Here is a 72,089-nt window from a genome sequence, read left to right as displayed (position 1 = left end):
TCTGAAGGATCCCACAGCATGAAATGAGCATTAGAGTTCCACACCTGAGGAAGGCTGTCCATCATGTAGTTTCACGAAAGCGCGTTGGCAATGTGGGACATTCATGGGTTGTTCCTTCATTTTACATACTGATACCTGATGTAAGCATGCATAGTGACCAACAATTTCTATTCCAATGGGGTCACAGGAGCAGAACGGGAGCCAGTACCCTGGCGCCAGTCGCTCCATCTCAGGCTTGGAAGGTGATGGAGGGGCTCCTTCATCGACCAAATCTACATCTACATCGACTTCTTCGTGGATACTCTGCAAATCACATTTAAGTGCCTGGCAGTGGGTTCATGGAACCACCTTCACAATTCACTATTATTCCAATCTCGTATAGCGCGCGGATAGAATGAACACCTATATCTTTCCCTAACAGCTCTGATTTCCCTTATTTTATCGTGGTGATCGTTCCTCCCTATGTAGGTCGGTGTCAACAAAATATTTTCGAATTCGGAGCAGAAAGTTGGTGATTGGAATTTCGTGAGAAGATTCCGCCGCAACGAAAAACGCTTTTGTTTTAATGATGTACACTCCAAATCCTGTATCATTTCAATGACACTCTCTCCCCTAGTTCTCGATAATACAAAACGCATGGCCCTTTTTGCGTTAGTTTCAATTTGGCATGCTTTTATCGTTGTTTCTGCAACAGTGTTCTTAACGATTTTGTGTATCAAGTGGGATCAGCTGCGTCGCTTGTTAATTTATTTGGTATAAATCTCTCAATTTCTGTCGATACTATTTCTTTGAATTCAAGCCATATGTGGTCTACTCTTACATTGCTAATTTGGAACGAGTAGAGATCGTACTCAGGAAGGCGTGAAGTAAAATTTATCTGCTTATTTCAGTAGGTGTATTTTTAATTTACTTTTGGATAATTTGGGGGTCATAATATTCAGTCTCGCTACGACAACCCTGTGTTTACTAACCCCTGTATCCGCTTTGATGCTCGTTATTAGCTCAAGATTATTGGTTGCTAAAAGGTCACGTGTGTTTTCACAAGCGTTTACTATTCGCGTTTGCTCATGAACTAACGTCTCGAAATAATTTTCAGAGAATGCGATTAGCACAATTTCTGATGATGTTTCATGCGTACCTCCAGATTTAACCCTGTATTTTCGCCAGCGTATCGAGGATAAATTAAAGTCGCCACTGACTATAATTGTATGACTCGGGCTTTCGTTTAGGTCTTGGAGCTCTGATACTTTCCCAACACAGCTACGACAATATACATCTGTTATACCGATGGTTCTCGTATCTATGTTCTTCCTGTGTTGGATTGCACCCTTTGAGAATGAAGCCCGTTTTGTGTTTCCTCGGACGGAAGTGCTTGAATTGTGGACACAGAAACTCAGATGCTGGAAAGAGCAAGGCCCGTGACAAGAAACTGCGCTGTAACAATGACTGAATGGTGCTTCACAGGCACATTTAAGTGCCTGGCAGAGGCTTCACCGAACCACCTTCACAATTCTCTATTACTCCAATCTCGTATAGAGCACGGAAAGGGCGAACACCTATATCTTTCCATAGGCCTCTTATTTCCCTTATTTTAGTATGGTGGTCGTTTCTCCCTATGTAGATCGGTATCAACGAAATATTTGCCCATTCTGAGGAGAAAGTTGGTGATTGGAATTTCTTGAGAAGATTCCGCCGCAACGAAAAACGCCTTTGTTTTAATGATGTCCACTATAAATCCTGTATCATTTCAGTGACACTCTCTCTCCTATTTCGCGATAATACAAAACGTGCTGGCCTTCTTTGAATTTTTTCGATGTACTCCGTCAATTCTATCTGGTAAGGATCCCCCACCGCGCAGCAGTATTCTAAAAGAGGACGGACAAGCTTAGTGTAGGCAGTCTCCATAGTAGATCTGTTACATTTCCTAAGTGTCCTGCCAATAAAACGTAGTCTTTGGTTAGTGGAAATTGTCCCTCAAGAAGGCGGATTCCTTTTCGCACTCTTGTGGATGACCTCACACTTTCCGTTATTTAGGGTCAAATGCCAATTTTTGCACCACACAGATATATTTCCTAAATCTTTTTGCAATTCGTTTTGATCTTCTGATGGCTTTATTAGTCGATAAACGACAGCGTCATCTGCAAACACCCTAAGACGGCTCCTCAGATTGTCTCCCAAATAGTCTATGTAGATAAGGAACAGCAGAGGGCCTATAACACTACCTTGAGGAACGCCAGAAATCACTTCCGTTTTACTCGATGATTTTCCGTCAGTTATTACAAATTGTGACCTCTCTGCTAGGAAATCAGAAATCCAGTCACATAACTGAGACGATATTCCGTAAGCACGCAATTTCACTACAAGCCGCTTGTGTGGTACATTGTGAAAAGCCTTCCGGAAATCCAGAAATATGGAATTAATCTGAAATCCCTTTTCAATAGCACTCAACACTTCATGCGAGTAAGGTGCTAGTTGTGTTTCACAAGAACGATGTTTTCTAAATCCATGTTGACTGCGTGTCAGTACACCGTTTTCTTCGAGGTAATTCATGATGTTCGAAAACAACATACGAGGGGGGACTCAAAAGAAACCGGACTCGGAGGGCGCTGACACTCGTAGACGTAGTGCAGGGTTCTCACGTTAGATGGTGTTAGTAGAGACCTTCATGAAACTGCTGTGCAGACGGCGTCAGTGTAGAGCTGAACGTGCAAGTGTGGTATTGTGTTTCTCTGACTGTTGGAGGGTTACCTCTGCGAAGTCGTTATGGCAACTTTAAAAGAACAAAGAGTGTGTGTGAAATTTAGTTTCCTGCTTAAAAAAACTGCAACGGAGACACACTAAATGCTTCAGGAAGCTTTCCAGGAGGACGCTATGAGCTGCACACAGGTTTTCGAGTGGTTTGGGCGTTTTAAACGTGGTGAGATGTGTGTTGAAGACCAAGCTCGTTCTGGACCCCCTTCAACATCGCGAAATGAGGAGAACATTGAAAAGGTCCGCCAAAAGATCAACGAGGATCGTCGCCAGACGATCGACCAAATTTCAGCAGAGACAGGAATCAGTTGGAGCTCGTGCCAGCGGATTTTGAGTGAGGATTTGCACATGAGACGTGTTGCTGCTAAATTTGTTCAGCGCCTTCTCACACAGGAGCAAAAAACCATCCGCATGAATGTGTGTCAGGACATGAAAACAGAGACTGCACGTGATCCAAACTTCTTGAACAAAGTCATTACAGGGGATGAGCGTTGGTGTTACGGGTATGACCGAGAAACCAAGCAAGCGTCAAGCCAGTGGAGGACTCCCAACTCTCCCAGACCAAAAAAAGCAACGCAAGTGAGGTCAAATGTGAAGACGATGATAATTGTCTTTTTTGATGTTCGTGGAATTGTGCATCGGGAATTCGTACCCCTGGCCAGACTGTTAACCAGCACTTTTACTTGGATGTTTTAAGGTGTCTGCGAGAGGATGTGAGGAGGAAACGCCTGGAATTTTGGCGATCAGGTGACTGGTTTCTGCATCACGACAACGCTCCAGCACACACGGCCTTACGAGTGACCCACTATTTGGCATCTCAGAGGTGGTCTGTCGTTCCCCACGCTCCGTATTCGCCCGTGCGACTTTTTCCTATTTCCACGAATGAAAAAAATGCTAAAAGGGGAGCGTTATGACGATGTGGAGGCGGTGAAAACAGCTTCGCAAAGGGCACTGGACAATATCAAACTTGAAGAGTTCCAAACATGCTTTCAATAGTGGGAAAAGAAACTTGACAAGTGCATCGCATGTAATGGAGAGTATTTTGAAGGTGACTGAAGTAATTTTGTAAAAAGATTCATCAATAAATTTTTTTATGACAACAATCCGGTTTCTTTTGATTCCCCCCTCGTATGTTCCCAAATCTTGCTGCATATCGCTATTGATGGGTGACGACTGCTTAACGGTACGTAGTGAGTCCTGGTCCCATGGTGTAGCCTGACGTTGCAGCAGTGAGTGGCTGGCAGATGAAGTGGAGACCTAGCGGGCGACCAGCTGGAGAGGGGCGAAGGGTGAGCCTAAGGTGCGGCTCGAGGTCTAGGTGTGTGATGCTGACGACCCGAACGACGGGCCTCAATAACGGCAGGATGCTGAAAGGGTGCCTCAAACTCATCGGAATGGACCCATTGGAATGCCCATTCAGAGCTTTGTGGTTCTTGAAAAGTATGCACCAGTGACAAACTTTCATTTAAATAGGAGATACTCAGGTGAAGGACGCCGTTCTACTGCCTTGAGGCAGAGCTTGAGCACGTCTGATCGTGGAATGAACTTATGACACCGCTCGGATTTTCACGTCGAAACTGAAAAATACTGGTCAGCCCTTGCAAAGAGGCAGTTCATAAAGTATATTAATGTCCGGATTGTTTATACGCAAGAAAAAACATACAGCATGCCGTCACCACAAGAAGGTTACCCTGTAAATATGTGACTTATTTACATGTCTGTATAACTCTATTCGCTCCAGAAAAGGTTGCTTTACAAGTTAAAAGACAGGAGCACCAGTGGTGGACAAGAAAACTGCACACTTTCTTACATCAGCTCAAGGTCCACAAGCAGCAAATTAGTTTTCCAAGCGGTCCACATAGCCGGTACACCAGTCCCGGTCCGGATCGAATGGTAGGAATGCAAGGGACGGACGCTGAACGTCCAGGTTGTGCTCTGCGTCGCCTTCCATATAATGTAACAACCGGTTCTGTGCAACTGCCAACGTGTCCAGCACAGCCTGCAGAGGCTTGAGGAAAGTAATCGTAGGACCAAAGGCGTCCAGAGGTCCCACCACTGGAATAAAACACATACAAGGATAATTTGTAGCATGGAATGCACAATAAGTGCCCAGGGAAGCAAAACGTTGTCGAGAGTTCTAGCACACGGCCACAAGGGCAACTGTAAAACCTCTTACAAAATATCCAGAGATCGGAGCAAGCACACTCCACCACCGCCAGCCGTGAAAAGAAACAGACATTCCCGTGATGGAGATGGCCACAGTGGCAAGGTAAACGCATGAAAATAGTCAAGGAAGTGTGCAATATCGGAGCAGATGCAGGTGAAGTAGAGAGTTCGTATCGCAATACCAACGAGTAGCAAGATGCGTAGGCTGATAATCAGTAGTGACAAGAGCAATGTTGTAACGTGGGTATATCTCCAACACCACACCACCGCATTATGACTGCACCGTTGTAGTGTCAGAGGCAACTACACAGATAAATAATGCAAGTCCATTCACTGCATTTATTAGAACATTCAAATTACACGGAGAACCCCGTCATAACTGAATACTAAAAATACGCCCTGGAAGAGGTAGCTTCCAATAACATGCAATACAAGTGTGATTATTCTGCGTAGTAATCTGTATCTACCAAGTAATATTCCGAGATGTCTTCACGGAGCACTATTAGATGACCGCTGTAGACTGTAGCGTGAACTCCAACCGTGGACTGGTCGCTGCCTGAACTTGCTGTGAACTCACTGTGTACTGAACATAGGCCGTTTGTTGAGGCCCGACGGCGCTGCTTATATTGCCCCGCTTATGAGTACACTCAGTCTTTGTGATTGTTTACTGCCGGCCGGAATGATGAGTTGCTTGCTCTTTGGCCCTCGTGATTGGCACCTATAGAAAGCGTGGAGCTGTATTTCCATCGGCTGCCGTCGCTGTCACCCTAGCCGAACGGCCGCGCCTGCTGGTTATGCAGCCGGTGACACTATGCCGTACATGGGTATATACTCCGGGGGGGCGCTAGAGGATGCACCATAAATAATCCAGAATTCGAAACAAGAACTGTGCCTACCTGAGTAACTTAAAGTTAGATATCCTCGGTTTCATTAAACGACTCAGATCTCGTAATAAATGCCACTCTTCAGGACCAGAATGTTTACATATTAGATTCCTTTCAGAGTATGCTGATATAATAGCTCCATACCTAGTAATCATATACAAACGCTCGCTCGATGAAAGATAGGCATCTAATGACTGGAAATTTGCACAGGTAACGTCAGTACTCAGGAAAGGAAATAGGAGCAATCCCCTGAATTACAGACCCACAGCAGCGACATAGATTTGCAGTAGAATTTTGGAGCATATATTTTGTTCGAAAATTATAAATTGTCTCGAAGAAAAGGATAAGTTGTCACGTAGTCAGCACGGACTCAGAAAATATCGTCCTTCTAAAACACAGCTAACTCCTTATTCTCATGAAGTAATGAGTGCTGTCGGCAGAGGATCTGATATTGATCCCATATTTTTGGATTTCCATAATGTCATTGAACCATTCGTCATAAACAGGTTCTAATCAAATTGCGTGACTGTATTATCGTCTCAGTTGTGACACTGGATTCGTGTGTTCAGACAGAAAGGTCAAAGTTCGTAATAACCGACGGAAAGTCATCGAGCAAAACAGTGATCACATCTGTCGTTCCTAAATTACACTGGGCAACAGAATTGAAGGATGACTTTTTCTAAATTGCCTCCCATTGCTACGCATATGTTTAAAATTTCGCTCACAGGTCCCTACAACCATTCTCCGTGATGGTGAAAACACGTGGCGCCCTGCAAAGTCACTCTCGGGCAAGCTGTTGATTCATGCGATAAAAGGCCACAGTTGAGTAGTTCGTGTAAACTGTAAGGTGGGTTAATGATGTCACATTGGTACCTAGTTTCACCGCAATTCTGTCCAACGCCACAGTGGTCATGCCACAAGATGAGAAGATTGTCAAAGCCCCTCTTACCCACATCCCACGCCTTCATTTGACGTCTTTGCGGTGGAGGCTAGAATCTCGCTGAAACCAAGCGGGGTTCTTATGAGTGGCCCTGAAAACGTTTCAGATACACCGCTGCCCAGAATCGACACGAGGAGGTCTCAGGGGTGCCATAAAGGGCATCAATAAAACCACCACTTTCCACGGGGCGTTGATTCCCACAAATTTAGCGGCTTAAAAGGACAGTTCGCAGTGTCATGAGCAACACGAAGACGTTCTTCACAATCGTGGACACTACTGACACCCTCGGAAGTTCCAACCCTTCTCTAAGACCACTGCGGGGCTGCTTCCCCATTAAAGGTGATCGCACCCCATTGGAGTGCAGCGCGAAAGCAAATTTTTGCCCACATGTTCAGGTTGGAACCTCTAGGGACCGTTCAAAACCATGTGGCGTGATCACGAGGGACAGTAACATTAACATGTGCATGTATAAAACGGCAAAGGGTACCTCTAAGACCCCCACGGTTCTGCAAAACCCTCGGTGCCACTTACGTACCTTTGTTAAGCACGTTAGAGATGTTCCTTCAGAAATTTCAACACCAAATAAGTCTGGTGGCTTCTCTAGCGCCTGCACGTTACTCAACCTTTTAGACACATCTCGGATGTTGTTTTCCTGCCTTCAGACGCTAGAGCAGCCGCCAGGCTAAATTAGTGACAACATTTGTTATGTTATTAACATTCGCAACAAAGTTGCGTGGGTGGAGCCGTGGTTGGTGTTGTCGTGTGACTCGGCCACGGTGGCGTAGAGCGGAATTGTAATGAAATTTGGTGCCAATGTGACATAAGTAATCCACCTTCCAGCTCACATGAAATTCTGACTTGTGGTATTTTTTTTATTTTTTATTTTTTTATTTTCCTGTGTCGACACATTGCTGTTTGAAGTATCGCCGAGCCCGAGGGTGGCGTTTCAGGGCTTTTTCAACATTACAGAGGAAGGTGCGTCTCAATGGGAGACAATTCTGGTGTTTCGAAAAAATGACCCTTTAATTTCGTCGGTCAGTGAACAAAATTGTTTAGGAGACAATCTGCGCAGATCTCTTTCATTGTTTGAGGATTATGCTGTCCGTTACCTTCTAGTAAATTCATCACGAAATCAAACCCAATTGCCGGTCGGGGTGGCCGAGCGGTTCTAGGCGCTGCAGTCTAGAACCGCGCGACCACTACGGTCGCAGGTTCGAATCCTGCCTCGGGCCTATACTAAGCTTGTGAATCCTCTGCTAGAGTATTACTGTACGGTATCAGCAACCATCAAACAATTTTATTATTCAAGCGTCCTACAGTTAACTTCAATGGGGGATTAAGGAGACGCGCCGGCCGCTGGTGGCCGAGCGGTTCTGGCGCTACAGTCTGGAACCGCGCGACCGCTACGGTCGCAGGTTCGAATCCTGCCTCGGGCATGGATGTGTGTGTTGTCCTTAGGTTAGTTAGGTTTAAGTAGTTCTAAGTTCTAGGGGACTTATGACCTCAGCAGTTGAGTCCCATAGTGCTCAGAGCCATTTGAACCATTTGATTAAGGAGAGAAATAGGGAAAGTGGTTATCTGTCAAGTTGGCTTCTTTCTTTGCACTGCTGAAATACTCGATCACACAAATTTAAAGCCACCGCTCTCATTCACTCTGTATACTGGCGTGAGTTAATAACTTACTTTTTATATACAAATATTAAAATTTGCAAAGCCTGCTTATACCTCATTCACACATATATGTAAAATTCTCTCATATTTGTCCCTATCTTAAATCCCTCCCGCTTCGTTGATGTCCTTGTCTTAAACCCCTCTCAGTTCGTTGAAGCTACCAGTGCTCACATTTACATATCGCAAACAATCATCTACCCATCCTATTGGTGGCTCACCTGTAATCCATTTACAGTTATTTCATGACTTTTGCAATGACCCACATTAATTCCTTTCTAAACTCATCCATAGTTATATCACAAAATAATATACAGAAAATTAGAAACATCACTTGGCATCTAGATCATACAATACAGTAACACGTATGACATAACACACAATAGATTCTTAATTTTAAATGTTTAGCATATACCAAAGATAATCCTTATTTTAAATCAAAGACAGTGATTTACAATCAGATAGTTTAATCATGAGTGTAGTAATGAGAAACCTGGAAAATGACACAAATTAGCTAAGTATTATGCATTTTTTTTTTAGTTCATGGAATCATTTATACACTGTCCTGTTCCAAACATCCCCAGATACTCGTACTAAATACATCAACGCATTATTCAATGGGTACTTGGAAGATTGGCCAACCTTGTATATAATAGAACGTGAAATATCATACTACTAAAAAACTGAAAAACCAACCAAATACACTCCTGGAAATTGAAATAAGAACACCGTGAATTCATTGTCCCAGGAAGGGGAAACTTTATTGACACATTCCTGGGGTCAGATACATCACATGATCACACTGACAGAACCACAGGAACATAGACACAGGCAACAGAGCATGCACAATGTCGGCACTAGTACAGTGTATATCCACCTTTCGCAGCAATGCAGGCTGCTATTCTCCCATGGAGACGATCGTAGAGATGCTGGATGTAGTCCTGTGGAACGGCTTGCCATGCCATTTCCACCTGGCGCCTCAGTTGGACCAGCGTTCGTGCTGGACGTGCAGACCGCGTGAGGCGACGCTTCATCCAGTCCCAAACATGCTCAATGGGGGACAGATCCGGAGATCTTGCTGGCCAGGGTAGTTGACTTACACCTTCTAGAGCACGTTGGGTGGCATGGGATACATGCGGACGTGCATTGTCCTGTTGGAACAGCAAGTTCCCTTGCCGGTCTACGAATGGTAGAACGATGGGTTCGATGACGGTTTGGATGTACCGTGCACTATTCAGTGTCCCATCGACGATCACCAGTGGTGTACGGCCAGTGTAGGAGATCGCTCCCCACACCATGATGCCGGGTGTTGGCCCTGTGTGCCTCGGTCGTATGCAGTCCTGATTGTGGCGCTGACCTGCACGGCGCCAAACACGCATACAACCATCATTGGCACCAAGGCAGAAGCGACTCTCATCGCTGAAGACGACACGTCTCCATTCGTCCCTCCATTCACGCCTGTCGCGACACCACTGGAGGCGGGCGGCACGATGTTGGGGCGTGAGCGGAAGACGGCCTAACGGTGTGCGGGACCGTAGCCCAGCTTCATGGAGACGGTTGCGAATGGTCCTCGCCGATACCCCAGGAGCAACAGTGTCCCTAATTTGCTGGGAAGTGGCGGTGCGGTCCCCTACGGCACTGCGTAGGATCCTACGGTCTTGGCGTGCATCCGTGCGTCGCTGCAGTCCGGTCCCAGGTCGACGGGCACGTGCACCTTCCGCCGACCACTGGCGACAACATCGATGTACTGTGGAGACCTCACGCCCCACGTGTTGAGCAATTCGGCGGTACGTCCACCCGGCCTCCCGCATGCCCACTATACGCCCTCGCTCAAAGTCCGTCAACTGCACACATGGTTCACGTCCACGCTGTCGCGGCATGCTACCAGTGTTAAAGACTGCGATGGAGCTCCGTATGCCACGGCAAACTGGCTGACACTGACGGCGGCGGTGCACAAATGCCGCGCAGCTAGCGCCATTCGACGGCCAACACCGCGGTTCCTGGTGTGTCCGCTGTGCCGTGCGTGTGATCATTGCTTGTACAGCCCTCTCGCAGTGTCCGGAGCAAGTATGGTGGGTCTGACTCACCGGTGTCAATGTGTTCTTTTTTCCATTTCCAGGAGTGTACATTTATTTAGCATGTGACAAAAAGTATAAGTTAACCTCATGTCTTTGCTGAATACGACTTTGCTGAAAAGGATAATAAGAGAGACAACACAACAAAAATAAACACTGCGTTGCAATTTGACAACAAAAAATAGCAAATGTGTGAGTGTGAAATCTTATGGGACTTAACTGCTAAGGTCATCAGTCCCTAAGCGTACACACTACTTAACCTAAATTATCCTAAGGACAAACACATACACCCATGCCCGAGGGAGGACTCGAACCTCCGCCGGGACCAACAAAAAATAGCTCACAGCTTGGTTTTTGTCCTGCATTCACCACACTTTAGCATGTCTTAGTTTGACACATGTATAATACGTACAGACACCGCCACGCAGAGTATGGATGACGATCATCATTCACCACTGACGGCTGCTTCCATTTCCACGGAAGATTTCTGCCGGAAAGTCCATCTTCTGAGCAGCCCTGTCTTTCATGGAAGGTTGTGGAGCACAATAACTCGTTATTGTTCTCAAGGTGGTGGTAGGATCATGGGTATTATGATAGACACTGGACATAAATCTCTTTTTTGTGCCATTGTTCTTATTGTTTTGCTGAAGCTAGGTGTCTCGCCACACAGAGAGAATTTGTACTTCATGACACCACTTCGCTTTAGCGGGCGGGGTGCTGACGTCAGTAGGTATTTAATCTCGAACTGCATTGTCGACAGTGAGATGCTAGTTTTACTCTCATGGAGTACAGGAAGGAATAACAGGGGTGGTATTTCCTCCACAACTAACGGCAAAAATCACGCTTTCTCTGACAGCTTGGTTACGTTTGAGCCTATAGGTGCTATAGAGATATAAAATGATGTTGCTTTCTCCGGCACAGGCCCGTCAAGTGTAGCAGAGTGCCCAAATTGTCATTTTATATATATATATATATATATATATATATATATATATATATATATGTATGTATATGTATGTATGTATGTATGTATATGTATGTATATGTATATAAACAGTATGTTGAAGTGGTGGCTGACGACTTAGAATTGTCTCAGCGATGCATTTATTATTTATTTATTATTTATTGTTTATTAACATTACAGTGTGACCCACTACCTTGATAACTATAGTAGTTCGTTTGCTACTACAGACTAGACAATTTTCAGAATTTTAGTACTTTTCTTGTCTTTTATATAATTTTACTTAATCGTATGGCTAGGGGCCCCCGCCGGGCAGACCGTTCGCCGGGTGCCGGTCTTTCAATTTGACGCCACTTCGGCGACCTGCAGGCGAGGAGGATGATAGGATGATGATGAGGACAGCACAACACCCTGTCCCTGAGAGGAGAAAATTCCCTGACCCAGCCGGGAATCGAACCCGGGCCCAGAGGATTGACAATCCGTCACGCTGACAATTTAGCTACCGGGGGCGAACTTTTATATAATTAAATTGTTAATTAAAAAAGAAAACCAAAACCAAAAAACAAGATACAAAAAGTACAATCGGAAAAAATTACTATATCCTTAAGAAGAAACTAATACGTGAAAGGAATGCTTTAGAGAGCAAACGGGGTCCTCTTACCCATTCATTTCAACTAGGAGGGCTCCGCTAAACACTCCGAGCCTGTCTAACCTGAATTAGCATATTCTAATCTACTATAGCTACTACTACAGCATATGTATGCATGCTGTGAAATTAACTCTGCGTGATTTGTGTATGAGGTACGACAGTACTACACTCCTGGAAATGGAAAAAAGAACACATTGACACCGGTGTGTCAGACCCACCATACTTGCTCCGGACACTGCGAGAGGGCTGTACAAGCAATGATCACACGCACGGCACAGCGGACACACCAGGAACCGCGGTGTTGGCCGTCGAATGGCGCTAGCTGCGCAGCATTTGTGCACCGCCGCCGTCAGTGTCAGCCAGTTTGCCGTGGCATACGGAGCTCCATCGCAGTCTTTAACACTGGTAGCATGCCGCGACAGCGTGGACGTGAACCGTATGTGCAGTTGACGGACTTTGAGCGAGGGCGTATAGTGGGCATGCGGGAGGCCGGGTGGACGTACCGGCGAATTGCTCAACACGTGGGGCGTGAGGTCTCCACAGTACATCGATGTTGTCGCCAGTGGTCGGCGGAAGGTGCAAGTGCCCGTCGACCTGGGACCGGACCGCAGCGACGCACGGATGCACGCCAAGACCGTAGGATCCTACGCAGTGCCGTAGGGGACCGCACCGCCACTTCCCAGCAAATTAGGGACACTGTTGCTCCTGGGGTATCGGCGAGGACCATTCGCAACCGTCTCCATGAAGCTGGGCTACGGTCCCGCACACCGTTAGGCCGTCTTCCGCTCACGCCCCAACATCGTGCAGCCCGCCTCCAGTGGTGTCGCGACAGGCGTCAATGGAGTGACGAATGGAGACGTGTCGTCTTCAGCGATGAGAGTCGCTTCTGCCTTGGTGCCAATGATGGTCGTATGCGTGTTTGGCGCCGTGCAGGTGAGCGCCACAATCAGGACTGCATACGACCGAGGCACACAGGGCCAACACTCGGCATCATGGTGTGGGGAGCGATCTCCTACATGGCCGTACACCACTGGTGATCGTCGAGGGGACACTGAATAGTGCACGGTACATCCAAACCGTCATCGAACCCATCGTTCTACCATTCCTAGACCGGCAAGGGAACTTGCTGTTCCAGCAGGACAATGCACGTCCGCATGTATCCCGTGCCACCCAACGTGCTCTAGAAGGTGTAAGTCAACTACCCTGGCCAGCAAGATCTCCGGATATGTCCCCCATTGAGCATGTTTGGGACTGGATGAAGCGTCGTCTCACGCGGTCTGCACGTCCAGCACGAACGCTGGTCCAACTGAGGCGCCAGGTGGAAATGGCATGGCAAGCCGTTCCACAGGACTACATCCAGCATCTCTACGATCGTCTCCATGGGAGAATAGCAGCCTGCATTGCTGCGAAAGGTGGATATACACTGTACTAGTGCCGACATTGTGCATGCTCTGTTGCCTGTGTCTACGTGCCTGTGGTTCTGTCAGTGTGATCATGTGATGTATCTGACCCCAGGAATGTGTCAATAAAGTTTCCCCTTCCTGGGACAATGAATTCACGGTGTTCTTATTTCAATTTCCAGGAGTGTATATTCCAAGTACAATTGCTTTCTCCACTTAACCGTGCTGTAAGCGGTATAGGAGCTTCTGAAGCTGATCTCTAGCCTCTTCTCCCAGAAGAGTGCTTGTGCTTGTGTATTTACGTCTTATTATACTGCATGTGTACTTTTATGCAAAACTTTATAAAGTTCACATGTTTTATAGTTTGCATGTTATACTTTTCACAAATGGAACAGTTACATGTTTGAAAGTAATGATCCAAAGAACTAAATAATTACTTGTTTTACTTGCACAAACAGGAAAATTCGTTGTTTTATTTCTATTACTTATTTCTAAACTCCATGTTTAAATTACTTGTAGCATTGTTGCAGTCGTGTGGTCTGCTACTATGGCGTGTACGTACCTGGTGATATTGGAGTGTTCATTCCATCATCTGTGTCTCTGTGTTCAGCTGTCTCCATATCAGTGTCTGAATCTCTGTTGTCCCGTGCAACATGTGTGTCGTAGGGTATGTTTCGGGTCGTGATCTTGTATATGGTCGTTGCTGTTTATAAGTCTTGTGTAGCGCTCTTGATATTTCATCAGTAATGCGATTAAGCATGGCTCAAATGGCTCTGAGCACTATGCGACTTAACTTCTGAGGTCATCAGTCGCTTAGAACTTAGAACTAATTAAATCTAACTAACCTAAGGACATCACACACATCCATGATTAAGCATGTTTCAGTTGTCAGGGTCTCTTAAAGCTTGCTTTATGTCTTCGATTTATGACGTCGGCCTTAAGTGCCTTAGTGTGCCGCATTTCAGCGTTAAGTGTTCGGGGGATCCATGTTGCCGACATTCACACATATCACTTTGGCTAAGGCCAAAGCGGTGTGTATGTGTAAGGGCCATGGCCCGTCAGGAAGCATATCGTAATGCGACTTGGGTCAACGTCTCTGAGCCTCAACCGTTCTCGGATGTGCGGGAAGAAGGGGAAAACCCGACGGTCCTTGTCAGATGTTTACCATTCTTTTTGCAATGTCTCAGCCTTCCAAAGATTTAATTTGCATGTTTCTGTAACATACTCCTCTGTAATCTCACATACATTATCCAGTCTTCCTCTTTTGAGCCAGTATGCTGCTGCTCTGTTTCTAATGGCTATGTCAATAGGGTATGTTGCAACTACACCGTACAGGGCTTCCACATACGTGGTGCCAAATTCCCCTGACATTCTGAGCAATACACCTCTTTGTCCACGCCTCGCAGTGGATTTTTGGGTCGTGAATGATAATCGATGCACCCAGGCATATGCTGCGAAAAATATTATAGATTCAAAGAGGGTAGTATGATACATTCACAGTGCCTGCAGTGGTATCCTGTACTGATTTCAGTTTAGTGTGGCGAGCTTGTGCATTAATAGTGTCGCTATTTGAGTCGTAAGTCTTATGTATTCGTTGAATGTCAGTCTTTTGTCGAGGTGCATCACTAGATATCTTGGTATTTTCCCGTGTGCTACTGTTGTTCAGCGTGATGGTGGGGATTCTCTGCAAGGCCCCTTTGGTCAGTGAACATACTGTTTTGCTTGCCGCAATTGTGAGCTTATTATGGCTGCACCAGTCATTCAGTTGTTAAGGAGTTGTGTAGCCTTGCTTTCGAGTTGCATTCTTGAGTTTGCAGTTATTACAACTAGCAAGTCGTCAGCATAGGCTGCTAAACCCTTTACCCTATCATCTTCGTGCGGATTGTTTAGGAGCGGTTCTACGGCAATATCCCAGAAAACTGGCCGACAGATTGAGCCTTATGGGCATCCTTTTGTTATTGTTTTGATAATCTTTTGTGTTTCTGCTTGCCATTGCACCATCCTGTCTTTGCAGTGGTCAAGTAAGCTATTGTATAAGACTGTTGGCGTCTGCATCTCTCGCAACGTTGCGAACAAGGCTGGCCACCAGGGACTGTCGAAGGTACCTGTTATCTCTATTGCTATTGCTGCTACGTAGCGCGCGTTTAACTGCATCGTCTGCTGAGTTTTTTGGTCTAAAACCATACTGATGTGGACTAATGCCGAAGAGCAGTGTGACTGTAGTCGATTACACAGCAGCCTCTCCTGCACCTTAGCCAAGTGTCCAAGAGGCAGAAGGGCCTGTAAGTCTTTGGGTCTGTTGGGTCCTCTGATTTTTTGATGATTACCTCGATCGCTGTTTTCCACATGTCGGGGACCCTATCTTGGGGCAGTGCTTCATTCAGTAAGTAGGTTAGAAAGGGGGTGACCTGTGCACCAGTATCTTTTAGCGTTTCTGAGTGTATGCCATCTGGACCGAGCGTCTTCTCATTTTTTAATTGTTTTGTTGCTAACGCTATCTCTTCGTTGGTGAATGGGACAGTGACGGGGCCTTTTGTGTAGGTGACCTCCATTGGTCTTCGTAAGTCTGTGTGATGTAGCTGGTCATTTGCCATTTCGTCGTCAGGGAGAAGCTTGTTCAGCAGGTACTCTGCTGAACATCTCCAGCCCCTTGTTATAGCGCCGTCTGTGCACCTCAGATTTGACAGTACTGTCGTCGTCTTTACATTATCTGGTAGAAATTTATATGATTTCCCCCCCTCCCCCCCCCCCCCCCATGTATTTCTTGTGCCCGTATTTATGCAAAATTGTTCCAATCATCGTGTCGGGTCGTATATAGTTTGTTTTTATATTTTTGCTTTGCATCACGGTATAGTTCCAGATTTACCGCCCTCAGTTGTGCTGTTTTTGCTTTTTGGTATCGTTTCCTTTTGTCTCTAGCGTCTTTCCTTAGTTTTGCTAACCCAGCGGACCAGGGGAGTGTCTGTTTCGGCGCACAGTCGGTCTTTGGGATAGCTAGTTGTTAAGCTTTTTGGAGTAGGTCCGCCAGAATGTGAGTTGTATAGCTTATGCTACCATTGACTGTATGGAGGGAAAATTCAACCACGTCCCTTAATTTTTGCCAGTCACCCGTATTTAGAAGAAGTCGTTGTTTTTGTTCATGTGAAGTTTGTGTGTTCGTGTTTGTGTATGTGTTTGTGTGGATTAGTGTGGCATTGTGGTCACTATCTGTGTTTTTTATAGTACTTCCCATTTGTTGACAGTGGACTTCGCATATGCTACTGAGATGCCAATGTTGCTGGATCCTCCTGCACTGTTGCAGTATGCAGGTGTTTATCCTGCTTTGTTTAGAACAAAGAAGCTGCATTCATTTATTATGTCAACTACGGTTTGTCTCCTATAGTCTGTTCTGCCTGCGTGCCATAGAGTCGACCATGCATTGAAGTATGAGTAATCTTTCGTCCATAGGAAATTGTGCTACATCTCTTATTTAGTCAGTAAAAGGCTCCATGTCATATGAATACTGTGCATACATGGATGTGATAACACTAGTCCGCATTTTAAAACTTTTTGTCAGACGATGTGTTGAAAGTAGGTGCTATTGAATCGATTTTATGCTGATTTTAGATATAACTACCGTTTTTGTCTATCACGTCAGGTTTTTTCTCAAAATAAGAAGTAATATTTTGACGATTTTCACTTCTGAGTCCACAAATATATTCCAACACAAATTCACACAAGATGAGTTAGTGAACAAAACACATTAAAAAAAATGAAATATATTTAAAAAATACAACACAGAACCCCCCTAATTTGTTTCGTAACTACCTCGTGTAAAATAAGAAGTCAACAGTGTTCCAGAAATTTTAAACTCTCTTCTTTGGCTTCCTTACTGATATGACTGTCCTTCTTCAACATCCGCAAGTAGTCGGCTATCACAGCTGTTGTCCAGTGCCACTGGTACCTTCTCTCCATCTCCTTAATCTCTTGGTGTAAAGTTCACTCTGCTCTTCAATATAAATTTTTCGGAAAGTAGTTGACATGTGAGTGTAGAAAGTGGGCATTTTACATTCCATCTTCTTGAAATTCTGCAACTTTTGTCAACAATGGCCTCGTAATTAGGATCTTTGTTACTGCATAGAAAGTTCTCAGTAACTGATCGGAAGGCGGTCATAGACCTTTTTCTCTTTTCTTCACTGTCTTCTCCGAATCTTCATCCTTCGTGAATTTCATTATTTGAGGACTAAAAAAAATTCCAGCTTTCAATTTGTTCGTGTGATGAAAGGAAATTTCTTTGGAAAGATACTTGACGCAGGGTCCATCCTGTGGTAGAGCCTTTAGAAATTACTTTATCAAACCGAATTTTGTTTGTAGAGATGGAAGCAAGACCTCTTTTGTTCTACAAGCGCTTCGTGCAGGATATTTTTAGTTACAGGCACAAAATTTCTCCTCTCTAGCCAAAGTTTCACACTCCAATGTTTTTGCCTTGCCCGACTGTCCCATTCACATAGAAAGCAAGGCATTTTTAAGAGCCCAGCTTGTTGTCCTAATAGTATTTCGATAACTTTGAAGTCACCGCAGATAAGCTGGGTGTGTTCCTCATACTGGATACCTGTTAATAGTATCTTCACGTTCTCATACATCGCTTTCATTTGTACTGAACGGGCCACAAGAATGGACCCATACACGTTTCCATTTTGCAGTAACACGCCTTTCCGACTCCTCATTGACGAGCCTAGAAAAGTCTCTACTGTGTAGGCTCATGTTCAATGCCATAGAAGTTCAGTAACTCGTTCTGTCAGAATAAATGAACTAATTCTTTCTCTCCATGTCTGTACAACGAGTAATGTGTTCCTGGTTCTAGAAGATTCTTACTTTTTAACCGGGAGCCAAGTAGTTCTGCAGATTCCTCAGGAAAATTAAAATCTCGTACGAGAGCATTAAGTTCAATCTGAGAGAACAGCTATGGAGTAAAGCCGCATTCAGGCTGGTAGACATCACTATCGTCTTCGGTAATTGCGTCAACTTCATTTCCTTCATCATCTGCGGCCACATCCTCTATAACACCTGGAGGAAGAGGAGCAATCAGATCTCCTCCATGTGCAAACTGACCTAATGGCTGAATCAATGCCTTATTTTTCGAAGTGCATCCCTGAACATTGACTAAGCAGAAGTAACAGTCATTAAGGTGATTTTAGGCTCCCTCCACACGATTGGAATCACAAATGGCATGCATATTTTCTTTCCGTTTGTCTACAATCTTAACCTTTCCACATAATATGCCAAACTGTCTCTGGCACCCATCCCTTGTTCTTGTCACCAAGCTTCATTTTAAAATAAGCATGATAATCTTTTTACTCACAGTCTATCTAGTCACTGCAAAATTCCCAAAAATGTAACAGAACATGTTAACGTTCTTCACACACTTGCGTGTTGACATTGTAGTAATTATCAACAGTAGGTGAAGTGTTTTATTAATACTATCTTAATTATACAGAATAATCACAATATGGCACTGCTAATACAAGCCTGTCAGATAAGCAACACTTTCAGCTTCACACAGTAACAACTATCATCAACAGGTGTAACAACCTAAAGGTATACAGGCCCGTATTGAAAACTTTCCCTCCAACTATACGCATAAACTACGGTCATAGGCCGTTGTGGCCGAGCGGTTCTAGGCCCTTCAGTCCGGAACCGCGCGACTGCCACGGTCGCAGGTTCGAATCCTGCCTCGGCATGGATGTGTGTGATGTCCTTAGGTTAGTTAGGTTTAATTAGTTCTAAGTTCTAGGGGACTGATGACCTCAGATGTTAAGCCCCATAGTGCTCAGAGCCATTTGAACCATTTCTACCGTCATAGGAACACACCTTTGAATTGTGGCAAACCTGTACGTGATAGCGAAAGACTGAAAAAAGTTTATGAATCATTGTAAAAAGTTGAGGTAGTATCACATATTAATTTTCAGTCATCTGACACCATGCAGACTAGTGTAATCCAAGATTCTAGTCCATGCGTAATTTCAGCTGTGTATACATGTTTAGAACAACGTTGTGTTATTTTTGTGACTGTGTAATTTATGTTCGCTATTACAATTTCAGCCTTGACATTCTGGATCCCGGTAATTGTTATGACATGTTTGGGAAGGCTTGGAAGTCTCCCGCCACGCTTGTATAGCTCTTGGAGACAAATTATATCTGCCTGTACCTCGTTCAGAAGTCTAGCCAGTTCCATTCTTACCAAAGTGCTCTTATGGCAGTTTACTTAGGTGCTGTCTCTTTATAGTCGTAATAAACGCGCCCATGCGCCCTGACGAAATCCTTATAAACTTCATCTATGTTTAAGCCTTCACCGCGCCGGCCGATGTGGCCGAGCGGTTCTAGGCGCTACAGTCTGGAACCGCGCGACTGCCACGGTCGCAGGTTCGAATCCTGCCTTGGGCATGGATGTGTATGATGTCCTTAGGTTAGTTAGGTTCAAGTAGTTCTAAGTTCTAGGGGACTGATGACCACAGCAGTTAAGTCCCATAGTGCTCAGAGCCAAACCTTCACCGCTTCGTGCGCATGCTTCTCCAAAGAGTGCGAAGGCCTCACGATGGTCGTTTGACAGGTTTTCTGTCCTGTCATTCTGTCGGTCAGTTCTGTTGTAGGGAAACATATTTTTATAATCAATTATGTTATTATTGTGTTGTGTGGGGTTTCTGTGTGTGTCCTGTGAAACATCCTGACATTTGTCTTCCCCCTGTTGTCTGTGTAAACTGGGAAATGTGTATGGATGAAGTATTTTTAACTGTATTATTAGGTAGATGGTTCGTATTTCGCATTGGACTTTCAGTATCTCTGTTTTTGGAATATTGTTTGCCCATCTCGAGGTGATTTGGCACCTGAGTGTTTCCTTTGTGGCTATTTCCCTGTGTGTCTGTGCCGTCTGTGCTGCCACCATACGTAAAACGTACGGGCTTTATGTACGGTCTGCATTTGCTAGAGTCATATTCTGAATGTAGTTTTAATGATGTATTTTAACCTAGTGAACTGTTAGCAGGTGTCGTATCTTTTTGTGTTTCTTGCACTGGTATGTCAGTGTGTGTATCCGTTCGTTGTTTTTCAGTGTTGTTGGTATGACTGAGGTGCCCTAGGCATCCTTTTGTGTTTATTTTCATTGTTTTGTTAAATTCCCCTCTACAATGGTAGAAAATGTCCTCTTCCAGGTCTTCTACTCGTAGCAGAAGTCCGGTCTGGAAGATCGTCCACTGTAACATATCGTGTTTTATCTGCCTTCCTACGTGGTGGTCAATAGCTCCCTGCGGACACATGGCGTCTACCAAATCAGTAATGTTAGAATATCTTTGCTGTATTATGTCACACGTTTGCAGCGGCGTAAGATTGTTCGCTTCTAGATCTGTTAATTGTTCTATACACACAAGTTGTGGCCACGCGGCTGCACACCGCCAATCTCTGTTTTAGTTGATGGCGACTTTGTTCGCGCTTGCATATAGTGCTTCTTTGCATATCTATACCTCTGTTTAAGGATGGCTTTATTGTCTGACCGTTGTCGTTGTACTCCTTGGAAATTGGAAATTTGTGGTAAGTTCTTACGGGTATCTAGGCTTGCACACTACCTAATCTAACTTAAACTAACTTACGCTAAAGAAAACACACACACCCATGCCCGAGAGAGGACTCAAACCTCTGACGGGGAAGCCGCCCAAGGCGCCTCAGACAGCGCGACTAGCCCGCGCTGCGTACTCCTTGTTAGTGAATGTTGTTGATAATGCCTCTCGTTCAATCGCTTGTAGGTAGGACAGTCAGCTCCCCTGCCTTATCACATGTCCTGTTTCTATATTTGCGTGGTATACACCCAGCTGTGGCTTCCTCTCGGCATTCTGACTTCTTGTGGCCTGGTTTCGCACATTTTCCACAGAATGGTTCTTTATCGCAACGTTTTGGCGGGTGACCTAGGCCCCAGCATTTGAAGCATTTCTGAACAGCCTCAGAATCTTTAATGTACAAGGACTCGAACTGAATATAAACTCTTTCTCTTTGAGTATCAGAAAACGAACCCTTGGAGTGACTTCAAGGACATTATTAACTGTTCGTTTACCTTGTATGCCTGTTTTGAACTTCTTTTAGAGGGTTGGGTTGGGTTGTTTGGGGAAGGAGACCAGACAGCGAGGTCATTGGTCTCATTGGATTAGACAAGGAAGGGGAAGGAAGTCGGCCGTGCCCTTTCAAAGGAACCGTCCTGGCATTTGCCTTGAGTGATTTAGGGACATCACGGAAAACCTAAATCAGGATGGCCGGACGCGGGATTGAACCGTCGTCCTCCCGAATGAAAGTCCAGTGTCTAACCACTGCGCCACCTCGCTCGGTGAACTTCTTTTAGACTTTCTCATAAAACTCCTCCTTAGATATGTGTTCACTTATGTTGATCTCATATAGTTCCTCCAAGAAGTCCTGATCAGTTAGAGTAGTTGCGACCTGATACACTGCAAGGAGAAATCGGAATTTCCTTGGCTCTTCACGTCTAATATCTTTCAGCTGGACTATCTTTTCTACGATTTACCATGATGTATCTGCTTGTGCTTCCGTTTCTTAGATGGCTGTATTTGCTGTGGATCTGATTGCTTTTATTTTTACGTTGCCTTGTCTGGGATTGATTGTTTTACTGATTGTTTCACCTACGGCCTTGGCGTCTTGATTTTCCGATTTGAAGAAAACATTTGATTGTTTTGATTTGGCTTGCTGTATGCGTTCTTCTACTTTGCTCTTCGGTTTTGAAGCTGAGCCAGCAGCTGCAAGGGACAGTGAAGTAGACTTACTTTCTGTTTTTAAACTTTGATTTTCTGATATGAGATCGGTTATTTCTGATTCCAGAAGGTGAATTCATTCCAGCGCATCTTGTGCATTGGCGTTAGCTAATTCTTTACGTAAACGCTCATTTTCTTTACTTAACTCCTCAGTCTGCCCTTCTAATCTTGTTTGAGTGATGATGAGTGCCCTAAATTTAGTTTTCACTAGTGCTGGTATAGCTGTTAAGACTATTTTAGCCCTGAGTTCGCTTTCGAAGTTCCATAGGAATACCGTCGACTACGGCGATCTTTTCCGCAGTGGACGCATCTGGTGTTCCCGACGATGCCATTTCAGCACAGGTACTTTGTTTTGTAGCAGCCGTTTTTCTGCCGCTTGGTGTGCTGTCGTTCTTTTTTCCTTCTGAAATATCCGTGATTACTATTTTTGGTAATCCGCTGTCGCTACAAGGACCAGTGGCGGCTGTCGCCAACAGAGACCAAGTAGTTTTCTCCAGTATCCACACTTTCGCGTGGATATGGAGACAGCGCAGTCAGAGGGGCACAAAGTGCGCGTCCCAAATTCTTCGCAATGCGAGGTATTGGGAACAAAAATCACTTCTATTTTTGTAAAAGACGGGGCACAAAAAAGTCACACGCCGGCTGAATGACGTTTCGCGTCCCTGTTGCTACTTTGCTTGTTGCTACTCACATACAGACGCCGTTGTTGCTGACGCGTCTGCTGTTTCTGCAGTCGCTGGCGTCGCACGCCGCCTCCGCCATTGGAGCCGATGTCCCCGGTGGCCGGTGGTGCGTCAGCTGATCCCGATGTTGCCGCTATTGCTGATGTAAGTCGCGCTGGCTTTACGCCAACTGACGCGCAAGGCGACTCGGTGAGCCACGACGCGAGCCGCGGAATAACAACTACACTCCTGGAAATTGAAATAAGAACACCGTGAATTCATTGTCCCAGGAAGGGGAAACTTTATTGACACATTCCTGGAGTCAGATACATCACATAATCACACTGACAGAACCACAGGCACATAGACACAGGCAACAGAGCATGCACAATGTCGGCACTAGTACAGTGTATATCCACCTTTCGCAGCAATGCAGGCTGCTATTCTCCCATGGAGACGATCGTAGAGATGCTGGATGTAGTCCTGTGGAACGGCTTGCCATGCCATTTCCACCTGGCGCCTCAGTTGGACCAGCGTTCGTGCTGGACGTGCAGACCGCGTGAGACGACGCTTCATCCAGTCCCAAACATGCTCAATTTTGGACAGATCCGGAGATCTTGCTGGCCAGGGTAGTTGACTTACACCTTCTAGAGCACGTTGGGTGGCACGGGATACATGCGGACGTGCATTGTCCTGTTGGAACAGCATGTTCCCTTGCCGGTCTAGGAATGGTAGAACGATGGGTTCGATGACGGTTTGGATGTGCCGTGCACTATTCAGTGTCCCCTCGACGATCACCAGTGGTGTACGGCCAGTGTAGGAGATCGCTCCCCACACCATGATGCCGGGTGTTGGCCCTGTGTGCCTCGGTCGTATGCAGTCCTGATCGTGGCGCTCACCTGCACGGCGCCAAACACGCATACGACCATCATTGGCACCAAGGCAGAAGCGACTCTCATCGCTGAAGACGACACGTCTCCATTCGTCCCTCCATTCACGCCTGTCGCGACGCCACTGGAGGCGGGCTGCACGATGTTGGGGCGTGAGCGGAAGACGGCCTAACGGTGTGCGGGACCGTAGCCCAGCTTCATGGAGACGGTTGCGAATGGTCCTCGCCGATACCCCAGGAGCAACAGTGTCCCTAATTTGCTGGGAAGTGGCGGTGCGGTCCCCTACGGCACTGCGTAGGATCCTACGGTCTTGGTGTGCATCCGTGCGTCGCTGCGGTCCGGTCCAAGGTCGACGGGCACGTGCACCTTCCGCCGACCACTGGCGACAACATCGATGTACTGTGGAGACCTCACGCCCCACGTGTTGAGCAATTCGGCGGTACGTCCACCCGGCCTCCCGCATGCCCACTATACGCCCTCGCTCAAAGTCCGTCAACTGCACATACGGTTCACGTCGACGCTGTCGCGGCATGCTACCAGTGTTAAAGACTGCGATGGAGCTCCGTATGCCACGGCAAACTGGCTGACACTGACGGCGGCGGTGCACAAACGCTGCGCAGCTAGCGCCATTCGACGGCCAACACCGCGGTTCCTGGTGTGTCCGCTGTGCCGTGCGTGTGATCATTGCTTGTACAGCCCTCTCGCAGTGTCCGGAGCAAGTATGGTGGGTCTGACACACCGGTGTTAATGTGTTCTTTTTTTCATTTCCAGGAGTGTATTACACACAGGCGAAAATCACCAAGAGTATTTGTACGTCTGTTATGACCGCAATATCAACCATGCTGACTGCACTCACAGCATCTTCAATCTCACTACATGCACTAGCCAGTCGAGCGCGAAAGTTAGTGGATGACGCTTTCCAACATAAATGCGTTATACGATCGGAGCGGACGTTAACGGGCTACCGACACGGCCTCCATCTTGGAAAGCATACAGATATATCGTCAGTGTTCATATTCTGTGCTTGCATGGGATTACCGACAGCTACTCTGCAGGTTACTGCTCCAACTGGCGGTGGTCTTCCTGTGCTCTTTGCTGCACCTACCCGGACTTTGATTTCTTGTGATACACCCAGCGCGGTGCGTGTTGCCTGTTCCAGGTTGACCCTCGCAGATTGTTGGTGTTTCCGTGCACAATCCTTTCTGGATGGCAGAACGGTGGAATCGCTGTTCGCTTAGCGCCCTCCGTTATCCCAACTGTCCACTTTTGCTTGCGCAGCTGTCCGGTCTGATCAGAAGTCTCGCCGTAGCGAGGCTGACCCATTTAGTTCCTCTGCCATTCAGTTACCTGCTGCCCTCTTCTTTGCCAGCTGTGCATGCCGTAGCTGGACAGGTCTTGTCATAACAATTACTATCTCCTACGTATATCAGAAGTACAAATGAAGACATGCGCGGAAAAATGGGCTAACCCTCAAATGTAAACACTTAGAGAAAAGTGTTGCCATCTGTTGCTGGCATCTGGTACTATCAAAATTGACATTGGTCTCATCCCTAAATGATATGTAGGGATGAAACTAGCGTCAGTTTTGATAGTTCCCGTATCCAGCAACAGATGGCAACACTTACCTCTAATGCAATTCTGTCATAACATGGTTGGAGATAGTGGCTGTTATTTGAAGACAAATAAATGTTGATGGTGTTGAGACAGCAACCAGCCATTTGTGGCACGTTGCTGTATCAACACCATCAACTTATCTCTAAGCTTCTACGTTATAGGGTTAGCCCGTTTTTTCGCGCATGACTTCAAATGAATATATCTCTAATAGAACTATATTTGAAATTTAAGCAAAACTCATCCACCTCTTTAATTTCAGCAATGTAGGCTGCTATATCAACTGTCCTATTTATTTATGTACAAAAGTGTTCACCTTCATAGCTGAGCGGACAATATGGGGAAGCCATGCGCGGGCCTAGGTTCAGTTCCCGGCCAGGCCGTAGATATTCTCCGCTCGGGAACTGGGTGTTGTGTTGTCTTCATCGCCATTTCATCCTCAGCGACACGCAAGTCTCGGAAATGGAGTCAGATAAAAAGACTTTCGCCGGGTGGCCGGGCTCCCTGCACGTGGGGACACAGGCCGAGCCACACGCATTATTATTATTATTATTATTATGTACAGAATTAGCAGAGTCTAACTTTTCAATTAATTTATCCACTAATCGAAATAAAAAGAAAAGAATTTACAAACTCTTAATATAAACTTACCTTTATTTCATAAAAATGACTATTCAGATTATTTTTATAAGTTTTCTTGTACTGTCTTAGAGTTAAGCTCACTCTGAAAAAGTAGTTACTAGAAGTCGTTAGTTCCTCACCCCTCGTTTGGATTGGTTCCTTAATAGCTGCATACTGTCTAATCCTTTAAATGCATTGGTGCAACTAAGGTTTCTCCTAAGATCACATTCCTCATGCTTCCCCCCTCCCTAAGAAAGAAATCAAAGAAGCTATGAAACTATATTTAACATTTAGTTGACACAGTATCCACAGCATACCTTCTCTTATACCTCATTCACATAATTTCACAACAAAAGAAAACACATTGACATATAAAAACAAATTATGATCAGTATAAATTTTCTTCAATCACATCTTCATTAATTACTACCTTTAATTCCTGTCTTATTCCATCTGTCATTGCCTCTGATATATCATTCTTTTAATTTCCCAGCATGGTGGGATTGTTCCACACTCCCTCTTTCGGTACTCCTTGTATCTGATCATATTCTCCACGATCTACAAAACACAAAGAAACATCAAACATCTTTAATAAGCTAGTACAGACTTCCTTTTCTGGCTGCTGGCCGCTTTACTGTTTCCTTCCAGTCTGCTGCTCTCTTGTCTGCGATCTCCATCTAATAACGTGCAGGAGAAGGAATTTTCTAGCAGATTACAAAAATCTTTCTCTACCAACTACAGACATAACAAAATAAGATCCTAGGACCAAAAATCCGTCGTGTAAACGAAAACGTGTGTTTTACATATCGCTGTGTGAATAGTGATCTAATTGTCTATGTGTCCTTTTGTAACCTGCTCCTGTCGCTAACAGCAATGAATGTCTTCACATAGTTCATGAGATTCTATCTTTAATAAATCCTCGTTTGACATGGATTTGCCATTATCACAATTTTATCTATTGTATTTACTTTCTTGTGGTGCCTACTCCACCATACATTCAAAAAAGTTAAAAGGGGAATGGAATTCCTCGATAAAACATTATTACTTACTTGGACAAAAACACTGACGCACAACACTCCAAAAAATGCTGTCCTATGATCAAGAATGCTACTCCACCACAATTACGTGCAACACTTTCTCACCTTACAAAAAACATGGCTGTTTACCTTCTATTTAAACTATTTTCTCAGATTTAGAAATGAATTTAGATACTTATACTAGGTTACTCCCCATAGTAATTCAGCTTACGCTTGTTGTCTCACCTTATGGAATTCATTTAGTGGAGGGTTTAATGTTGCAAATGTGTTCCACAAGATTTCTGGAATTTAGTAATCTGCACCTCGACATTCATGGTTCCTCGTGTGCTGAGTGTACCGTAAAGCAATGGCAAAAACTCAAAACGCCGTGGTTTTTATTTGTTTCATAATCAGTTTCACCTGAGCTTCAGTTGTGGTGGACTGGGGGCGTCCTCTTTCATGAAAATCTCGCTGTCGCTGAAATACACTCAGTCGCAAAAGTATTCGGACAGTGTGAAGTTTCACAATGAGTACTCGAGAAACACTGACTATGAAACCCAAACATATTTATTAGCAATACATATGCGTAACAACATTAATTACAAAAGAATTATTGTATTATTTCGTTTCCAAAACATAAATAACAGAAAAATTAACAACAAAAATGAAACATCCTGCACACCCTGCTGCTACAAAAGTATTCGGACACTGTCCGATAAATGCTCACAAGTTGTACGACGAAAATGTCAATACCTTGTGGGTCCACCTTTCATTCTCAATACCTCCTCCAATCTACTAGGCATACTTTCCACGAGTTTTTTCGTGAAATCTGGGCCTATATTTTCCCATTCTTGGCGCAGTTTCTCTTTCAAGGTCTCCTTCGTATAGATGTTGTCCGCGCGGAGGATCCGTATCAATTTATCCCACAAATGTTCGATTGGGTTAAGGTCTGGTAATTGGGGAGGGGGGGGGTGCAATACTTTCGGGCAATTGAAGAGCAACCGCATTTGTACAATATGCGCGGTATGCATGTGATCATTATCCTGATAAAAATGGAAGTTGTTCGCAATACCTAGATGTCGTGCACTCTGCTTCAAATGTCCTCGCAGTATATTCAAATACGCTTCCTTGTTCATCGTATCATCAATGAACACTAAATCACCCACACCATTGTTCGGGATGAACTTTTATACCAAGGTCTCCCTCCACCTCACTTGCAATTCGTGTGGCAGATATTTTCGCATTCTGTTGTACCTTTCACACAATCACATGTTCATCTGTCTGTGAAAATGTCCGTGGCCGTCCTGTACTGCAACTGAATTCCAATCGGTCTTCTTTCTCGAACCGTTTAATAATGTCGTGAACTGTACTTTTCTTCATGTTCACTATTGCGGTAATTCCCCTGCAGATTTTCCCCTTCGCGTGATGATAAACGACAAGTTGCCTTTGCTCGAACGTAGAACACTTCCCTCTGCGTCCCGTCGTCGACCTGCACAGGCTCGCGATACGTGTTTACTAATCATCGCTATCATTTCGCGGAAATGTCGGACACACTGCAGTCGCTTCACCCTCTCTCACACGTTGTCCGCCTTTGTCCGAATACTTTTGTTGCACCTTCCCATGCCGTTTTCAGGTAATTTTACGTAACAGACACATGTCCAACAACAATTCTTCGTATTTGACACGTGTTTCACGTTGCGACATCGTATCCAGAGTCCCAAATACATTACAAAGTGCAATTTCTGTATTTGTTCATGCGGCAAACTGCGAAATTATGCGCCGTTACGTGCTGTCCGAATACTTTTGCGACTAAGTTTATACTACGAAAGGTGTCGTGGTAGGGAGTGGGTTGTAGGGCAAGACACACACACACTCGAAAGAAACACAGAATAGTGAATAGAAAAATATGTTACTCAACTCTGGTAACGCTGGTTACAGCAATTATTGCAGAATGATGGTTTAGTCTACCTGTCCTGTGTTGACTACAATTCCATGAACACAAACTAAATAATGTTCTCTGAACTAAATACAGAAGAAAACTAATGTTCTGTCCTGATGTACTTTTCTAAGAACAGTTCCAAACCAACAGTAGTCAGTTAAATCTCTAGGCAGACGCTTTCTGTCCATACACGATAATTCTGTTCACTGTTCTGTTTCCACTGAAGACTAACCACTGTCTGTCAGCCACTATTTCTATCTCCGTCGACGAATTGAAGACTTGAAGACACGAAGAACATTCTGAAGGAACTCCGTAGCAAGACTCGGACTGACTTACAACTTGCAGCTGCCAACTTCTGCTCGTGCACGGTTACTGAAGTACGTGTCTCTCTTTCCGGTGGCGCTGCCGCCCCAGGGGGCGTGATTCACGCTGGCAGCGTGTGGTGCAGGAATGTTACGCCCTGGTTTGTGCCGCTTGTTCCAAATGTAGTCTCCTCCAAAGAGGAATTCCAGCTCCAGTAGTAAGCTCCTAAATGCTTCACCACAACGTACTGCCACAATCTGTTGGTATTTCACAGGTGGTCTCTGATAGCAGAATTATGTTATCTGGGAAGGGCTATACACAATATACAGGAACAGGTTCTTCTTCAACATATCGCCTAAAATTTTCACTACACTCGGAATTCCAGATGCCTCCAGGTCATGTCCCATGATTATTTTTGCCTTTTCCCTTGCCTGAACATTCTTTGATCAATAGTTAAATAAGACTTTTTGTACGATGTAAATTGCAATGCATTTGTATGCATCCTTGTAGCTGTTTTGCCTTCAAGATGTCTGCAGATGAATTCCAGATGGAGCATCAATGGCCTAGAAAGCGGAAAACAATGGTCAAATTGTTCCATATAAGACTTTGGGTGCAGAGTGTTGTGATTATCCTTAACAACTTGAAACTTGTGTACTCACAGGTAGTACTTGTTATAAAACTCTTCAGTCTCTGGTGACATTGTAAATGCCCAGGTATTGTCCTTCTTATACTCTTTGCGATACAGAAGAGCCTGACTTCGCAACACTTCATCCCGGAATACCTCATCTGATACCACACGCACCGCTCTTAGTGCATAGCTTGCTGTAATTCTTGCAGCCATCATCTCTGTGCCAGGCAAACAAGTCAACTGCCTTTGTTTTAAAACTTCCACATCTTTTGCTAAGTGCTCGCCCATCCTTTGCTGATGTTTATTCAGTATTTTTTGCTGCTTCTTGAACACAAGAAGTAATTGCACTTCCGATATGCATACTGATTCCTCATCCACGTCCCTCATTCCTTATTGAATTATTTCCCATTTGTGAACCTTAAGCTGATCTGTTGCTTCACATAACAGATGTTTGATGTCTTCTGCTGTCTGATTTTAATCTTTCTTCCATCGCGTTTACACATTTTTACACACTTTCAATGTGGTTTTCTGGCTCATTTTGCTGACACTAAATGTTAATGATCTCTTGGTGCATCGGCAGAATTTTCTCCAGTTGCAGCCCAATTCCTTCAAACGGTTGCTTCGGTTTTACCAATATTTCTTTCGTCTCCTTTCGTGATTCGTAGATCTCTTGTCGCAATCCTTTTAGAAAAACGAATAATGAGCGCACCTCCTCCTCCTCTTCTTCTTCTTCTTCTTCTTCTTCTTCTTCTTCTGGATTTTGTGATGATCTGAAGGTTGACTCAATTGAGTGCCATCAGGTTCTGCTTTATTATGCCTAACGATGGCTCCTATGTCAGAAATTGCTGAAAACATGCCCGTATCTGAATACTGAAACACACCCATACTCTGATTCACATTCCTCCCAGTTCTACTCTACACATTTTCCTCTCTATTCTGGAGACAAGAATCGCTACCACGTCCTGCAGTCTCCATGTTTTTTACTAGATAGGTTACTGCCTTGCCCACTTCTGCAACTTCCCTTTTTTCAACCTATTTCCTCTGTGTCAGCATTCGTTATTAATTTAATTCAAAAGAACAATGATCCTTGTCACATCTATTCCAATTTAAAATGTGTCCTCATCAAATCTACAAACATACACAACACACATTAAAAGAAACGCTTCCAAAATTTTAATACCCAATCATGCAGTATGAACAATATATGTGGATCAGACACACATAAACATCAGCCTATTAAAAGAAAGAGTAAAAAGGAAAGAACATAGATTATACCAAAATGTGCTAGCAACTTAGATTACTTACACCACTTTACGAATATACTGACAATTACTATTAAATTCTCCTCTCTTTCTTCTGAGCAAATCTTAATTGATCTTCCCGCTAACCGTACAGTGTTCAACTCTTCCTTCAGAAATTTCTAGAAAACAAAATTTCGCATTTTCCAGTATGTGTGAAATACAGTATCACATCAACCAAAACTGTAAGTGAAGCAAACATCGGACACCAAACGGAAAGACGTTACATAATAAGCAATTTAATGAAACCAGAAAAAATTTGAAGTAATCAGAGACTTACCTAATGGAAAGAAATCGAAATAGAGCCAATTTAATATGACACCAACCTGCTCATGGTTGCCGCTCTGATTTGCATCAGCTGAGCCCTATCGAGGTGCAGGTGATTACCCACAGACTAAGATGTGAAATCAAGGGCTGCTGAGCAATGGAAATGTCGGAAAAGGATCATGTCGGCAATTCGTAATTCGTCGTAAAAAAAGAACAAGTGCACAATCCGCTGAGGACATGACGATTGCTTCGATCTGCCACCAGGTTTAGGATATCGCATGGAAATACCCCAAAGGGTCTCAATTGCTAGTAAGCACCAATTACATAGTGCAATTCTGTAACAAGATCCCATAAATCACCGAAAAATGCCTACATTTTCCTGATCTTTCTTATCTCCCCTTTGCCTTGGTAGCAAGATATTACCATATGACCTCTCCACAGATTGCATGTATCATCTTGCCACGCAGGGCTCCTGTCTGATGCTAGATGAGAGCCCCATCTGAATATTACAGTCTCAAAACGTGTCTTATCAAACATCTGACTACCTCCTAGCCTCGAGTCCAGGTCCAAGTTCCAAGGGTAAACTTGCAAAATCCTCTCTTCACAGAACTCCACAAAGACACACTTGTTTTCCATAGAAAATGTTTATCAGTCGGCTCTCCCAAACGGAAACATCATATCAAAACTTACCACGTTCCCTCTGGAAAAGTTAGTTTGACCGCTAGCCATTCTCCTGTTTTCCCAAGATAGAAATGTTTTAATCATTTAGCAACAGTCCCCCACGATTGAAAAACGTTTCTATGATAACCAATGTGAGAAGCACCCGCACTTGCATCTCTCAGAAAACAGCGTCCGATTTCCCACTCGAGTTCCCCTCTTTGGTCACTATCCAGTCATCGTTCTTTATGCTACTTTCTGCAGTTCTCAAAACCTTAGCCAGGCGACAGATTGTAGGCCCACCGGTTCTTTACAAAGCACGGCTGACATTCCGTTCCAAACACGAGTTTTGTACTCTCATGAGCCAAATAAGGTCTAATCCAACTTTCCGGTCAGCCTCACACCATTCCTTTTCCACCATCATGCTGCCTGCAGCCAGCACCGCATGCGACCTTTTTGACTGAATACGGCACTACGTAAAGAAAAATACAGATTCCACACAGTCCCAGCTTTCTAGTTAGTCCTCATTGCTGAGGTCAATTTGGCAATGCCTGCCCACCTGGGCCTACATGGATTCTTCGAAAAGCCAGGGGGGCGTCCAAATGCGGTGCCATTAATTCAACTGCACTTGCCTGATGAATGCCAGCCTATGCGACTAGTGGCTCTCCAAGGCATTGTCCTGACCCACACAATTATGGTCTTCAGACCACAAATTAAGCTGTCGACTGTGAGAATTTCCCCGGACTGTGGCTAGCAAGCTGTCTCTATTCGGATGGCTGCTCAGATTTGACCTAAATCTCCAGCCCTGTACTACATGCGGACTAAATACTCAGAGCTAGTCAGATTTATTTTCGTAGGGGACGACAGTTATTAATGCCGTTAAACGCTCTATGAAAACGACACCGTCAACAATATTGTCGCAGAAGCAGCTAAGTAGCACAGTCACTGCAGTGTAGTGGTTATGATACTAGACTGTTCCATGGAAGGTCGTGAATTCAAAACTCACCTGAGGTATTAAATTTTAATTTCTATATTCGGTTCGAGTACATTCTAGAAGTATCAACAAATGTCAAGAATCATTGTACTGGAGTGTTCTGTAACTGTATATATACCGTATGTGTTCTGGCCGGAGGCAGTTCGCGCCGCACTTTTGTATGTGCAAATGCTGAATAAACCTTCGTTTAGTGAAGTTAGTGTTCATCATTCATCTAATTACGCCTTCTTCTACGTGACATAATTCTGGTGGAGGCGCTGGGTATTGGAAGTTGTGATAGCGCACGTTGTCGACAATACAATGGGTCCCATAAGGCCACGACAGAGCCGCCGTTTACGTGGCAAGAAAGCAGAGTTCGAGCAATATTCAGCAAATCGCAATCTATCGGAGACAGAAGAAGAGCACGTCACGGTGACATCAACTGTGTGCCACCACATGACACATCCTTCCAGGTTCTCTGGTGACGATGGCCAAGATCCAAACAAGTGGCTGAAAGTGTATGAGCGTATAGTTAATCTTAACAAATGGGATGACACCGTGTGTTTGCCTAACGTATTTTTCTACTTGGAGGGCACTGCCAAGCAATGGTATGAGAACAATGAGGAGAAGTTCACAAGCTGGGAAGTATTCCAGGCCGGCCGTTGTGCCAGAGCGGTTCTAGGGGCTTCAGTCTGGAACCGCGCAACTTTTTAACGGATGATGGATAATCTTCTAAGTCACTTGAAGTGGAAGATGTGTCTTTGTTATTTAGATGACATTATAGTGTTCTCAGAGACATTTGATGAACACATAAAAAGACTGAGGGCCGTTATTAAGTGCCTCCAACAAGGCGGACTGAAACTTAATCCAAGAAAGTGTCTCTTTGGAGCAAAAGAAATCAAAATACTTATATACTTTATGTCAAACGAAGGTGTGCGGCCAGACCCAGAACTGGTGAGAGCTATAACGGAATTTCCTATTGATATAAGTATTAGAGATGTGAGAAGCTTCCTCGGATTATGTTCTTATTACCGTCGTTTTATTAAAGACTTTTGTATCAAGGCCAAGCCACTCCAAGGGTTGTTAAAATCCGATACTAAAGTTATCTGGCATGGTGCTCAACAAGATTCTTTCGATGTGCTGCGAAAATCTCTGACGATTGACCCTGTACTTGGTCTGTATGATGAGAGAGCACCTACAGAACTACACACAGATGCCAGTGAGTATGAGATCGGTGCTGTTCTGGTGCAAATTTCGGATGGGAAAGAGAAGATTATAGCCTATGCGTCTATGACACAAAAGCCGAGAGAAACTACTCAACTACAGAAAGAGAATATCTTGCTGTGATCTGGGCCATGTGCAAATTTAGACAGTATCTCTATGGAACGCCATTCACAGTTGTTACAGAGAATCATTCACTTTGTTGGTTGACAGGTCTTAAGGATCCACCAGGACGACTCGCCAGGTGGGCACTACATCTTGAAGATTATGACATTACCATAGTGCACTGATGACGTGGACGACAACTACATCGGCCAGGTGTTAACCAGAGCTGAGGATGCAAGGCAGTTAGCTCTACTCTGCACGCTGCAGGCCCAAGAAAACGATCACCGAAGGTCTACCAGCCTGGTGCCCTCGTCTGGATCTTCACTCCTGTTCGGAAGGCTGGTCTCTCTGAGAAGCTCCTCAGGTGCTACTTTGGACCTTATAAGGTTGTAAGACAGTTGTCTCATGTTACTTACGAAGTTGAAGATTTCGAAGCCGACACAAGACGACGAAAGATCAGAGATACGGTCCACGTCCTTCGAATGAAGCCCTATAAGGATCCTGCAACCCAGGTTAATTCGAAGATCCAGCGACAAGCAACAAGCGGAAAGGTGATGAAGAGCGTAGCGGCAAGGAAAGTTCTAAGAAGATCACCGCCAGGGTGAACATCAGTCATCGGGAGTCGGAGAATGCAGAACCGATGACTCGTTTCCGGACTAGGAGGACGTAACACCGAGAAGCTGTTCTCTTAAGGAGGGAGCAATGTCGCAGAAGAAGCTGAGTAGCATAGTCACTGTAGTGTAGTGGTTACGATACTAGACTGTTCCATGGTGGGTCGTGAGTTCAAAACTCATCTAAAACTTTAATTTGTATATTCGGTTCGAGTACATTCTAGAATGTATCCACAAATGTCAAGAATCATTGTACTGGAAGTTCTGTAACTGTATACAGACCGTACGTAATCTAACCGGAGGCAGTTCGTTCCGCGCTCTTGTATGTGCAAGTGCTGAATAAACCTTCGTTAAGTGAAGTTAGTGTTCGTTATTCATCTAATTATTTAGTAACCACAACCAACAGCGGGAACGCCTTGGGCTGCGGGTCGGAGCCGCCAGGCGGGGAAGCCGTCGGCGGTGGAGCACGCACCACCGGGTAAACACAGGACGAGTCGGACGACAGACCAGCGACAACTGACAGCAACCGACCACGACCGACTATGAGCGACACAACAAGGAAGAGATAAACAACGGAGGCTTGTGGAAACCACAACACCAAACACCAAACGTAAACCCACTCGGAACCAGAGCCAGGCACATGTCATCAACGAGCAACGACCAGAGCGCAGTACCGCCGAGATAGAAACGAAATCCCGAGCGAGTACCAGACTGGCTGGACTAGGTTTTTTTTTTCCTCTTTATTGTATTTCAATTCCCCATCGGGGCGGGCTGGCAGCAGCATATGCGCTGCTCTTCAGCCGAAAGACATAGAACAAACAATAGAAGACATTTAAAAACAACAAAGGAGAGAATATGGTGAACATAGATATAAAAAAGGGGAACATCATGGAAGGCAATAGACAAAAAACGGGGTGACTGTAAAATGGAGATAAAAAACAGTTTAAAAGTAGCACACACAAAAAGCCACACACTGCGACGATTAAAAGAACACAAGGCACAGTATGACTGGAGCATAAAGGTATCGACGGATGGCGTAGCACATAGCGTAACACTGACGGCGAATCTCAAGGCAGTACACAATTAAAATCACACCTCTTGATGCACAGGAGAAACAGCACTAAGCACAAAACTGATGTGGCACACTGATGATGATCAATACAGAGGATCTGCCAGGCGCTAGGAGATGAGGGAGACCTGAAGAAGGGAGGGAGGGGAAGAGATGGAGGGAGATGAGGGGGGGCGCGCTGAAGAGGGCCAGGTAGGGAGGGATGTGGGAAGGAAAGAGGCAAGTATGGGGTGCAGGGTCTCAGGGGAGGGGGGGGGGGGGTATGGAGGAAAGTACGCTCTGGGAGAAGGAGGGAAGAGGAAAAAGGGGGCCCTGGGGAGGGGAGGGGGGAACAAGGCCAGGTTACAGTTGGAAGGAAGGGTAGATGCCACGGCAAAGTTCGTCATCCGGGAGGGGGAGGCGTTGGAAATTGCCCTGATGAAGGAGATGGAGGGTGTGGAGATGGAGAGAGGGAGGGATACAGCAATAGAGGCGCGGCAACGGGCGGGGGGTGGAGAGGAAGGAGGAAACCAAAGGGTGGGGGGGGATCAAGCCTGCGAACAATGTAAAGGATGCGGAGATGTTGGAGGAACAGGAGGAGACGGGGGAAGGGGATCAGTTCATACAGGAGCCGTGTGGGGGAAGGAAGGCAGATACGGAAGGCAAGGCGGAGCGCATGGCGTTCAAGGATTTGGAGGGCCTTGTAAAAGCGGGTGGGGGCGGAGATCCAGGCAACGCTGGCATAACAGAGGATAGGACGGCTGAGGGATTTGTAGGTGTGGAGGATGGTAGAAGGATGCACTCCCCATGTCCGGCCAGATAGGAGTTTCAGAAGGCGGAGGCGGGAATGGGCTTTCTGCTGGATGGTCTGGAGATGAGGGATCCAGGTGAGGTGTCGGTCGAGGGTGAGGCTAAGGTATTTCAGGGTGAGGGTGAGCTGGATAGGACGACCATAAAGGGTGATGTAGAAACCATGGAGGCGAAAGGAGCGAGTGGTGCGGCCTATGATGATTGCCTGGGTTTTGGAGGGGTTAAGATGGAGGAACCACTGGTTACACCAAGTGGTGACTGGTTAAGGTGGGTTTGGAGGGTACGTTGAGACCGTTGAAGGGTAGGATAGAGAGCCAGGAAGGCGGTGTCATCAGCATACTGGAGAAGGTGGACTGGTGGGGGTGGCTTGGGCATATCAGCTGTATACAAGAGATAAAGGAGAGGGGAAAGGACAGAACCCTGGGGGACACCAGCCGTGGGATAAAAGATACGGGAGTTGGTGTTGTGGAGGGTGACATAGGAAGGACGGTGCGAGAGGAAGGAAGCGACCAGATGGACAAAATTGAGAGGCAGGGCGTAGGTTTGGAGTTTAAAGAGGAGACCGGGATGCCATACACGGTCATAGGCATTTTGGAGGTCAAGGGAAACAAAAATGGCGGAGCGACGGGAGTTGAGCTGGAGGGACAGAAGGTGAACAAGGTTGAGAAGTTGGTCTTCAGCAGAGAAGGAGGGTCGGAAGCCACACTGGGTAAGGGGGAGGAGGTGGTGCTGAGCAAGGTGCTGATGGATACGGTGGGAGAGGATCGATTCAAAGACCTTACTGAAGACGGAGGTGAGGCAGATGGGACGATAGGAAGAGGCGGCAGAAGGGGGTTTGTTGGGTTTGAGGAATAAGAGGACGCGGGAGGTCTTCCACAGGTCAGGGTAGAAGCCAGTAGAGAGGACGACATTATAGAGATGGGCGAGGACAGTCAGGAAGGAATAGGGGCTTTCTCGAAGGTTACGGTAGGTGATACAGTCGTGACCAGGGGCCGTGTTGCTTTTGGACTGGAGGATAAGTTTAATGTTTTGTGCTGTGATGGGAGTGTTGATGTCGGAGGGGGGCAACTGCCCCAAGTACTGGAGACTAGGAGCAAGTGGAGCGACTGAGGTATTGGCACGTTCCATGACGGTGGGGAAAAGAGAATAATCAAAGTGGGGGTCATCGGGGATGGAGAAGACCTCGGAAAGGTGGGAAGCAAAGTGGTTGGCCTTACTGAGGTTGTCAGGAAGGGGGCGATCGTTATGGAGAAGGGGGTAGTGGGGAGCGGAAAGGGATCCAGTAAGACGATGGAAGGCGGACCAGTACTTGGAGGAGTTGATAGGGAGGGTGGCGTTGAGTCGTGTGCAGGTCTGGCGCCAGTCTCGGCGTTTCATTGCTGTAATAAGGTTCCGTACATGTCGCTGTATTTGCCGGTGGCGTTGGAGTGTATCCCTGTCACGAGTGCCCAGGAAGGAGCGATAGAGGCGGCGGGATTCACGGAGGAGGAGGACAGCCCGCAGAGGGAGAGTGGGACGGTGTGGGTGGATGGTTTTAGTAGGAACATAGGCCTCCACGTCGTCAGTAATTACCTTCTGAAGGAAGGACGAGGTGTGGATGATGTCATCAGGATGGCGATAGGTAAGAGGGTGGCTTGCGACCTGGGTGGAGATGGAGTCCCGGTAGGCATCCCAGTTGGCACGGCGATAGTCATGGACGACCTTGGGAGGGGGTGCAGGGTGAGGAGCCGGAGGGGGGCGGTTTGCAGACGTTATGGTGAGAAGGACAGGGAGGTGATCGCTACCTGTGGGGTCAAGGACGGCGACAGCGATACGCCCAAGGAGGTTGGTGGAGGCAATGATAACATCGGGGGTGGTGTCACTTTCGGGGCGGGTGTGCTGGGGAAGGGGAACAAGGTCACCTTGGATTGTGGAGAGGAACTGATGCCACCGCCGAAGGGCAGCAGGAGTGCGGCTATGGATGTTGAGGTCGGCGGCAATCACATAGGTGGAGAAGGTGTGGTCAATGTGTGAGATGAAGTCGTAAGGAAGAGGAGCAGTGGAGCGGACATAGATGGTAGCACAGGTAATGGTGAAAGAGGGGTAGAAGACAATAAGGATAAGGTGTTCAGTGGGGTCATTGAGGAGAGGTTGTGGCCGGACGGGTATATGCTTAAGGTGGCCAATCGCGACTCCACCCTGTGCACGAGGACCAGGAGCGTCGGTGCGGTGGAGGATATAGGGGGGAGGTGCGGATAGAATGGTGGGGCTGGAGAAAGGTTTCGTTCAAGAGGAAGGTGTCGACCTGGTGGTGGGAGAGGGTGCGCATGAGGAGGTATTTGTTGGAGCGGAAGGAGCGAATGTTCTGGAAGAGGATGCGAGACTCGTGCCGCGCCATGACGGGAAGGAGGGGGGGGGGGAAGAGAGGGAAGGGAAGAGACTTAAACTAGGGTGTCGAGGCGGGTGAAGGTGAAGTGGGCTTGGTTGTGGGAGTAAGTGGCGAAGGTGTTCAGGTGGAAAACAGAGCGAGCAGCAAGGGAGATTTGTTGGAAGGTGTGGGGGCGCTGAAAAGGGTGAATGTTTTGGAGTACAACACTAATGAACCGGATGATGTCCTCGGCCATTGGGGGTGGACGGAGGGAATTGTTGGGATGGACAGGGGGATCGACAGGACGAACTGGGACAGTAAGTTCAGGGGTTGCTGGAGGGGGTTTAGCTTTACACTTGTCGGAGTATGTGGGGTGGGGGCCACTACAGGTATTACAGGAAGGAGGAGCAGTCAGGTTGGGGCAGTTCTTAAGAAAGTGGGAGGCCTTGCAATGGGGACAGGTGGGGGGGTTTTTGCAGTTGAGAGTTAGGTGGTCATTATACATCAGGCACCGCTGGCAACGGTAGGATTGGGGAGGGGATTTGGAGGATTCAACAGGGTGGCGACGGTGGTATATCAGGGCACCCTGGGTGAGGAGATGGTCTATGGATGGGGCGGACTCAGAGAATACCCGCATGAGGTAGGTGGGACCAGAGGCATTGTGGATACGGCGGGCAAAGCGGATGTCCAAGTCTGGGTGGGAGTTCAGTTCTACCAACACTTCATCCTCTGTGATCACCGGGCTGAGCTTGGTGATCACAGCGGTGTAGGTGGGGGGGGGGGGGCGACGGAGAGGCTGGGGCTGACGAGAAGTGGAAGCGGAAAGGAAGGGTGTCAGAGAGGCGTGGGGGCCGAACATAGCTTGTGGGAGTTTTCGCAGGAGGTCTGTGTGAAAGGATGGGGACGGGGACTTCATAAGGACTGAGTCCCTGCGGGGAATGAGTTGGGAGATGGGAGCACCAGGTAAGTACTTTCGTATTTCCTTGGTGAGGGTACAAGCGTCGAGGAACTTAGTATCGGGAGTTGACAGGACAAAGGTGTGGAGGGTGGGGGCCAAGGTATGGGTGGCAGGAGGAGGGGTGGTGTCCATGGTGACGGCAGGGGGAGGGGGAGGTGGTGTTGATTTTTTGTGGGAAGTGGCGGGAGCAGAGTCGGTAAGGACGCGCTTTTGGGGTTTTTTTGGGGACTGGAGGCTGGGAGGAGGGGAGAGGGATGGGGAGGTGGCAGATCCCTGCGGCATAGTGGAGGCACCGGGAGAAGCAGCTGGTTCAGTGGTGGCGATGGTGGCTCGGCGCGACGTGATGCGTGCGGGAGATGCAGATGACGAAGCGACGGGGTCGGTGAGAGAGGGGAAGCCAATCACCTGAGGGGCGGCAACAGAGGCGTACGTGAGGGCGGGGGTAGTAGTGGGAGCTGTTGAGGGTGTGGAGGCTGGAGGAAGGGTGTAGAGGTGTGGGTATACAGCAGGGGAGGAGATAGGGGGATGGGTGAGTAGGGTGAGGTGTAGATGACGGTGGAGGTGGGAGTACTCATTGCAGACGAACGGCGACGGACAGACAGACGGACGTGCGGCGGCGGCGGCGGCGGCGGCGGCGGCAGCAGCAGCGGCAGCGGCAGCGGTTACGACGACGGCGATGGACAGCGAGCAGGCAGGCGGAAGGACGGACGAACAGCGACAGTAGCAAGCGGCGAGCAGACAGACAGACAAACACAATCTTCGAAGACGGAGATTCCACCCTGAGAGTAGCCCAGGCTTTGCAATCTGACGCTTTCGAAGGAGGGGATCCAACCGTCTAGATGCTGGACTAGGGCAGAGCGGGTCCCTATATACGAAACCGGAGGGAGCGGCTATTGGCCGCTATCTGCACGTGGCTTAGCGGTGGCGCCCTCGCTGTGCGGAATAGCCGCCGCGGAGGCGGAGCCCTCTATGGGCTGACCACGTCCATTTGTTCTGCCGTGTGTTCGACTTCCGCGGCGGAAGGTACTAGAAATTACACCTTCTTCTACGTGACAATATATCAGTAATAATTTTACTGTACCCATTTTAACATGTTCATCTATGTCGCGCATCACCGTTGTCACGTAACCCAAAGGCACATTAAAAATCTAATTTGTTTATGAGCAGCTATTTATGAACATATTTGAATTTTACGTGACACGAGGAACTGTTTTGTTGTAGATATGGATTCAAACCTTGCACCTGTAGCCAATACTAACCCAGAAAAACGTCTGCACTTGATCGAGGCTCTAACACGTAACTGGTGGTCACTGCTGACTAGATAATATGACGTGAAATATTTAAATTTTATCCAGTATCAGCAAAACTGCAATGAAATTACACGACGAAACTTTCTGTACTGGACTGGAACTCTTATCCAGCAATGATATCCATGTTATCCAACCACAAAAGATGTTAAATTTGGTTTCATTCACAAGTAACATACATGTCATAACTTGTTGTAATGGTTTGTGTTGGACAGGAATTAGAACCCATGGTTAACTACAGCGGCGTGTTTTAACTTGAAATGATGTGACGAAAAGATATGTGGGAATTGAAATGGTCACCTATCGTGAGAAGAAGAATTTTTATGTGATTACGTATTTTTATTGCTTAGCCCCTATGCATGTGATAATTGTAAATGTTCACAGACCATGTTGCCAGCCTTGTTATACTTCATTTTGTCGTCATATATGTCCACATACTTCACTATAATTTCATATTTTGCAATACTGTAACTTAGTGCTTTAAAAATTACGTATGATTGCTTTTTACCCTTCTTTCCCTCAATACGCCAGACGCCAGAAAAACATTCGAATCGGAACCACAAAAGTTGAAACCAGGAAGTAAACGACCCTTAAATATCATACTATAGTGCAATAAAACGTGGTTAATAAAGCTTCCAGTTGGATTGTGGAGGAGGTGACTGCTAAATTTTATAAGTTTCGAAATTTCACTTCTCAAAAGCAAAGCAGATTCGATAATAACATAACCATACCGAGATGATCCTGTTTCCTGGCAAAATTGCCAGATCTGCCTCCCATCCTCCTTTCTCCAATCTCTTCTGTCTAGATTTAGGAAATTTTGTAATTTTGTACGTGAATCATTATTGAAAAATGTTAATTAAATGAAAAATATTAAGGAAAAATATGGCAGACAACAACTTAAACGTGTCATTGTAGGAAATAAATTAATAATTCTATTAAAAATCTGGAAAATGTCAGGTACTGTTCTGTACATTAGTTTTAGAATGATGTGAAGATTCTGTTTGCTCCTCATAAATTATTAACAGTGCAAAAGTTGATAACTACATTTGCAGAGAAAAGGATATAACAAAGAGTTTGGAAACTGTCCTGTTTACATATGTTTGCAAGGTGGTTTATTACTGAATAGCTGCCTATATGCCCATCGACTAACAATTCGAGGAATATTGCTAATCAGCCGCTGAATGCTTATTCTTGAAATCTTCTTTATTTACACGGGAGAAGCAGTACGAAGCAAAAGTTGGGTGCAGAAAAATTAAAGACAGGAGACCAGATAAATCCACCTTTCTGCTCGCTCTAGTTTTAGCGCTCCCTCTGTGACTGCACCATAACTCGCCACGTACTCGACACGGCCCTGGGTAGCAACATCTTGTGTAGGAAAGAGCTTCGCGTGTTGTCAAGACTGAAAGTGGCGCAAACAAGACTACAAGTCCGAAGTTTTCCGATTACTTGCGATTAATACTGATTCTGGAGTAGTGAGCGTGCGACCCAAGAAAAGGTTACTTAATAGCACTTCTTTGGACTTTCTGTTGAGGACGTTTCTTGCTGCAGCAAAATCATCGTCTAAATTGCGATCTTATATTACGACGGACGACACATTTACAACCAATGTAGAGACTGCTCTACGTCGAACGTGCAGTAAGAAAATCTGGTACACTATAAAGTCCCAACTTCCGCAACACATATGCAGCGAGGGGCAAGGAACAACGTAGTGCAATCGTCTAAGGAGCACATGTCAATGACGCAGATGAAAGAAACTTTGATATGAAGAGGCTCTGAAAAGAACTCGGTGTTGTATAATTAATCGCAGCAGATGGGAACATCAGAGGTATGTGGAAGCTTAATTGGAAATACAGTATCTCAGTTGGCAGACTCAACGTAGTAGAGCGCTCAAAGCCAGGAATGAGGTCCTGAAAAGTGCTGGAACACACAACTGATTCAACACTAACTCGTTTTGTGACTGATAACCTTAGTGTGCTGTTTCTTGATGGAAACCAAGACGAAAAACTTTTTTATGCATCCTGCTGCTACAGCGTACATACTAAAGGGGGCAACTGCCCTCAACGTATTCTATCAGTATTTAATCCACTTCACTCGTCTGGCCAATGCACTGCAACGTATCGTCGACGAAGTAAGCAAAATAATTTCATACACAAAGAAAGTCACGCATCATGTGTCGCTTTATGGAGAAGTCCTACCAATCCTAACGTTGGCACCTGCGCCTGTCCTACTGCGGTGGTGTACAACGATTGAAGTCGTTGGTTTTTGTAATGAATATTTTAAAGCCTTGAAATCTGTAAATGATCCATTTCCGAGAGATCCTTCAGTTTCCGCACGAAAGGCACAAAACGCTTTTACTGAAACGAAACCAGAAAATGCTCAGGCATTCATCCATAGCAATTTTGGCTTCCTTACCAGTGGCATTGAAGAATTAAATCTACCGGACTCTCTTTACAGAAATCGTTAGAAATAGTGAAGAATGACCAATGAAACATGACTGAAATTAAATGTGATACTGGTCAAAGGGCAGTGAATAAATTCGAAACGATTTTGTCTAGAAATCTTGGCTATTCGACTTTTGGTACTATTAGCAATATCCACAGCGGAAGAGAAGACAACACTTCGGACGACATCTATCAAGGAATGATGTGGCAAAATTATTTTCCTCCTACGAAGCATTCTTTCCGATAGACGAATTCCATGACTGGAGAAGTTTTGCAGACATACCCTGTTCTTTATTGTGCTGCAAAATAAAAAGGAAACGTTGGATACTTCCGTAATTTAAGTATAGACGAACAGTTTAGTAAAAGGCCTTGACCGAAAATAATTTTCTTTTAATAGTGCAGTGCAGATTTTAAAAATAAAATATCAGGCTCTGCAGAGAGCATGTTAAGATAAAATACTAGGCTATGGTGTGATTCACATGTTGATTTCAGTAGAAATTATCATTATGGTAAAAGTTTTCGAAACATTACATAATTTCATAAATATTTTCCACTTTTTCATTAAAAAACCATACAAAATCGATGAAACTATTTGCGTGTATTGATAAGCTCGGGTGCCCTCGCTTGAGTACAACTCGAGCTCTGGAGACACATACTGGCAGTGGCAGTATCGCCACATGTAACTTACATTTGATAAGTCTTGATAATCTGGTGTACCTTCCACTGCACAACTCGCAGCCGTCGTAATACAACACACAGTGGCAATGGCGGCAGCAGCACATGTAACACACTTGAGGCATGCCTTGAAAAGCTGTCGTATTCTTTGTGATACGCAGTTTGCAGCCTTGGTAACGCAACATTCACTGGTAATGTTGGAGGCACCACATGGAACACATTTGAGACATGCATTGATTGGGTAGGGTGTCTTGTACTGTGTACTGATCGCAGTCATGGTAATGCAGTACACACTGTCAACGGCAGAAGCACCATATGCAACACACTAGAGGTATCCCTTGATAAGCAGGTGTACCCTCAGTTGTAAACATATCCCAGCTATGGTAATGTAACACACACTGCCAATGATGGTAGCACCACATATAACACACTTGAGATGTGCTTCAATAAGGTGGGGTATGTTCCACTGAGTACAGATAGCAAACATGGAGATTATCACACGCTTGCAATGGTAGTTGCTTCATATGTAACACACTTGAGGCATGCAATGATAATGTGGGGTAATTCTGTTGTATGCTGCTAACAACTGTGGTAATGCAACATGTGCTACCAACGGCAGTAGCACCACATATAACACATTTGGTGCATGCCTTGAAAAGCTGGGGTGCCTTCTGCAGTGTACAGCTCAAAGGTGTGGTGACAAAGTACACACTGGCTATGGCAGTAGCAACAAGTGTAACTCACATAATTCATGAATTATTTAGGAGTAAAGGAGATGACTCACCTAAAGGAAGAAGTGCAGTGTCGTCAACAGATACACACGCAAAAGGTACAGAGCTTTACTTCACTAGCTTTCGGAATGAGATTCTGTCTCAAGCTGTAGGAGAAACATGCGCGTGCGCGCACCACACACACACACACACACACACACACACACACACACACTCACACTCGACTCACTCATATGCACATGCCCATCTCCTCACGCAGTGCTCATTCGACTGCCAGCTCTTTCTTGGCCCACAGTGAGTGTACTGGAGATGGTTGGGGTGCGGTTTGGAGTGGGATGAGTGATGGAGAGAGATGGGAGGCAGGGACGGGGCCGGTGGGGGGGGGGGGGGGAGTGGAAGCGAGATAACGCTCTGTACATTTTGTGTGCGTATCTGTCGATGACACAGTGCTTCTGCCTTTAGATGAGTCGTCTGATTTATTCCTAAATAATTCGTTATTCTGAACCAGAACTTTCCATACATTATCACTTAATTCTTGTGCTGATAAGCTGGCGTATCTTGCGTTTTGTGCGGTTCACAGCTGTGGTAATGCAACACACACTAGCATTAGTGGCAACATTACTCGCAACAAACATGAGACATGCCTTGATAAGCTTGGGTACATCCAATTGTGTACACCTGAAAGCCATATCAATGTCAAACACACTGACAGCTTGCAATTGCGGTAGTAGAACACACTCTTGCAGTGTAATGCACTTGATTCACAAGCTGTGGTACATTCCACTGTGAACAGGTTGCAGACTTCTTAATACAACACACACTGGTATTTATGGCAACATTAAATGTAACATACTTGAGGCATCCATTAATAAGATGAGGTACATTACATTGTGTACAAATAGCAGCTGTGTTAACACAACACACAGTGGCAAAGACACAGCATCATATGTAACACACTTGAGGCATGCGTTTGCAAGCTGGGGTACCTTCCAATGTGTATTGCTCACAAGTTCAATAATGTAACACACACTGCTGATTACAGTGAATTAGAATAACAAAATTGAAGAATGTCTTGGTAGGATGAGTTGCCTTCTGTTGTGAACAGCACACAGATGGGGGGAAAGCAAAAGACACACTGCCACTGGGAGCAGAACACCATGTAACTCGTGTAAAGGATGCCTAGTAAAGTTGGTATACCTGCAGTTGTGTGCAGCTCATAGCCATGATAGTGCAACACACACTGACAATGGTGGTAGCACCACATGTAACACACTTGAGGCATGCTTTGATAAGCTGTCGTACCTTCTGATGTTTACAGTACTCTGCCACAGTAATGCAACACTCACTGGCAATTTCAGCAGGACCACATTAAATGCACTTGAGGCATGCCTTCATACGGTGGTGTACCTTCCATTGAGGACAGCTCACAGCTGTGGTAATGCAACACACAGTAGTAATAGGAGCAAATTCGGATATACCACACTTGATGCATGCATTGATAATTTGGGGTACCTTGCATTGTGCCCAGCTTTCAGCTGTGGTAATGCAGCACACAATGACTTTGGCGACAGCACCATGTGTAACACATGCCTTGATGATGTGTGTTATGGCCTGTTGTCACAGCCCATAGCCATGGCAATGCTACACATGGTGGCAATAATGGTAGCAACACATCTTATGCACTTGAAGAATGCCTTCATAAGTTGGGATATATTCTATATATACAAATGTCGTAGCTATGTTAACACAACATACAATGGCAATGGTAGAAGCGCCATATGTTGCACACTTGAGACATGCCTTGATAGGTTGGAGTGGATTTTGTTGTGTACAGCTACCAGCCATTGTCACGCAACACTTACTGGCAATGGCGGCAGCATCAAATGTAACACATTTGAGGCATGCGTTGATAAACTGGGGTACCTTCCATTGTGTACACAATTGAGCCTTGGTAACCCAACACTGGCAATGGCAGCAGCACAACTAATTGTTGCAGTGGATTTGTTCCTCTCTGATTGTAACTATTTTACTTACATACTTTTTTAAATTTCTGAAAGTACATATAATTATCCCATATTGTTTTGTTTATACATTAGAACAATTACTTTTTCTGCTTGAAATGCCGAGATATTTGTGCCTCCAATAAAAAAGTATTAGCAGATCTGTGTATTTATGTAGGAGATGTGTGGCTGCGATTACGATTGAGTTTCACTGAATTAATTAGGGTTTGTGTCACAATGATACCAAATTTATTTTTACATTATATTATTCGTTGATGTATATGAGTCTCTGTCATAGGTAATTAGAAACATCGTCTTTTGGCGCATCTGTTATGTTTTACTAGTTTCTTATATGTAGTCATTGTATTTTGTCTTAACAGCAAGTAGTGCTTTATATTATTTAAACATACTAATGTGATCCATAGTCTTTCTGCCCGTCAAATCAGTGTCTCATATTTTTTTTACATAAACTAAGTGAAAAGTCAGTTACCAATCTACTTTGTTACTGTTTTCATTCCACAGTTAAAGGTTCATTCCTTATGTTCTCATTATCTTTCATCTCTCTTTACCATCCCAGCCCTGTTATATATTTATCTATGTTTCTTACCTTAATCTTCGTGGAACGGCTAGTTACTGCTGTTCGTCTGTGCGTGTCCACGACGCAACATCTCAAGAGTATTCGCCGTGTATTATCTCCAGTGTCAATAAAACCTTTTCTTATGAAAGATTGATACTTCTCATCAGGCTAAGTGCATTTTGGGGCCGAGTCAATCCATTTTATGGTGTAATTGTGACCTCTCTTAAGTACATTACATTTCTGTATGTGGTTTATGTATGACGACATGAAACTGAATGCCTGTTACGTACCAAATCTAATCTCATTTGTGGCCTTTGTTGATATTTTTGTGCCGGCCGCGGTGGTCTAGCGGTTCTAGGCGCTCAGTCCGGAACCGCACGACTGCTACGGTCGCAGGTTCGAATCCTGCCTCGGGCGTGGATGTGTGTGATGTCCTTAGGTTAGTTAGGTTTAAGTAGTTCTAAGTTCTAGGGGACTGATGACCTCAGATGTTAAGTCCCATAGTGCTCAGAACCATTTGAACATTTTTTTTTATATTTTTGTATTTTGTATTTATCTAAATGTGTATGCTTGCCCGTAATATATCCTTAAATATTGGTGGAAATCACATCGCCTTAAGGCTCTTAATACCTCGATAGTTCTTACGTAATTGGCCGACTTAGACGTCGTCTTTAACAAACTCTCCCACAACAGGTCACCTTTGGGCCGACTTGCCTGTGGCCGTATAAATCTCCTTTCAACACCATTAACTTCATTTGAGGGACAATCCCTCACCTGTATAAGCATTCAACATCATGAAGTGTTGCGGAAATCCACCTCACCTAATTAACTCTTTTTATGCGGCATACCATTATTTATATTCAATCAAGTCTTTAGCCTGTTATGACCAAGAGAATGCGTTCTATATGTTACCAGTTTCTGTTACCACCTGTTAATTAAAATTTTTCTGATTGCAGTCATTTACTTTGTTTTGCTTAATACTCTTCTTCTGCAGCAGCGATCTTATACAATATAGTGTTTTCTTTGTGATTTTGTCATTACGTACCATCATGATTGCAACTCAGTTTATTACCTTAAATGTACTCATTTGTAATGTTTTTTAAGTAAGCTTAGTACACAATTGCATTCTTACAAGGGGAGGCCGCCAATTGTGAAATTCAGATTCGATTCATACTGCACATAATAAAAGCTCATGGCCAGAGGTGTAATGTGCCAAAGCACCAAGATGCACTTCTCAGCCGTTGTCAAGAAAATCGACAGTTAAAAGAAACCGTTGCGATGAAATACTCTCTACGATTAATAATGTTCAACAGCGTCGTGGCGCAGCGGTAAGCGCTCGGGTTCGTAAACCGAAGTTCGCCGGATCGAATCTCGAGCTATGCAATTTTTTTTATTTATTAGTTTTTTGCGATTTTATATATATATATATATATAATATATATATAATTCCCGGCAATCAGTTGCAACAATTATGCATATAATAAGTCGTTTGTCGTGGAAAAACTGACGACTTCGAACATCATTATGTTTTCCGCAAACAAAGGTGTATTTCACAAATGTTATTAATTGTCTTCATAATGTTAACCACGTATAGTTAACGGAAGACGTAGAAACGGTATCCCGAAACGAATATGTATACCGTAAGTCAAACGTTCGAATTAGAATAGAGACCCCACGAACACAAATTTGCTGCGGCAGGTGTGAAATATAAACTCCGTTACTCGCTCGTTACACTTGAAGGACAGATGTTGAATGGGCCGAAACGAGCCGCCGCATAACAGCGTAGTTGCCTGCTAACTTCGAAAGAAGGTAGATGCGGTATATATATATATATATAATTTGAATTACAAAAAACAAATACTAAAAAAAGGGTTGCATGGCGCGAGATTCGATCCGGCGACCTTCGGATTATGAACCCGAGCGCTTACCGCTGCGCCACGACGCTGTAGACAATGATTAATCGTAGAGAGTATTTCACCACAACGGTTTCTTTTAACTGTCGATTTTCTCGACAACGGCTGAGAAGTGCATCTTGGTGCTTTGCCACATTACACCTCTGGCCATGAGCTTTTATTATGCGCAGTATGAATCGAATCTGAATTTCACAATTGGCGGCCTCCCCTTGTTAGTGTAAGTGTTTATTAAATGAGAAGATGTAGTTCCACAGTATTCCATACAATATTAATATTTTAACTTATTTTCCATCAACTGTCAAATGTTTGTCGATAATGCCATGTGATAAAGTGTTCTCTTTATCCATTACCTGCTATTACTTGCTGTTTTCTCCAGTTACATGTAGCTGGTCCGCACAGATGGTTTCAAGTTCTAGGTGTGTGTTTTCATTGTTGATCTGTGTCACATTTAGGCATAATATCATGTATCAATATTCTCATTTCATGTTCACCTAATGTCTCCTATTTAAGAGATAACATGTTACATAACATAAATTTATTTTTACTCTGTACATATCTGCACCTACATATCTACATATATATTCCGTTAGCCACCAAGCGGTGTGTGGCGGAGGACACGATTCGCACCAAAGTCATATTTTCCCCCCTCTGATCCACTCGCGGATCGCGCGAGGCAAAAACAACTGTCTGAACGCCTCAGTACGAGCTCTAATTTCCCTTATCTTTGAATGGTGATCATCGCGCGATTTGAAAGTTGGTGGTAATAATATACGCTCTAACTGCTCGGCGAAGATCGGATTTCGGAATTTAGTGAGCGGCCCCTTCTGTTTAGCGCGTCGTCTATCTGCAAGTATGTTCCATGTCAAACTTTCTATGAGATTTGAAACGTTCTCGCGATGGCTAAATGTACCCGTCACGAATTTTGCCGCTCTTCTTTGGACCTTCGTAATCTCTTGAATCAGACCCAACTGGTAAGAGTCCCATACAGACGAACAACACTCTAAGACTGGACAAACTAACGTATTGTAAGCAATTTCCTTTATTGAAGGACTGCATTACTTCAGGATTCTACCAATAAACCGCAGTCTGGAGTTTTCCTTGCCCATTACTTGTGTAATCTGATTATTCCATTTGAGATAATTTCGAATAGTCACACCCAGATACTTGACGGATGTTACCGCTTCCAAAGACTGGGCATTTATTTTGTGCTCGTACATTAATGGGGATTTTCGCCTTGATATACCCAGTAGGTTACACTTACTAATATTGAGAGATAACTGCCAGTCATTACACCAAGCACTTATTTTCTGCAAGTCCTCATTGATTTGTTCACAGCTTTCGTGTGATTCTACTTCCCTGTAGACTACAACAGCATCGGCAAACAGTCTAATACCGCTGTCAATAACATCAACGAGACCGTTTATGCAAATCGAAAAAAGCAGCGGACCTATTACGCTGCCCTGGGGCATACCTGAAGTTACGCTTGTTTCTGTTGAACTCACCCCATTCAGAATGACATACTGCTCTCTGTCCGTTAGGAAACTTTCTGTCCAACCGCATATGTCATCGGATAGACTGTAAGCGTGCACTTTTAGGAGCAAGCGACAGTACGGAAGTGAGTCGAACGCCTTTCGAAAATCGAGAAATATGGCATCAACCTGGGAGCCCGAATCTAGAGCCTGTTGTGTATCATGCACAAAGAGGACCAGCTGTTTCTCGCATGACCTCTGTTTCCTAAAACCGTCTTGGTTTCTGCAGATGAGCTTCTCAGAGTCTAGAAAGGTCATTATGTCTGAACACAAAATATATTCCATGACTCTACAACAAACTGATGTCGGTGAAATTGGCCGGTAATTATATGCATCCTTCCACTTACCTTAATTACTACTTTGTAATTGTTCCCCACATGTCACAAGTTACTTTTTCATTTATCATAGTTAAGAATGATAAAGATGATAGATTTAGTTTTGAATAAGTGAAGAGGAAGAATGGAAATATGAAAAAATGAAGTAATATCGTCAATAAATTGAGCGTTTGGTGGTCATGAGTTACCTAGCGTTGTACAGAGAACAATGCCTTCTGAGATCAGTGTTTATATTTCATTTGTTGTAATGGTCGAAACTCGCGTTTTCTTTGCCAGCCACTGCTTTCACAGGGAACTCAACAATATTGTGTTCACTTTTGTTAGTATCCTTCTCACCCGAGTAATTTCAATCTACATATCACCCACTGGCTTGTTTTTTGTTGTGGCCACATAATCGGACAGTTTACCTCTGACACATAATGGTCAGTGACTGCACATTCCTTTCTGTTGTCATAAGGTGAACTATGCTTACAGTGATGCAACCTGCTTCATCGCTTTCACTAACACTGCTTATTCTCTTTACCCAATCACACTGTATTTCAACTTTGGATTTAAAACTACCTGTAAGTTTGGTGACTTCATTGGTCACAGTTTTGTTAACTACTTCGATAAGCTCCTTTACTTTTTTCACGACTACTCTCAAATTGATGTGAACCACAGTTGCACTGTCTTTATAAACGGTTTCTAAATGATTTCTCTGGTCGTTATTGGCGCCAGTTGCGAGTTTGGGCAACTCCTCAGACATATATTGTTTGGCAAACAAAGGACATCCTGATTGTTAGCAAGGATCGACAAACATATTCTGTCATATCGCTCACTAAGTTTCAAGTGTGCATTCACACAAATTATTACACATATCCTACTGTATCATTCCACACTAGTGTCGAGAATTGTGAAATTGCATTTTTTTTTTTTTTTGAGAAACTAAAGCGTAGAACAACTTACTGCATTCGGTACCATTTCCAGCTGTAGAAGCCTAGCCTTCTGCAATTCACTGATGAAGGGCAAATTACATTTCATCGAGCCACCGCGCACATAGCTGAGTGGAATATGCAGTAATTGAGTAATACATGCATAGACTGGTTATCCCCAGTGGACGAGGATATTATCAGCGATTTCAGATCGTCAAAATCAGCTGTGCCCAAGCAAAAGCCGTCGGGGAACTATCATATTGCAAGGCATTTTGAATATGGTGCTATTCAGGCATGGCACTCCTTTATGTCTCAGCATTAGTAGATAAAATGTTTATATGTATTAGTTTGTTTCACTTTTGTTATATGGGGGAGCATTATATTTTACTTGGTCGTGGGCCAAACCAACAACTTGGGATGTCCCATTAAATATTAGCCTCATTGGGAAGTACGTGAATTAAGTTTAAGAAAAAAAAACAATATTTTAAGGTTTATTCGAATAGATCAGATCATTATGGATAAATAATCAGTCTGTAATCTATCTATCTATAATTTCTGACATTATAACTTTCATAAAACAAACCATTAAGTTCACAGGAAAAGTGATGAATCGCGACGTTGTCCAGAGATCGCGGTACCACACCGTAGTCGGCAACGCGAATCGATATCACAGACTTTAGCGTGGTCTCGTTGCAACCGCAATGATGTGTGGGAGGCGCTACTGAAGACCACGCCCCCCTTCTCACCATGCTGAGATCAATGCATACAGTGTCAAGCACGTGAGAGCTCACTCACCCCAGTTCGAGGCCTCATCTACAGCAGTCGATATCACAGTGTAGATCCACTGAGTTGTTCAAGTGTCAGATTAACTTGTACTGTTGTAAATACTGAACATTGTACCTCAAGAAAACAGTTAGTAATAAGTGCACCAAGTGATGCTTTCATAGTCAATGACAGCTGTAAATTATCAAGCGATCCTGTGACAAACAACTGTGTCAGAATTAAGTAAATTCATTTATGTAATAAAGTGAACTAGTATTTCACGTGTTCTAGTTTGATGAGCCTTCCCCCAGAGCAATCAAGAACCCACAGTTACGGCTGGATGGAGGTATTTTCGTCCGGTCAGTTGTATTATACCCCCCTGTTGTATAGAAATACCCCCACGATCCACCACTGATACGTGACTTTGATGGAGTGTTAGATCCTCCCCTAACCGACTAGACCAGACAGCGACGCCTGTCTATCATCACCGGCAGCCTCAGCACTGTCGTTACCGACCATAATACTCCATTACTGCGCTCAGGACACCAACGCACCAGCGTAGCCGCTGCCCGGCTGATGCACCTTGGCTGACCTCGCACTGTCCTTGCCTTCTCAGTACACATTCGCTGCACCTGGATTCGTCTGCACGCCACTATGCCAGCGCGTCGCCACGCCACCCCAACTGGCCACATATCTTTCCATTGTTGTTAATAAAAATTAGCCAATAAGAATCATCACTTATTGTACTACTTTCCTAAAGATAAGAATTTGTGTCCTTACGCTCTTTACCGCATTAAGAAGTTTTTAAATTACGTGGCACCTCGTAGCAAGCGCTACACTTCCAAAGGAGCATTTTCAATCACTCAAATACCATCTTTGCAATTTTGAGATCAGTAACCTTCTCCTGAAGAGTGGGAATGGAATGTGCAAGGTGGGTTACAGATTGAGTGGTAAAATGTTTATTTCAATAAAAAATTTTAATTTTTCAGTGTTTCGGTCTTTCAATAGCCGAGCTGTATTCCAAGGGAGAACTGTGGTTAGGCACGGGCTGGCTCGGTTCCATCTGTCACCCGATATCGCCGCCAACACACGCCTTGTGAACGTGCGTGCTATTCCCACAAGGACTAAAGCTGAAGAGGTGGCGCTTAGGTGAAGCTTCGCTGACAAGGGAACGCTTCTAAAAATCTCTCCAGCAACCGAGAAGAGAGCTGTGTATGATCACGTGGGGGCCGCAGAGCGGCCTGACAGTAGGCAGCCAGTCTTCGAGGCGATCAGACGTGCCTTTCACATCCCTCTGTCAAGAGATATGCCCCTCAAGCTATTAGTGGCCTCCCAAGCGCCCTTAAAGGCAGGGACTCGTAGTGTTAACCAATAAACAGATTGTAATAATACTTAGAAAGTGTATTTTCTGTGCAAATATACATTTTTTGAATGGAATAATGCCTATTGACATTAACAGACTAAAAGTATGGTAAATTAGAACGTCGGTGGTGTTTGTTGCAGGATTCTAGTGCGAGCCACGTATGAGATGAAAAGTTTCGACTTGCACACTTGTGAGAAGCCCGCTAAACCCGCTGGGCAGAACAGGTGATTAGGATTGTGGAAAGGGCCAAATAAGGTGTGGTCAGGTTCACTCAAAATTGTAATTTATTGTAATTCAATAACACCTTTAAACCAATACGGCACGTAGCCGAACCTTTAGAACTACGAGTTTCAAAAAAGGCAATTATTTCACTGCAGAAGGCCTCCAAACAAGAAATCTTAAAGCAACAAAATAAATTTCAAGTGGTAAAGACATGCAGTTAAAATTTCAAATAAGGTGTTACAAAAAGGTACGGTCAAACTTTCAGGAAACATTCCTCACACATAAATAAAGAAAAGATGTTATGTGGACATGTGTCCGGAAACGCTTAATTTCCATGTTGGAGCTCATTTCAGTTTCGTCAGTATGTACTGTACTTTCTCGATTCACCGCCAGTTGGCCCAATTGAAGGAAGGTAATGTTGACTTCGGTGCTTGTGTTGACATGCGACTCATTGCTGTACAGTACTAGCATCAAGTACATCAGTACGTAGCATCAACAGGTTAGTGTTCATCACGAACGTGGTTTTACAGGCAGTGCAATGTTTACAAATGCGGAGTTGGCAGATGCCCATTTGATGTATGGATTAGCACGGAGCAATAGCCGTGGCGCGGTACGCTTGTATCGAGACAGATTTCCAGAACGAAGGTGTCCCGACAGGAAGACGTTAGAAGCAATTGATCGCCGTCTTAGGGAGCACGGAACATTCCAGACTATGACTCACGACTGGGGAAGACCTAGAACGACGAGGACACCTGCGATGGACGAGGCAATTCTTCGTGCAGTTGACGATAATCCTAACGTCAGCGTCAGAGAAGTTGCTGCTGTACAAGGTAACGTTGACCACGTCACTGTATGGAGAGTGCTACGGAAGAACCAGTTGTTTCCGTACCATGTACAGCGTGTGCAGGCACTGTCATCAGCTGTATGGCCTCCACGGGTACACTGCTGCGAATGGTTCATCCAACAATGTGTCAATCCTCATTTCAGTGCAAATGTTCTCTTTACGGATGAGGCTTCATTTCAACGTGATCAAATTGTAAATTTTCACAATCAACATGTGTGGGCTGACGAGAATCCGCACGCAATTGTGCAATCACGTCATCAACACAGATTTTCTGTGAACGTTTGGGCAGGCATTGTTGGTGATGTCTTGATTGGGCCCCATGTTCTTCCACCTACGCTCAATGGAGCACGTTGTCATGATTTCATACGGGATACTCTACCTGTGCTGCTACAACATGTGCCTTTACAAGTACGACACAACATGTGGTTCATGCACGATGGAGCTCCTGCACATTTCAGTCGAAGTGTTCGTTCGCTTCTCAACAACAGATTCGGTGACCGATGGATTGGTAGAGGCGGACCAATTCCATGGCCTCCACGCTCTCCTGACCTCAACCCTCTTGACTTTCATTTATGGGGGCATTTGAAAGCTCTTGTCTACGCAACCCCGGTACCAAATGTAGAGACTCTTCGTGCTCGTATTGTGGACGGCTGTGATACAATACGCCATTCTCCAGGGCTGCATCAGCGCATCAGGGATTCCATGTGACGGAGGGTGGATGCATGTATCCTCGCTAACGGAGGACATTTTGAACATTTCCTGTAACAAAGTGTTTGAAGTCACGCTGGTACGTTCTGTTGCTGTGTGTTTCCATTCCATGATTAATGTGATTTGAAGAGAAGTAATAAAATGAGCTCTAACATGGAAAGTAAGCGTTTCCGGACACATGTCCACATAACATATTTTCTTTCTTTGTGTGTGAGGAATGTTTCCTGAAAGTTTGGCCGTACCTTTTTGTAACACCCTGTATATATACAGGGTGAGTCACCTAACATTACCGCTGGATATATTTCGTAAACCACATCAAATACTGACGAATCGATTCCACAGACCGAACGTGAGGAGAGGGGCTAGTGTAATTGGTTAATACAAACCATAAAAAAATGCACGGAAGTATGTTTTTTAACACAAACCTACGTTTTTTTCAATGGAACCCAGTTACTTTTGTTAGCACATCTGAAAATATAAACAAATGCGTAATCAGTGCCGTTTGTTGCATTGTAAAATGTTAATTTTTCACTGACGCACATGTATAGTCGTGGACAAAACGAGCGAGACCCCTCGCCTTTTCGTTATGCTGATCCGCACAGCTTTAAAGTCTGCTACACAGCATAACAGGCAAGGCGACGAAGTGCTACCAACATACTATGCAGGTTCGCTTAGCTGCTGTGCTGAGATAGCTAGCACTGGAGAAACTTGCGCTTCGAAGACGCCACAGCATCGTCTGCCACCACTTCGTGGGGAACGAAATACCTCAAGTATAAGCCAATGTGTTGTATTTACATATCTGTGACTATGACTTGGATCTAAAGTGTGGTTATGGATAGTACGTATGCTCAGATTGCGAATCTAACATCATGAATAAAGACAAGGGGAAATGAATTAGGCGTCCTTCCTCTTCCGTAACATCAAATATACTTTAGTTATTCCATCTTAAATGAACTGCGCAGAAAATCATTCACCAGAAGTGAATAACTTTCCAGCAACACCAGATGATATCAACAGTTTGCCGGCGCGGGTTAGCCGTGCGCTCAACGGCGTCATATCGCGGACCGCGCAGTTGCTTGCGCCGTGAGTTCGAATCCTTCCCCGGTCGTGGATGTGTATTAGGTTGGGTAGGTTGAAGTAGTTCTAGGTCTAGAGGACTGATGACCTAAGCAGTTTGGTGGCATAGTTCTTAGAGGCATTTTTTGACTTTTCGCGTAAATTTTCTTTACATAAGCGGCCGTATCTTTAGATTGCGTTGATATAGGTCACTTTTTTACACGACCAAGGGACCGTATACCGCAGGAAGTGCGATAGATTTCCGCTTATTATGTCCACCCGTACTCGAGGTAAACGGGTTTTAAGGGTTGGGTATGCAGACAGACGGTAAAGAAAGTGAGACTAGTAGGGTTCCATTTTTACCCATTTACGTGACGAAATCCTAACAACGAAAATAGCTACCACAGTTACTGGAGATGAGGGCCGCATAATAATTTCCCCTACTTTTTATTCGAAATTTTACAGTTGCAGTCGACACATGAGCTTATTAATCGTAGCTACGCTTTCGATCCAAATCACGTTTACAAAAATGTAAATAAAATCCATTTGGCTATACACGTGGTAATTCAGATCCCATTGTTAATGCCACCGCTTTTTAGATGTGCGAGCATTCCCATTGGTAGCTACCTTAAGGAACACTTCGACTAATGAACGTTTTCTGGCTGTGGCATGTCTAATGGAGAAGTCGAAACATTGTAGAATACGTTTGACAGCCACGTCGCCGTTTATTTCCTGGGGTGGTGCAGAACTATCCTACTAAATATACTCGCTAATAACAGTTTTTTGTTATTTCGATAAACATCCCGAATAACTGTCACATAAGCGGTGACATGAAGGTAGACAATTCAGGATTTTGAGTCTAGAAATCTCTATGCAACAGAAAATGCAGATCATTTTGCCATTTTTATTGCGAAATTGCCTGCTTATTCATGTCTGGGGTAATAATAGAGGGCTGTTTGTCTGGGTTGTCTGCCAGCGTAGTGAAAGGTGTTTGCTACTGCAAGGGAGGTCTGGTTTGTTTTCGGTTCTAATCTCGATGGAGGCAGACAGACTATCAGTAAAGGAATTTTAAGAAATTCTCGCGCCCCCAATACGTTTTATTGCTACCTTTATTCTGTACCGGCGCCCTGTGGCTGTCGATATGAAACTCTTGTAGAATTTCATACTTGTTACTGCCTACTTTTTCTGCTTCTGTCAATAACTGAATTGACTTAAGTGTGGCACTGAATGATTTTTAACTGAATTTCGTTATGAATCTTTACGCATTGCTAAATTTGCGCACTTTCATGGTAGGTCAGCAACGGTAATCCAGTATGACTGGTCTGAACGTTGACACAGACCGTTTCGCGGCCGAATGCGCATAATATTTTGCTAATTCGTAACTATCTGGGGTACTTTGTCTTAATAAAACAGTTATGTTATCTCGATAAGCTAAAATTCATTTTTGTTAGTACAGTTCATACTAATCAGCGTTTATTCTTTCATTTATATCTTATATTTAGGTGTTGTGGTTAACACACTAATCAGCATTAATATAGTCTTACACATGACTGAAAACAGTCTGACGAATTTCGGATGGTTTTTCAATTTCACACCTCTGCATAGTATGTTGGTAGCACTTCGTCGCCTTGCCTGTTATGCTGTGTAGCAGACTTTAAAGCTGTGCAGATCAGCATAACGAAAAGGCGAGGGGTCTCGCTCGTTTTGTCCACTACTGTACATTACCATGAGGGGTGAGGTACACGTACTCACGTGGTTTCCGTTTTCAATTACGGAGTGGAATAGAGTGTGTCCCGACATGTCAGGCCAATAGATGTTCAATGTGGTGGCCATCATTTGCTGCACACAATTGCAATCTCTGGCGTAATGAATGTCGTACACGCCGCAGTACATCTGGTGTAATATCGCCGCAGGCTGCCGCAATACGTTGTTTCATATCCTCTGGGGTTGTAGGCACATCACGGTACACATTCTCCTTTAACGTACCCCACAGAAAGAAGTCCAGAGGTGTAAGATCAGGAGAAACACGGTCGTCATCGTAAACATGTCCCTGCAGATGCTGCTCGCCGACCGTGGCCCGTGTTTGTTACAATACGCAACTGAACGTCGGAGGTTTCAAGCGACAACTTTAGGCTACAATATCTCCGGATGTAATTAACATTTTACAATGCAACAAACTGCACTGATTACGTATTTGTTTATATGTTCAGATGTGCTAACAAAACTAACGTGGTTCTATTTTAAAAAAACGTATGTTTGTGTTAAAAAACATACTTCCGTGCATTTTTGTATGGTTTGTAATAAACAATTACACTGGCCCCTCTCCTCACGTTCGGTCTGTGGAATCGGTTCGTCAGTATTTGATGTGGTTTACGAAATATATCCAGTAGTAACGTTAGGTGACTCACCCTGTATATATATATATATATATATATATATATATATATATATATATATACAGCGAGGCTGAGAGCCTCAAGGCAAGGGTGAACAGACAAACATAAACAAGATGCTATACAAACGGCTGAAGGCCCACAATACAATTTTCAAGATTTTAAATAAATTACAATAACCCTTCAAAGGCAGAAGGCCGCAAATTTTTTTTTAGACTAAGGATTTAAGTAGCTGAAGGGCCACAATTGATTTTTCTAAATTCAAAAATACATAAAATCCAGTAAAAGCAAGAATTTTTAAATCATTGGCTATGATAGATTATAAACAGACAATTAAACACCGGTGAGAAGGACAATAAAGAAAACGGCACTCAGAAGCCTCCAGGGAGGTCGGTCTGCCCTCGTTCACTTAGGTGAGACAGCTGGTGAGCCCAACTACACTTGATCCGTCGGAGCCCAACCAGGGGACAGCCACGGACCGACCGACAAAACGACTTGCTTGCCACCAATCGGTACATGAGAACTCAAACGCAAAAGGTTGCGAACGTGACTATCCACAATGAAATATGTATTAAGCTGTCAAAACTACACATCATGTTGGACAGCGACTACAGGTGAGGAAGGGCGCCGACATGCTCATGGTGTTTATGTTATGTCTTCCTTTACAAGCTGGGTGGTCCTTTGGTGGATCCAGGAGAGAGGAACACATGCCATTCATGAACAGAGAATTGGAAAAAAAATTGTTCAAATGGCTCTAAGCACTATGGGACTTAACATCTTAGGTCATCAGTCCCCTTGAACTTAGAACTACTTAAACCTAACTGCCCGAGGCAGGATTCAAACCTGCGACCGTAGCAGTCCCGCTGGTCCGGACTGCAGCGCCTAGAACCGCACGGCCACCGCGGCCGGCAACAGAGAATTGAGATATTAATTTATTCTACATAATATGGCAAAAATAATACAAAACTTTTTTTACTGCATTTGCAGCGTCAGTTGCTTAGAGCAGATTTGAACGTCGAAATATACACATACTCAAAAGATTTATAAATCTGTACATGTTATTGAACTGGCAAACACACACAATCAAAGAAAAGGAGCAGCGCATGAAAGATCACATAGATAATATTGTGAGTAGAGCAAACCAAAGACTGCGATTCACTGGCAGAACACTTAGAAGGCGCAACAGGTCTACCAAAGAGACTGCTTACACTACGCTTATCCGCCCTATTCTGGAGTATTGTTGTACGGTGTGGAATCCTCATCAGGTGGGATTTACGGATGACATCGAAAAAGTACAAAGAAGGGCAGCTCGTTTTGTATTATCGCGAAATAGGGGAGATAGTGTCACAGACATGATACGTGAATCGGAGTGGCAATCATTAAGACAAAGGCGATTTTCGTTGCGACGGGATCTTCTCATGAAATTTCAATCACCAGTTTTCTCCTCCGATTGCGAAAACATTCTGTTGGCACCCACCTACATAGGGAGAAATGATCATCACGATAAAATAAGAGAAATCAGGGCTCGCACAGAAAAATTTAAGTGCTCGTTTTGCCGTGTGCCGTTCGAGAGTGGAACGGTAGAGAGACAGCATGAAGTTGGTTCATTGAAGCCTCTGCCAGGTACTTTATTATGAATAGCAGAGTAATCACGTAGATGCAGATGAATGTCCGAACTTAAGTACACCCGCCACTGGAGCTCCGAAGAGAGGATGATTGCATCTCATTGGCAGCGGCGTAATTGTTCGTGGCGGTACACTCGTGCCGCTGTGGCGGCTGCAGGGGTCGCTGGGGCGCAACTGGCGGCGCGCTTATCTGAAAGTGCGGTCGACTGGATAGCGTCCGATACCACACCCCTCCCCATCCAACTTGGGAGGTACTGGGGCAGGCCTGTAGCATGGATAGTGATGGGGCTGATTGCTTTGCTGGGGGAAAAGCAGACCAACCCGCGCCTCGACATTGCGTCTTCCGAGCGCTGGAGAAGCTGCATGGAAATCCAGGCGCCGCACTCATTCGAGGGCACAGGTAGGTTCTTGGAGAGTGCTGCAGAGGGTGCCGGCGGTGACGGCGTCGATGTCCATAGGAGAGGCGGTCTGCGGCGTTGGCGGCAACGGCGTCGGAGGTGGGCAGGGGGAGACTTCTAACGGTGATACGGCCGCGAGTGGAGGCACCCGCTCAGTAAGCTGCGTAGGAAGCTGCTTCACGAGGCCGAACATCTTGCGGTGAAGAAATCTGAAACAGTTAGATCTACGGCAAGATCACTGAACTCACGGAGCCGTAGCTGATTTTGGTGGCGCCGAAACGTGCCTGTGCTGCTCTGCCAGCTGATCTGAGAACAACGTCGGATTCCCATAAATGTGGCTTGTTGCACACTCGATATTGACATGTCACCCTCACATGAAACTTCGTGGTGAAGGCTGGAGCAGAGGGTAAAGACGAAGCAAATGCAGTAAGGTCCGATGACGTCTCCCATGCAAACGTTCTGTCAGGAAAATGCCCGGCAAAGTACGAAATTAACTCAGAAGTATCCTCACGTGAATGTGAAGCTCAACATCTGCGTCTTCAACGCTCGAACGAAACGTTCGGCCTCACCATTAGACTGTGGCCAGAGTGGTGCTACCCTGACATGACGTATTCCATTGTGTTTGCAGAATCGCACAAATTCCTTGGAAGGAAAATGAAGTCCATTGTCAGAAACATTTGTTTGTGGTAAACCTTCGAGAGAAAATACGGAAACGAGCACCTTCATAATGCTGGTGGCATTCGTCGAATGCACTGGGATAACAAAAGGGTATTTGCTGCAGACATCTACGATAATGTGTTTGTCAAAAGGTGCCAGCAAAGTCTATGTGGAGCCGTTGCCATCAGAATGGAGAAAAATTCCTAGCTCGAAGCTTCCTGGCGGGGAGTCAGGTATTTTCTCTGGCTCTTGATGACTAGGTGTTGTGTGATGTCCTTAGGTTAGTTAGGTTTAAGTAGTTCTAAGTTCTAGGGGACTGATGACCTCAGAAGTTAAGTCACATAGTGCTCAGAGCCATTTGAACCATTTTTCGAAGCTTCCTGATTTTCCGCACAACGCGAAATTGTGTCGGCACACGTTCTGCTCATTTTATCCATGCCACCTACGATGTTTCGCAGGCCAGCTGGTTAGTGCGAACTGTTCCTCAATATGGATTCACACTCCTGTCTGTTAGTTAGTCTTGTGAAGCAGAATCACATCATTCAGAAGAGATAAACTGTTGCGGGGACACAAAATATCTTCGCACTAACGGGTCGGGAATACGTTTCTTAGAGTTCGGCCAACTTTTGTGAATGTAACTTTCTAACAATCGTAGTGATAGTCATACTCAGTGGTTTGTGCAATACGTCGTGAATCAATAGGAAAAGAACCCAGTGCTTGCTATTCGGAAGTATCAATACGTAAGGAAGAAGCTGCCGATACGTCGAATGCTGTATCTATGCCAACATGTAACCGGGACAGTGTTTCGGGGTTCGCGTGTTGCGCCGTTGGGCGGTACAGAATTTGATACTTGTAATTTCACAGTAATAGCGATCGACGTTGAAGGTTTTGTGCCCTGCAGCCGGGATGTTGTTTCGACGCCTATAACAGTTTCCACAACGAAACTTTGTCTCGAAACCTGGCAGAAAATCCATAGAGATTCTGGTCGTATGTGAAGTATGTTAGCGGCAAGAAACAATCAATGCCTTCTCTGCGCGATAGCAATGGAGATACTATCGAAGACAGTGCTGCCGAAGCAGAACTATTAAACACAGCCTTCCGAAATGCCTTCACAAAAGAAGACGAAGTAAATATTCCAGAATTCGAATCGAAAACAGCTGCAAACATGAGTAACGTAGAAGTAAATATCCTCGGAGTAGTAAAGCAACTCAAATAAAAGCAAGTCTTCTGGTCCAGACTGTATATCAATTAGGTTCCTTTCGGAATATGCTGATGCATTAGCTCCATACTTGACAATCATATACAACCGTTCGCTCAACGAAAGATCCGTATCCAAATACTGGAAAGTTGCACAGGTCACACCAATATTCAAGAAAGGTAGTAGGAGTAATCCACTAAATTACGGGCCCCTATCGTTAATGTCGATATGCAGCAGGATTTTAGAACATATATTATGTTCGAACATTATGAATTACCTCGAAGGAAATGGGTCGGCCTAGGTGACCGAGCGGTTCTAGGCACTACAGTCTGGAACCGCGCGACCGCTACGGTCGCAGGTTCGAATCCTGCCTCGGACATGGATGTGTGTGATGTATTTAGGTTAGTTACATTTAAGTAGTTCCAAGTTCTAGGGGACTGATGACCTCAGATGTTAAGTCCCATAGTGCTCAGAGCCATTTGAATCATTTTGAAGGAAACGGTCTATTGACACACAGTCAACATGGGTTTAGAAAACATCGTTGCTGTGAAACACAACTAGCTCTTTATTCACATGAATTGCTGAGTACTGTTGACAAGGGATTTCAGGTCGATTCCGTATTCCTGGATTTCCGGAAGGCTTTTGACATTGTACCACACAAGCGGCTCGTAGTGAAATTGCGTGCTTATGGAATATCGGCCCAGTTATGTGACTGGATTTGCGATTTCCTGTCAGAGAGGTCACAGTTCGTAGTAACTGACGGAAAGTCATCGAGTAAAACAGAAGTGATTTCTGGCGTTCCCCATGGTAGTGTTATAGGCCCTTTGCTGTTCCTTATCTATATAAACGATTTGAGAGACAATCTGACAGCCGTCTTCGGTTGTTTGCAGATGACGCTGTCGTTTATCGACTAATAAAGTCATCAGAAGATCAAAACAAATTGCAAAACGATTTAGAAAAAATATCTGAATGTTGCGAAAAGTGGCAGTTGACCCTAAGTAACGAAAAGTGTGAGGTCATCCACATGAGTGCTAAAAGGAACTTGTTAAACTTCGGTTACACGATAAATCAGCCTAATCTAAAAGCCGTAAATTCAAGTAAATACATAGGTATTGCAATTAAGAACAACTTAAATTGGAAAGAACACATAGAAAATGTTGTGGGGAAGGCTAACCAAAGACTGCGTTTTATTGGCAGGATACTTAGAAAATGAAACAGACCTACTAAGGAGACTGCCTACACTACGCTTGTCCGTCCTCTTTTAGAATACTGCTGCGCGGTGTGGGATTCTTACCAGATAGGATTGACGGAGTACATTCATAAAATTCAAAGAAGGGCAGCACGTTTTGTATTATCGAGAAATATGGGAGAGAGTGTCACTGAAATGATACAGGATTTGGCGTGGACATAATTTTAAAAAAGGCGTTTTTCGTTACGGCGGAATCTTCTCACAAAATTCCAATCACCGACTTTCTCCTCCGAATGCGAAAATATTTTGTTGACACCGACACTCATAGGGAGAAACAATCACCACGATAGAATAAGGGAAATCAGAGCTCGTACGGAAATATATAGGTGCTCATTCTTCCCACGCGCTATACGAGATTGGAATAATAGAGAATTGTGAAGGTGGTTCGATGAACCCTCTACGAGGCACTTAAATGTGATTTGCAGAGTATCCATGTAGATGTAGACGTAGACAGACGAAACAGTGCAGCCAAAGGCTTGTGTTCCGTGACCAGGTAAATTTTCTGCCATACAAATGATGATGAAATTGGGTGACACCATATACTATAGCCAGGGCTTCCTTCTGCAGCTGACTATAATTAATCTGAGCGCTGTTCAAAGTTTTGGAAGTAAATACGATGCAGTTGTTCTGTTTTGCCAGTTTTGTGGGTTAAAATTGCCCCAATGCCATGGTACGAGGCATTGACTCCAAACACAGCTGGTTGGAGCGGATCGTAGCGCATACGGCAAGGTTGACGAAGCAACGCATTTTTCAGCCTTTGAAAAGCTTAGTCACAAACTTTTGTCCAATGGAACGGAACATTTTTACGTCTGAGGCGGTTCAGAGGCGCGGCAGTTTGCGCCGCATTAGGAATGAATTTTACGTAGAAAGTCAATTTACTAAGAAAATCTTGCAGTTCACGTAAATTATTCCAAGATGGAAATTGCTGAATTGCCTGCAAATGTTTCGTCTAATGATAAGAAGCATGGGCGTCGATTTTATGTCCTAATTATTCAACTGCTGTGTTGAAAAAAGAACTTTTCTGCAAGTTACATTGAGGCCCACCTCAGATAAAACTTGAAAAGGACAATCCATATTTTTAACGTGTCGTTCCGGTGTTTGTCCGGAGACGATTGCGTCATCAAGATAACCAAAAGAAGAAGGCACTTTGGAAGTTACTTGTTCGAGAAATTTTTGAAACAACACGAGCGCGAAAGCGTCACCTATCAGGTTTCAAATTAAGTTCTTCCGATAACGTACGCACAGTTACATGACGGTCTTCTTGGAGTAACTGCCTTACACGCTCCACATTTGCATCGGTATGTGCGAAAGACCGGGCGACCGGCTCTCGGATCGTCTTGCACTGAACCTGTGCCTTTACGACACCTTTTGTTGCCTCTCGGAAAAACGACTTCTTGAAAGTGCCTCGCCTGCATATGGTTGCTTAATCAAATGGTTCAAATGGTTCTGAGCACTATGCGACTTAACTTCTGAGGTCATCAGTTGCCTAGAATTTAGAACTAATTAAACCTAACTAACCTAAGGACATCACACACATCCATGCCCGAGGCAGGATTCGAACCTGCGACTGTAGCGGTCACGCGGTTCCAGACTGAAGCGTCTAAACCGCACGGCCACACCGGCCGGCGTTGCTTAATCATTGTTCGAGTTTCACTAGGGGTTTTCGTGATCTTAACACAGAACTTAATGTTCATTCTTTACTCACAATCAGCCTGCAGTGTGTCATCTTATCTAATGTGCCAAGAACCCAGCAGTGTGCTGCTAAGCAAATCCCTATCATCTAAGGAGTTTGGAGGGGAAAATGGAAGAAGTTATTTCAAGGACGCACACATATTATGTAACATAAAAACAACATCTGTTCCTTTTGAGTACTGCAAACTCAGAAATAAAAACAACTCTGTGCTGGAACTTTACTGACAAAGGGAGCAAGTAAAGGATGTTGGCATTTCAATCTGGGGCTACGATATTGGTTGTTAATGGGACGAAGCGCAGTTATCCGACGTTCTTACAAGTTTTCCAATAATGCTTCGCTTTAGCGAGCACTATTTTAGCGGGAAGAAGATAATACATCATGCTTTGTACTAGAAAAATACAATCTGTGATACTTATTGCCAACTATTGATTTTTATTACGACTGATTCAGTTATGTACATACACAAATTTCGAGGAAGACTGCAATATTTAAAATTCGGAAATATGGTTCCGAGCCTCTCCGAGGTGTTAATAGACAGTATTTCCCATAATCTGCTCCGAAAAAATATAATCGTAATGCTCCAGAATACGACATGTAAAATAATATGAAACAAAGCAATATGCAAAGGAACTGACCAAACGCCATTTTAGGGCGTTAGGAAGAAGGTGCTTTGATGAGGTCTGCATTGTGATGCAACACTTAAACTGCATGTGGGGTGGACTTCCATGTCTGTTGTACTTGGTCGGTCGGTCAACATATGAATGGTTAATGCTGTTTGTGGATGACGTTGAAGTTCTCGTCCGATGATGATGCACATGTGCTCGACTGGAGACAGATTTGCTGATCGAGAGCGTCAAAGCAACATGTCGACACCCTGTTGAGGATGTAGGGTTACAACAGCGGTACGTTGTTGGAAAACAGCCCCTGAAATGCTGTTCATGAATGGCAGCACAGGTCCATTCACAAGACTGACGTATGAATTTGTACTTAGGATGCGTGGAAACCCCAAGAGTTCTCCAGCTGTCATACTTAATCGCTCCCCGGACCAGAACTCCCGGTGGAGGCCCAATGTGTTTAGCATGCAGACAGGTTGGTTGCAGGTCAACAACTGCCATCTTTCTAATCACCACACGGCCATCCCTTCTCTGAGACAGAACCAGCTTCCATCAGAAAACACAACAGACCTCCATCCCATTCACTAATGACTTCTCGCCAGATACCACTGAAATCACAAATGGCGGTGGTTTTGTTTCAAGGGTTCTCACACTGCAGGGCGCCTGGCATGGAGCTGTCCTTGAAATAACTGATTTCTAACAGTTCATTGTGTCACTGTTGTGCCAACTGCTGTTCAAACTGCTGCTGCAAATGCACCAGAGTCATACGTCAAACACGGTGGTCTTCCCTCTCGGTAGTGTCGCTTGGACATCCAGAGGCTGGTCTTCTTGCGACCATACATTATCGTGATCACTGTTGCCAGCACTCATGTGCACTGGCTGCATTCCTGGCAAGTATTGCTGCAATATCGCAGAAGGAACTTTCAGCTATTACATGACCACATTCAAACTCAGTGAGGTGTTGATAATGGCGCCTCTGTGGCCTTAAAGGCATTCTTCACTAACATCAACTCATAACATCCAGTCTCAAAGGTAACTAATGCACGACCTTACTGCGTCTATCCAAAATAAATCTTATTTGCATCCACATAGTGTCGCTACTAGTGCCACTCTAATGCGAGTGGCCCTAAATTTGGGTAGACATAAGTATTGGAGTAAAGACGGTACCACCCAATTTTGACATCAAATTGATATCGAAATAATTAATTGATCAGTCAGTTAAACACCCGGCCCTGGATTATATCATGGGTTTTCACCAGCTGGCATATGTCCTCCAGCCCACCCCCACTCTCCTCCCCCCACCTCCCCATCCCCCACTTGTCCTATTGGTGGGAATTTCGAATTTTGGTAGGAATTTCGAATTTTGGTGGGAATTTCAAATTTTGATGGAATTTCAAAAATAGCGGAAACTTCTTTGTCCCAAGGGTTTGCCGATGTCCCATCCCATCCCCCCTCCCCCCCCCCCCCCCCCACAACTTGGGAACTGGCCAGAAATTCAAAATGGCAGGTGCCCTTTCCCTGACTCGAATTCCAGTCCTTCTGGGTGGAGAGACCAATTTCACAGCCCCTATATGGGGAAACGGTCAATCTCTGACTAGCTGCAGGGGAGGAAGGTTAGGTTAGTGTGCTTTATTTATGTTGGGTGGGAAACTGAAATAAATATCGCTCCTAACTACGCAATTAATCATAAAGGTCAGGCCTAATTACACATTTATATGCATAGCGCTACACAACAAGCATCTAAAATCACAATACACCTCAAAAATTGACGATGTCATACAACTTCTGTTATCCTGCTGGGAAGAAAATTCACAACACCACACGACACTAGTAACAGATTTACTCAGAATAAATAGAAACTCTACACTGGATGATCCCTTTATCTACAAATCGAAATAAATCTCTCTGCTTCACTTGTGAACTGGCAGTAAAAAGGTTGGTGTGGAGGTTACTATCATTATTTTTGGTGGGAAATATGCTGAACTGATGAGATGTTTGTGTTGGACAGAGAGGGCCCCGCGGGGTAGTCACGCGGTCTAGGGCGTCTTGTCACGGTCCGAGCGGCTACCCCCGTCGGAGGTTCGAGTCCTCCCTCGGGCATGTGTGTGTGTGTGTGTGTGTGTGTGTGTGTGTGTGTGTGTGTGTTGTCATTAGCGTAAGTTAGTTTAAGTTAGATTAAGTAGTGCATAAGCATAGAGATCGATGACCTCAGCAGTTTGGTCCCATCAGATCGTACCGCAAATTTCCAATTTGGACAGAGAGGAGTTTAATAAATGTTTTACATGTAAGCACACAGCTGAGAACTGTGTCTATACCCTCCTAAACTAGGAATGGAAGGAGGTGCGAACTATTGCTGTGCTGGAACTATTCGTATTTCTGAAATGACCGGTCAATCTACAGTGCAAGAGACGACTTTGCACACCCACAGCCATCCCTTTTTACCAGTCACATATGAGTCTCACTGCTTGACGTCGGAGTTCACTACAGATGCCTCTCGCTCAACAAACACCCTGGTGCTCAAAATTCAAATAAATGGTGGGGTCTTTATTTGTCGACAGCTTCGTCCTATTGCACAGCCCCTGATAGATCACCTTGGTATAGCTGCTGTGTAACTTGTACACTGATAAATAGTAAGAATGGTTACTACAGCAAACCATTACTGAAGTGTTAGGAAGGCCAATACACGCTACCACAACTGATGGAAAGTGCTTCGCTGTTCTAATAACACATCAAAATTCTTGTGATAAACACCACCACTCTTAAACAACGATTCATAATGCAACACATGAACTGGGAATTGAAAAAGTCATTGTAAGAACACAACTACCACAAAAACCGACCCGAAAAGATCTCACTGGGAAAGAGTGGTGGCAGCTGCATGTGTTTTCTCCTCGATGAGTAGTCACAAACTAAACATCTTAGAGACAGTCTTACCTCCCTTCCTACCATCGCTCATCCCTCCGTCTCCTCACCATAGGTAGGGGTACAAGCCTGTTCTATCCTGTAGAATCCATCTGGTGGCAGTGACATACTGTCTCCACTCTGCCGAAATCAGTCACGGATGGTCAAACGATGCAAGAACAGGGTTAAAAATAATTCTCAGAAAGACTAGTCAACCCACCTGGAACAACAACGAAATTCTGGAGAACTCTCCAGTATGCTTTTCCTTATGTCTGCTGCCAACCGCCACCGCCATCCACCACCCACCACCAACTGTCATAGCTGAGAGTACAGTCTTTGCAGCTGTAGCCATGGAAACTGTCTCCTGCTGAGCACATCGCTGGCGGTGCTCAGCGTATCGATCCTGACAAAAGCTACATATACACAATAGGCCGCAACTCCAGCAAGCCACAGAACAAAGCGAGATAGATGACGGGTGTCCTGACTGCATGTTGTTTGTTTAAAAGAGCAGTTGCGACTGGCTATGGGACACACTCCCACACCACCAGTAGCACCCCAAGTGTACGCCTTTCTGAGAGAGAGAGACATTTCAGTGCAATAGATGTATTTAACGTCAATGAGCTTGTTATAAGCGAACATGTATTAAAAAAAACACAATTGGACGATAATGACTGTTCTATTCCCACGAAAATGGGTGCAGTCCATTTGTTTTGTTTTTATGAGAAAAATCAGTATAGTTTTTTCGTTCGACTGCAGGATACAGTTCATATTTCTCTCTCTCTCTCTCTCTCTCTCTCTCTCTTTCTCTCTCTCTCCCTCCCTCCCTCCCTCTCTGCATCCCTTATTCTCTGACATCCAACGACGTGAAAAATAAAAAACTACTGCACTACCACCGATTACAAATCAGCAAACTGCAGAGGTCGGAGGTCTATAGCGATACATCTGACAGATGTATCAACTTATCTCACACATCCTATACATGTCCGCCCTGCATAAAATCGAAAAAAATGACTATTTTGCTGCAAAAACTACCGATCACTGCGCAATGTCCTCGGTATTTCGAAACTTTCATCAAAGTAAGGAAAAAAGAACAATTTGAACTCTGAAGATATATATATATATATATATATATATATATATATATATATATATATATATATATATACAGTCTAACGAAACATCTATGCTAAGAGCTTTTTTCCAGTTTGATGGACAAAATTAGATGGTTTGAGAGCGTCCCAGCATTCAAATCAGTGTCCATCAACAAACTGTCACGCACATGTGTGTTACAGACATTTCGCACATGAAACAACATTATAGAATACAGTCTTTGAAACTATCTGTTCACATGTTGCGAAAACCACACTCATTTTACATTTGGCAAAAACAAGCTATAATTCAAGAGGACGTTGTTACTTTGAACACTGTGACAGGTCCCGTTTTTCCAATGAAATGAAATAACGCGCTGGTGTTTGCAAAACATAAAAAACAAATCGTGAAAGCATGCTTTGTATTAGAACCTCCTAATGTCACCTAGTAGAGAATCCTATACGATCCCACAGATTCATCGAAAAAAAAATACTATCTGTGTGCTGACATCTGACAGTTTTTTTTCATACCTCGCCTCTACCGACCGGTGGGTAAAATTTCTGTTATCCATACTTGAAGAAGACCACACCCAGCAAACCATCACTCACAAAAGCAGCAAATTCTTGTGCTGTAGTGTCGTATGCCATTTTGTC

The 72,089-nt window shown here is 44.6% G+C and overlaps 1 protein-coding gene across 1 annotated transcript; it reads right to left on the bottom strand.

The window, feature by feature from the left end:
• Nucleotides 1-22,911: 22,911 nt before the first annotated feature.
• On the bottom strand, nt 22,912-62,228 carry LOC124555937 (proline-rich receptor-like protein kinase PERK2). Its single transcript, XM_047129988.1, has 5 exons — nt 62,036-62,228; nt 40,284-40,718; nt 35,483-35,661; nt 30,660-30,820; nt 22,912-23,191 (listed from the first exon to the last, which is right to left on the bottom strand). The coding sequence occupies exons 1-5, from the start codon at nt 62,226-62,228 to the stop codon at nt 22,912-22,914; spliced, it is 1,248 nt and encodes a 415-aa protein (XP_046985944.1).
• Nucleotides 62,229-72,089: the final 9,861 nt, after the last annotated feature.

Source organism: Schistocerca americana, chromosome X (genome assembly GCF_021461395.2).
Source record: "Schistocerca americana isolate TAMUIC-IGC-003095 chromosome X, iqSchAmer2.1, whole genome shotgun sequence".
Lineage (NCBI taxonomy): Eukaryota > Metazoa > Arthropoda > Insecta > Orthoptera > Acrididae > Schistocerca > Schistocerca americana.
The sequence above is the reverse complement of the archived record's forward strand: the minus strand, read 5'-3'. Positions and strand labels throughout refer to the sequence as shown.

What these genes read in the sequence shown, in the direction of transcription:
- LOC124555937 (XM_047129988.1), bottom strand. Translation starts at nt 62,228, where the DNA reads ATGTTCGGCCTCGTGAAGCAGCTTCCTACGCAGCTTACTGAGCGGGTG. An exon ending in TACTAAGTTCCTCGACGCTT is followed by an intron (nt 35,662 to 40,283) that starts GTACCCTCACCA and finishes GGTTTCCACAAG; the next exon opens with CCTCCGTTGTTTATCTCTTC. An exon ending in CCAAGGCGTTCCCGCTGTTG is followed by an intron (nt 30,821 to 35,482) that starts GTTGTGGTTACT and finishes GGTGTGTTTCAG; the next exon opens with TATTCAGATACGGGCATGTT.